The sequence below is a fragment of the Xenopus tropicalis genome, chromosome 1 (assembly GCF_000004195.4).
Source record: "Xenopus tropicalis strain Nigerian chromosome 1, UCB_Xtro_10.0, whole genome shotgun sequence".
NCBI classification, from domain to species: domain Eukaryota; kingdom Metazoa; phylum Chordata; class Amphibia; order Anura; family Pipidae; genus Xenopus; species Xenopus tropicalis.
In genome coordinates this window covers 102,963,780-103,035,868 of record NC_030677.2, presented here as the reverse complement: position 1 = coordinate 103,035,868, position 72,089 = coordinate 102,963,780, and the positions used below count along the sequence as shown (strand labels likewise).

Genomic DNA, 72,089 nt, shown 5'->3' with positions numbered 1-72,089 from the left:
CTTGAACACATTGCAACTGTGTCTGGAATTTCCCAGCAGTTTTGCATTTAATGCTTAAAATGTGTACATATGTGTACTGATATGTTTATTTTTAAATGTGAATAAAAACTGCAGGAGTTTGTCAGGATTCGGTTCGGGATTTGGCCAGGATTTGGCCTTTTCCAGCAGGATTCAGACAAATCCACTCTCCTGGCCGAACCGAATCCGAATCCTTAAAATCATGTGACTTTTTTGTAACATAAACATGGATGTTAAAACTTTTTCACTGCTCACTCTCCTAATTTACATATCGAAATTAGTAATGGATTCGGTTCGGGGTTTGGCCAAATCCGAAAATAGTGGATTTGGTGCATCCCTAGTATATAATAAAGGAAACCTCAATTTTGATAAAAAATTAAATATGACCTGATATTCTTTCAAAAAATAAATGAAGTAGGTACAATTACACAGACAGTTATTATAATTAATGATTATAAGGAGATGCACAAGACAGGAGGCAGAGGACCATGCTGAGCCAGACATGTAGTAGCCATGGGTGAGGACCTAGAACTTCTTGTCATGTTATTTTTTATCCTCAACTTACCTAAATCCTTTGATTGAAGGTGAAGGAAAGGCTTAATCACTGGGGGGGTGCAAAGGGTTTGGTACCCCCCAACAGGGGCAGGCCAAGCCAACCAGGCGTCCTAGGCAACCTGGTCGGCCACCTCGTCCCTGCACCTCCCCCCCCCCCCCGTGCGTGCGCAGTTCTGCCAAGCGGGGGGGTAGTCATTGCCCCCACTGCCTAATGACAACTGGCGGGGGCAATGAGAAGGGAGCAGGAGAGGTTCCTGCCTGGCGCCCCCCAATCATTTTGCCCTAGGTAGTTGCCTCTTCTGCCTACCCCAAGTTCTGGCCCTGCCCCCCAATGATTGTAATCACTTACCTTATACCCCAGGGCAATGCTCCTGTTAGCAGAAAACAGCTGTGGCTCGGTGTACTTCTCAGCAAGCACCATGGAGTGATCCTCTTCTTCAATACCCCAGGGCCGACTCATGCACAGTAAGAAAGCTGGCAGTTCTCTGATAACAGGAGTACCACCTGGGGTTTAATTATAATCCCCCCCCCCCCCCCCAATGATTTGGCCTTTTTTTATCCTTTAAAAAAAGACTTTGAAGATTAATGGTATTTTGAGCCTCAAAAGGAAAAATCCTTTGTATCTCATGTGTCTTGCCTTGAGAAAGGAAAACACTCTTGTATTGGGCAGAGGTGATTTTTGTGCATGGGGAGGCAACTTACCCCTTCCTTGCCAGTACATTTTGGTCTTGCCTATCTTCACATCCTATAAACCCTGCCTGCACGTCATAGATCAGAAAAAAGAAAGAAAATTTCCCCTTTGAAATATTGACAACAAAATGTGAAAGTACAGTGGGGACAAACATAAAACAGCTTCAGTTTCACTGTTAAACTTCATCTTCAATTAATCTAATATAAAGCCCACTATTTGCCTTTGACCACCTAAGAATATTAATAAGAAAAAGTAGAAGTGTTAAGAATCACCCTATGTGGCTTAACTCTGAGGTAAAGAAGTTAATAGGGAGAAAAAGGAAAGCTTTTAAGAAATATAAGTCAGAGGGGACAGTAGCTGCGTTTAATGAATATAAACACTGTAACAAGTGTTGTAAAACAGCAATCCGGAACGCAAAGATAGAAAATGAGTAGCGCATAGCGGCTGAGGCCAAGACTAACCCCAAAAAGTTTTTTAAGTATATTAATAGTAAAAAGATGCAGGTTGAGGGTGTGGCCCCATTGAGTTATAGTAACAATATGGTTACAGCGGATACAGAAAAGGCAGATGTGCTTAACCAGTTCTTTTCTTCTGTGTATACAGTAGAGGAGCCAGTGGGCCAAGTCCCACCCAATAGCTGCACTGTTGCCTCAGCTCCAACTTCACAGTGGTTGGCACAGGATATGGTGCTTAAAGGGTTACACACGATAAATGTAAACAAGGCACCTGGGCCAGATGGAATACACCCTCGGGTACTGAGAGAGCTAGGGGCAGAATTACAGTGGCCCTTGTTTCTGATATTCTCAGACTCTCTTTCATCAGGTATGGTACCTAGTGATTGGAAGAAGGCGAATGTCATTCCTACAGTGGAGGAAATAATTATTTGACCCCTCACTGATTTTGTAAGTTTGTCCAATGACAAAGAAATGAAAAGTCTCAGAACAGTATCATTTCAATGGTAGGTTTATTTTAACAGTGGCAGATAGCACATCAAAAGGAAAATCGAAAAAATAACTTTAAATAAAAGATAGCAACTGATTTGCATTTCATTGAGTGAAATAAGTTTTTGAACCCCTACCAACCATTAAGAGTTCTGGCTCCCACAGAGTGGTTAGACACTTCTACTCAATTAGTCAACCTCATTAAGGACACCTGTCTTAACTAGTCACCTGTATAAAAGACACCTGTCCACAGAATCAATCAATCAAGCAGACTCCAAACTCTCCAACATGGGAAAGACCAAAGAGCTGTCCAAGGATGTCAGAGACAAAATTGTAGACCTGCACAAGGCTGGAATGGGCTACAAAACCATTAGCAAGAAGCTGGGAGAGAAGGTGACAACTGTTGGTGCGATTGTTCGAAAATGGAAGGAGCACAAAATGACCATCAATCGACCTCGCTCTGGGGCTCCACGCAAGATCTCACCTCGTGGGGTGTCAATGATTCTGAGAAAGGTGAAAAAGCATCCTAGAACTACACGGGAGGAGTTAGTTAATGACTTCAAATTAGCAGGGACCACAGTCACCAAGAAAACCATTGGAAACACATTACACCGCAATGGATTAAAATCCTGCAGGGCTCGCAAGGTCCCCCTGCTCAAGAAGGCACATGTGCAGGCCCGTCTGAAGTTTGCCAATGAACACCTGAATGATTCTGTGAGTGACTGGGAGAAGGTGCTGTGGTCTGATGAGACCAAAATAGAGCTCTTTGGCATTAACTCAACTCGCTGTGTTTGGAGGAAGAAAAATGCTGCCTATGACCCCCAAAACACCGTCCCCACTGTCAAGCATGGGGGTGGAAACATTTTGCTTTGGGGGTGTTTTTCTGCTAAGGGCACAGGACAACTTATTCGCATTAACGGGAAAATGGACGGAGCCATGTATCGTGAAATCCTGAACGACAACCTCCTTCCCTCTGCCAGGAAACTGAAAATGGGTCGTGGATGGGTGTTCCAGCACGACAATGACCCAAAACATACAGCAAAGGCAACAAAGGAGTGGCTCAAGAAGAAGCACATTAAGGTCATGGAGTGGCCTAGTCAGTCTCCGGACCTTAATCCAATAGAAAACCTATGGAGGGAGCTCAAGCTCAGAGTTGCACAGAGACAGCCTCGAAACCTTAGGGATTTAGAGATGATCTGCAAAGAGGAGTGGACCAACATTCCTCCTAAAATGTGCGCAAACTTGGTCATCAATTACAAGAAACGTTTGACCTCTGTGCTTGCAAACAAGGGTTTTTCCACTAAGTATTAAGTCTTTTTTTGTTAGAGGGTTCAAAAACTTATTTCACTCAATGAAATGCAAATCAGTTGCTATCTTTTATTTAAAGTTATTTTTTCGATTTTCCTTTTGATGTGCTATCTGCCACTGTTAAAATAAACCTACCATTGAAATGATACTGTTCTGAGACTTTTCATTTCTTTGTCATTGGACAAACTTACAAAATCAGTGAGGGGTCAAATAATTATTTCCTCCACTGTATATTTAAAAAGGGAGTAAGATCTCAGCCTGGCAATTATAGGCCTGTAAGTCTGACATCCGTGGTGGGCAAGTTATTTGAAAGCTTGTTAAGGGATCACATACAAAATTATGTAGTGGAGAATGGTATTATGTGCAGTAATCAGCATGGCTTTATGAAGGACAGGTCATGTCAGACCAATTTAATTGCTTTTTATGATGAGGTAAGTAAGAAGCTGGACAGTGGGGATGCAGTAGATATAATCTATTTGGATTTTGCCAAAGCATTTGATACCGTTCCCCACAAACGACTGCTTTCTAAACTAAGGTCTATTGGTCTTAGTGAAGTCGTTTGCACATGGATTGAAAACTGGCTACAGGATCGGGTACAGAGGGTGGTTGTTAATGGTACATTCTCTACTTGGAATAAGGTCCTCAGTGGGGTCCCTCAGGGTTCTGTACTGGCTCCACTTTTGTTTAACTTGTTCATAAATGACTTGGGGGAGGGTATTATGAGTAATGTATCAGTGTTTGCAGATGACACAAAACTCTGCAGGCCAGTCAATTCTATCCAGGATGTGACATCCCTGCAGCAGGATCTTGACCAACTGGCAATCTGGGCAGCTAAATGGCAGATAAGATTTATTGTGGATTAATGTAAGGTCATGCACCTGGGATGTAAAAATATGCAAGCCCCGTATACCCTTAATGGGACTGCACTAGGCAAATCCATAATGGAGAAGGACCTTGGAGTCCTTGTAGATAATAAACTTGGCTGTAGCAAGCAATGCCAGGCAGCAGCTGCAAGGGCAAACAGGGTTTTGAGCTGTATTAAAAGGGGTATAGATTCACGGGAGGAGGGGGTTATTCTCCCCCTTTACAGAGCGCTGGTAAGGCCCCATCTAGAATATGCTGTTCAGTTTTGGTCTCCAGTGCTCAAACGGGACATTATTGAGTTAGAGAGGGTCCAGAGAAGGGCAACGAAGCTGGTAAAGGGTATGGAAAGTCTCAGTTATGAAGAAAGACTGGCCAAGTTGGGTCTGTTTACACTGGAGAAGAGGCGCTTAAGAGGTGACATGATAACTATGTATAAATATATAAGGGGATCATATAATAACCTTTCTAATGTTTTATTTACCAGTAGGTCCTTCCAACAGACACGAGGGCACCCACTCCGTTTAGAAGAAGGGAGGTTCCATTTAAATATTCGGAAAGGATTTTTTACAGTGAGAGCTGAATCAGTTGTACTGGCTGATACATTATATAACTTTAAGAAGGGGCTGGATGGATTCTTAGCAAGTGAGGGAATACAGGGTTATGGGAGATAGCTCTTAGTACAAGTTGATCCAGGGACTGGTCCGATTGCCATCTTGGAGTCAGGAAGGAATTTTTTCCCCTCTGCGGCAAATTAGAGAGGCTTCAGATGGGGTTTTTTGCCTTCCTCTGGATCAACTTGTAGTTAGGCAGGTTATATATAGGCATTATGGTTGAACGTGATGGACGTATGTCTTTATTCAACCCAACTTACTATGTTACTATGTTACTATGTGTAATATTAAGAGGTGTTGTTCAACACAAGCTTGGGGCTGCTGAATGAACCCTGGAGGCAGCTGAAGTAGAGGATGTGAGTAAGCCTCAGTTCATGCTTTGGTTAATGGGTAGTAGCATAGCAACCCCACCACTCATATAATGTGAGACCAGTTAGCATTTATAGCACATTATTTAACAGAAGTCACTGGATTCAAGCATCAAAAACAGTATAAAAAAGTATATCATATAATGAGAAACAGTGAGCTAGGGCATTACAAGCACAGGATGTATACTGACACCCTAAGAACATCATTTAGTCAAAGACAATGGGTTCAGGTATCACAACACATAATTAAACAGTCTAAACTGTTGGTGATAACACTCCAGGCACATAATATACAATAGGTGACAGTGTTTAATGCACAGGGGAAGTTGATTTCACACTTGGAACAGAATGGGTGAATGCTGTCAATGTGTAAAAAACTTGAAAGGGCAGTGGTACCTGTGTAACCCTAACCCCGTTTGTATTAGTAACCCCGTTTGTATTAATGTATTCTACTGTACAGCGCTGCGTACATAAGTAGCGCTTTATAAATAAAAATATACATACATACATACATTCACTTAATATTGGGCTGTATTTACAGGAGATATGTGTTCTCAGAGTAATATTGATACTGGGAACTGGCTCAGTGCCTCCACCTAGTGGACACTGAGGAACACACCTCTAGGGGATTTCCACTAGGAAATAATCACACACGGTTTGCAGCAATATCAAACTTTATATAACTTTTGAAATAGAAAGTAGAACAGCTTTAGGGATGACTGATAATCCTGTCCTGAGGACCTTGTGTAGGCTATCCACGGCTGGCACAGTCTCTGTACTTGCCCAGCCCCAACTTGGATCCGGATAGACCCCCAACCCTTTAAATCAGTTCAGTCCCTTCCCCAAGAGCTCTTAAGTCCCCCCAGGTAGCGCTACCTGCCCCAGAGTACCTTCCCCATTGAAAAGGGTGGCTGCTCCCACGTAGCAGGCAAACGGGCAATACCTGTTCACTCCAGGGGACACACACTGAGAGTTCCACAGAGGACTTTATAATCCCTGGCAGTCCAGCAGACTTTTATTATTTCAAGTCTGAACACAACACTTTGTACTGACTGCTCACTCTGGGTCTCTCTCTCTGCACTGGCAAACAACAGCAGGGGCTCCCTTTATAAACTGCTGGGCCCGCCCCTAGATTTTTGGCTCCAAAGCTTAGGCACACCTCTCCCAGACGTGCACTGGGGCATCCAGCCAATCGGGTTCCTCCCCAGTCTGTAGCTAGGCTGGATGAGATCACAGACTGAGAAACAGGGGACAGGGTTCTCTAATCCCCTACACATGTAATGTATTTGTTGCATTTCTTGCACATAGTGGCACCCTTTTTTGCTTGTGAGAAGTCATGTATAGTGCAGATTAACAGACAGCAGCAGCTAAACACAGATGTATTCTCAGGATGGGAAATTATTTTTGTCGCCCATGTTATTCTGCTGTTTTTTCCTATTGCCCTTTAACCAGTTTCTACCCTGCCTCTACTGTTCTTGCAGTTGCCGTGGGATTGACAGTGGGAAGTGGAGTCTTCATTCAAAAGTATTTATTATGTTCACAACCAGGTGGGGTCACCTGGAAGAAGACCTAATAGCTATGGCAGAAAATTAAGAACTTCTCCAGGTTCCCTTGTCCCCAGGCTATAGCTTAAATGCTCTAGTCCGACAGTAGACAGGCCTATCCCCCCCCCCCCTTTAACTATTTTCATATATTTCAGTTTCTGGCTGAAATATGTGTGTGCCTACACCCAGACTAAAGCAATGCTTCCAGGTGTAGGCACTACTTGCAGATTCTTCAAGCATAGGGGCAGATTCTCAGCCTGCATTTGAGGCATTAGACTAAGAACATCATCAGAAAGGAGAGAAAAATGCAAAGCCAGACCAGGTAGGAGTGTATGGAACATGACAGAGAAGAAGGGAGAAGCTTTATTGGGAGCAGAGGTCTCCTCAACGGCCAATAGCACTCTTCTAGTGCATTTCCAAATGATGGGGCACTGGAAGCTTCTGGAGAGGGAACACTGTGTATGAGGATCCTTTGAACAAGTGCTTATTACTGTAACTGATATCTATGAGCTTCCAGTGCTCCAGTCTGTATCCTGCCATACCTGCTAAATAAAGTCTGTGCTTTGATTCATTGCATTATATGGTCAGATGTCTTCTTTTTACAGCAAAGGCTTACATTATACCCTCCTGTGATGAGAACATACCAATCCTGGACAGCCGTGTTACATTAAACATGTTTAACTGACATTAAAGATTAGATATTAAATCTGCATCTTTGGCGCATGTTATGTGTTCGTTACTGCAGGTCGAATCCAAGTAACCAGGTTTCCCTCCCATTTTATTGATAGGGTACTAACTCAAATTTGTATGCAGCCAGGGATTTGTATAAGGCAAAATAAAACCCTATTCACAAACTATGTCATTTTCCAGACTGCTCATTGAGTTTTTGTTTTTTTCTTGGAATCTTCAATGCAACTGTATAGTATCGATTGGTAAGTATAGGTTGTGTGTGCTGGGTTTACTTGGAAGGGTTGAACTTGATGGATTCTTTTTTCAACCCTATGTAACTGTACTTTTTATTTATTTGCATTCATTATTGTACTCTGTGTATTTATTAATCTATTACTGTAATGACCCCCTGTTTGTTTGTTTATTCATTTATTGTTCTGCTGCACAGCCCTGTGTACTGTTGCGCTATATAAATAAAAATATACATACATGCATACATATATTTTAATGATCCAATCCTATTGGACCACAAAAAATGCTAGTGATTTCTGAATGGCATTGTCCAGGAGCGGGCATGACTATAGAAAAAGCAGACCCCGCAGGGGGCCAGGGAGATAAGGGGGTCCGGACCACAAGGTCTGCTTCAGAAGTCTACCCTCTCCAGCCAGTTTCTAATGATAAAATGTAAAAATTGAGGCTCCTCCCCTCCTGCTTGTGGGCATGCATATGCCAGAAGGCTGTGCTAGCTGGGCCCCTCCTAAGATTTTTTTTGGAGGGGAACTGGCAACAGTTTGTTACATCACTAGCATTGGCAGTTTATTATTGTTTATTATTGCTTAGTTCCAAAAAAAAATGTAAACTTGTTATTAATATTTAGCTAATGTTATGTTTTCCATTAATAAGTCATTAGGGAAGTATATCCCTAAACAATTCATTATCATCTTCTTGATTTTTTTAGTAACCTGAACTAATGACATAAGCAATAATGAGAATAAAGAGTGACTGGGGAATAGGTGTAATTAGTCCTGCTGTTTCTTTTCTCCTGTGTTAACAACATAACAAACATAACAAATATAGCTTGTATTCTAAAATGGTTATAATACTTATAAACGTAATTAATTTAACATAAATAAAGGTCAAATAATGGTAAAATTTTAGCTGGAGCATTATGGTGCAAAATAACTTTTATAGTAACTGACCAAATTAACCCCTTAGGATACACACCAACATTACAAAGATTAAAAAAACATGTACTGGAATACTGAGGTAGTAATAAACTGGAGATCCACGTGGCCTTTCAGGTGAAAACACGAACAGCTTAATCACAAATAGTTATCTACACAGGTTCCAATAATTTATATTTATATTCGTAAAACCAGTACAGGGATTCCCAGGCTGCTTTGGCCAGCTCTCACTGCCCACCCCCCACCTCTCCTTCTTTGTATTGAGGGTCCTGCAGCTTACAGATACCTTGCAGAAAAACATGGCCTGCATCTTTGCGGCAACAGGACTTACCTTGTCCTAGCTCCCTATGCACTGGGTCCGTAATTGGAATGGTCCAGTCAGGAGCACTGGTCCCTTCCTTACTTCTAGCTGGAGCCTAAACTGCTTGGCTAGCTTACCTGTTGGTGCCTCTCATCATCTACATTGATTTACACACAAAATGGCCTATCATTAGCTAACCTTACTACTTAGCTTATATGGTACCCCTCTGGTGTTGCCTACCTCAGGCTCCCTGTTGTTATCCATTCTTATCTTCTTCCATCATTTAAAGGGGTGGTTCACCTTTAAGTTAACTTTTAGTGTGTATAGGACGGGTAATTCTAAGCAATTTTTCAATTAGTCTTCATTATTTGTTTTTCATATTGTTTTAATTATTTGCCGCCTTCTTCTAACTCTTTGCAGTTTTCAAATGGGGGTCACTGACCCCAGAGCCAAAAAACTATTGTTCTATGAGGCTGCAGTTTTATTGTTATTGTTATTTTTTATTACTTATTTTTCTATTCAGGTCCTCTCCTATTCATTTATCAGTCTCTCATTCAAACCACACCCGGGTTGCTAAAGTAATTTTGAATCGTAGCAACCAAATAGCTCCTGAAACTCCAAGCTGGAGAGCTGCAGAACAAAAACTGAAAAAATAATTAAAAACATACAAATACTAAAAAATGAAGACCAATTGTAAATTGTCTCAGAATATTACTTTAACAACTTTAAAGGGGAAGTAGCCCACTGCTCTCCCCCTTATATAGTCTCCCCAGGGAAATCACCGATAAGTGCCAAAGAGGAGAACCTGCTTTAGAACCATCTCAAGGGGTACATCTAAGCAACAGTGACATTTGGGGGTGGATTTACTAAAATTCTTTTTTATGTGCTAAAGTTTCTTGAAACTGGGTAAAATTGAAAACAAATATGGAATTAATTTCCCCTTAAAAATGTGTGAAATAGAAAACAATGATGGGATTCATTTCCCCTCCTTCCCCTTCAGTTTTTCCGGAATTTCCATAATTTGGATCTCCATTTAAAGTCTACTAAAAAATCATTTAAACATGGATAAATTATATCTTAGTTGTGATCAAGTACAAGGTACTGTTTTATTATTACAGAGAAAAAGGACATTTAAAAATCAGAATTATTTGCTTATAATGAAGTGTATGGGAAATGGCCCTCCCATAATCCGAAAACCTTCTGGATAACAGAAGGTTTGGATTCCATACCTGTACTTTATTTTTAAGTTAGCCTCTGTCTAAACTTTCTAGGTATTCCCAGTGATAATGTATTGCACAAGCTGACCACAGGCTAAGGTTACCAGAATAATTTGAAAAATAAGAGACACTGCTAAAAAATACAGTTTTCTGATTTATATTTTATTTGACCAGCAATTTGTATTTTAAAATGAGTCTTATTTTTAAATAATCAGATGATCTTACCATTGAAATATTATCTAGAGTGCAAGCATTAAGATCTCATGATTGTCTTATCCACAAAAAGTAGAGACTCATTTCTGAATATTTGTAGGAAATGTCTGTATTCCTCTAATGCCCTGCAGGTGTTCTGGGGTCCTCCCCATTATTGATAATATTATAATATTACAAACTGAGCACACATTGTCCTTACGGTTGTAGAATTCCACAGGATTCAGAGAACCACTATTTTGTAACTGTTCTGAGCATATAGATATACTGAGACATTTAGATTGACAATTAATTTGATAAACTAATTTTTTTCTAACAGGCTATGTTATTAATTATAGTGTTTTCCATGCCAGAAGTAAACCTCTAGAGAATTCTTCACAACAGGGAATTTTCTATTGACAGAACATAAAAAACCCATAGACCAAGCTAGTTTAATGGAAGTGCTGAGATGAAATACGTTTCATTCATTCTCAACCCACTGTAAAGACCTTGTCTACTGTGAACAAGAGATGTAAAAAGACCATTAACACAATTTACACAGAGGTAGGTGAGCATTTTTAGATAAAATGTTTCATATTTTCAAGGTATGTAAAACATATTTTATAGGTCCTTCATACACATCTTTTTTTTTCTTTTTTTTTTTTCTCCACACCAGCCAGCATACAGGGTTCTGACAGCAATGCTTCTGCTACCAGGCAGGCTCAGATGGGACTTTAACCCTTGCACTGCAAAGAGCACAGTCGCACCAATATTACCAGCCCCACTTGCCCCAGGCTGAGTGCAGCAGGATAATTATACTTAAGGGGAAGGCCTTAATCATGTCTTCCTCCTGTGGTAGCAACAATACAAGCAGTGCCCTTGGGTTCTGACCTTATTAACTGTATGGAGGTAAAATCTTTAATCTTTGATAGTCCAGTTTAAAAAAAAACCTCAAGAATTGGCTGGTATTTATTCATGAAGGATATAATGATATTCTATTTGCAAAGCTCTAGCTACATTCAATATATTGAACTGCCTATATGTATATATACACTCCTGTCAATCACTGGTTCCATACTTTGCTCAAATATTCCAAAAGTGCCAAAAATGGTTTAAACATGTTGTATAGGATTATGGCCTGTCTTTACCACTAGGGGATATTCCTCTACTCTAGAAAGAGAAATTATATCCTTGCTATTGCCAGATACCCTACCCACTGTCATAGCAGCAGCCAGTATGAAATGAATGAAAAGCTGGCCATACACTTACCGATAAAATCATATGAAACCTAGGTTTCCTGGCTAAACTCCACAGGAGATTTTGATAAAATTTTGTGGGTCAGAATTAATATGATCTTGTTATGCAACAAACAGTACACACAAAACAGAACAAAATTTTGCAGCATCCTAAAAATCTGATCACCATAGGTTATAATGTAATGTTAAGTCTGATGTTGTGGCTTGTTCCTGTATCTACATCCGACAGTCAGTGTATTTTAATGAGAAAAAGTCTTTCAGAGACCATGTTTAGATATCATCTTGTCAGATTAAGAAACAGCGAGCAGCATTCTCTTATAACGTGTGGTGTGTTGGATGGCAAGCTTTTCATATAGTTTACACATCAGATTTTTGTATCAGTTCCATTATATTTTAAGCCATGCAACTACATCCGACTTATAGGATGTGCTTTGTCGATCTGACACCATTCTTCAAAATTTTCCGTGGAGTATAGCCTTAAGATATCAAAACACTCTATTACTAGTACAAATGCATCTAAGGGATTATCTAGGGTGGTTAACTATGTAGGTAGTTTACCATCACCCACCAAGGTTGCCCCCACTGAACTAGATTTCCCCCTAATTATCCTGTCTTAGACTCATTTATCAACACTGGCCAAATTTGCCCATTAGCAGTAACCTATCAGGTCTTTGCTTTCAATTTCCAACTTGTAAGGGGTAGTCTACTTACTGCACTCCAGTTGCAGGGTCACAAATATCCCCGCAGTTAGTTGCACTAAAAATGGAATGCATTAACACATGCTTCTTACACCTATGAATAGTTGTGTTTGGCACTGCTGCTATTGATACAGGCCACAATGGGAACCTTGGAGTTACCTGGGCTTAGATAACATTCAGCACAACTGCATCCAATTCATGTTTAAGAGCAAGCACAACTGGTTCAATTTTAACATGCCAACTGTAGCTGAGTCAGGAGCATCACCCCCTGGTGACTGCAATAATACTGTAATAATAGGGAAAACAACACTGCATTGCAGAAAAAACATGGCAATAGGATAGGAAATTTACACTTTGGAAAACTAGGAGTGAGGAAGTAAACATACCATGTAGTAGACTTTTTGGTCGGTATTGACAACTGCCTTGTGCAGTTTAGCACTTATATTTATAAATTATCCCTAGAAATATTGGTTATGCACATACCATAATCTGTATCATGATTTTCAGAAAACATTTTATCTCAGCTAAATCTAAAGTTGCAGCATAGGGAATAAAGTGACATAATGTTACTACAGGTACTGTCAAAGTGATACCTAGAATTATTGTGCATGGTGTTTGTGGTGTCTGGCTAAAACACATGGAACAAAAGCACTGTTTTTGAATTGCAAGTGGTCTCTTTTTCTATTTCTTTCTATTTCTTCGACCTAGAATGGGTATGTCTATACACCAGATAATGATAAAAGAAAACTACACTGAAGATAACGATTTCTTTTTTCTGGGATTTCATAATTTTCGCAAGCACAAGGCTCTGCTGTTTATAGTTTTCTTTCTTCTGTATGCTCTAATTCTAGCTGGGAATCTCCTCATCATTGTACTAGTATCAAGTCACTACCTGAAAATACCAATGTACTTCTTCCTCATCCATTTATCCCTCTCAGATATATTTCTTACCACTGACACAGTGCCCAGCATGTTACATTTTCTACTGAAGGAAGGAGGAAGCATTTCTATAGCAAGCTGTATCACCCAGTTTTATTTTCTTGGCTGCTCAGGAATCACAGAATGCCTTCTGCTCACTGTGATGTCCTATGATCGATATCTGGCTATATGTTTTCCATTACACTATATGTCAATTATGGACCTGCGCTGCTGTTGTTATTTAGTTGCATGCTGTTGGACAGTGGCTATTGGGCTGATGATGATCACAACTTTGTTGGTAAGCAAGTTGCAATTTTGCAGTCCAATGACCATTGACTATTTCTTCTGTGACTTTGCTCCACTTATTGAACTTTCTTGCTCTGACACTGCCACTGTGAAGACTGCAAATTTCCTGTTAGCCATTCCTGTAACCATATTTCCTTTTGGGTTTATTGTAACAACGTATATCTGTATCGTTTTAGCAGTTCTAAGGATCTCATCAAACACTGAGAGAAAAAAAGCATTTTCCACGTGTAGTTCTCACCTCACTATTGTGTGCATGTATTATGGAACCTTAGTAGCAATATATGCAAATCCATTCCCTGGAAATTCACTTAATATGAAGAAATACTTATCTCTACTCTATACGTTGGTTATTCCATTTTTCAACCCAATAATATATAGCCTAAAGAACCAAGAAATCAGAACAGTTTTAAACATGTACATAAGGAAAATATCCAATAGAAAAGATCTTTAAATATAAATCTATTATATTATTGCATTTACATATATTATACATAAATTTATGCTATAGTAGCCATTGGTGTGGGGGAGTAAATCACTCTGATGTAGCTATCCATGTGTTTGTGTATTTGGGTATGGTTTCATATTTCACAAAAATTATGACGCATATGATGTTGTGATATTGGTCAATTGGAAAATTGGAAAATTCCTATTTGTTAAAAAAAAAAAATTGCGAAACGCATTGAAATCAATATAAAACAAAATTATGTGTGACAAATTTTAAGCGGGCGAAATTTTTGTCTCTTTTGTCGCAGCAACTTTTTTTCATGCTCAATTTTGTCCACAGTTTCACAGAAAAATTTGCTGATGGTGAAATGCGGAATTTTGCTGCAAATCCACATTAGTATACTCTCAGCTTTAGTCAATTCTAATTTGTTATATTGCAGACTGCAGAAACCACCACCTTCTGGAGCATTGTAGCCATAAGCCATGTTTTGATGCAAGGAAGGACAAGCTGTTATCAACTTTTTCCAGTGACTCACCTTCCCTGTATACAGTCATGGCAGATCTGGCCCATAAGACACCCTGAGGCAGCTCTTGTGTTGCTCATTCCCCCTCACCCCCAGCACAGTTCCTGCACAGTTGCATTCTCTGTACTAGAAGAGCTGTATTTCCGATTTATTAACTGGAAATTTGGCTCTTAATGTTACCAGGAGAGGATTTTTGCCATCCCTATTTTTCTACAGACAAAAATGTATCAGAAACACAACAGAAAAAGAGCACATACACATATCTTACATACCATTTTAATAATATCAATATAGAAAAATGTATTAATCATACCCTATATAGCACTAAACTTTTTTTAAGGATTTCTACATTTTCAACAGTAACAATGTTATATTCTATAAGTCGGACATTTGGTAACTGAGAAAACTATTATATACATGTATGGGATCTTTTATCTCTAAAGCCTCTATCCAGAACACTACAAACTATGGGAATGGCATCTCTTGTACAGTCCGTTGTAAGCAATACTATTTTTTTTTCTGTAATAATAAAACAGTACTTTGTATGTTTCCTTAATGTATTTTATTTAGTGTTTAAAGCAGACTTAAAGGACATGTAAAGAAGCAAATCTAAGTGACTAAGGGAATGTTGCAGCCTTACTATTAACCTCTGGACAACCAGAGTGGCAGGTATTGAAAGATTTCAAAGAGGCTGTTCACTGATTAAATTTTTGTGTGTGGGCTTTACATTTCCTTTAAGATACGGCCATGCAGATCATGGAAAAAAACCTTATCCAGAAAACCACAGGTCTCGAGCATTTGATATAATAGATCCCATACCGGTCCTTAATATACACAATGGCTATTAACAACCTATAAAATATATAAGGGTTGATTCGCTGAAGTGCTGTAACCCTATTTTGGCTACTGTTGTACTTTTAACACGCAACTCCCTGCGTGTGGCGCTACAGGAGCCCTGAGTCCCCACTTATTATGGGGGACAGGTATGATATGAATGAATGGCATCCTCCACCCAGGGTAGGTATAGGTAGAACTATATGTCTCCTCCCTGGGAAAACTCTATGAGGTCCTCCGTGGACCGTGCCCCTCCCTTGGGGTAGCTGCTTACCAGGCAGTTGACGATCCTCAGTATACAAACAGCCAAGACACCGGTTAGGATGATGAACCAGATGAACTTGTTTTATTGTTGATGCAGGCAGAACACTTCAGAGGATGTCACACAGACGGCTCAAGTCACACTCTCTCTCTTTGGGCTACCCCCTGTACTCCCGCCGGATGATCCCACCTAGGAACTCACCCCGGTCCACGCGTAGGAGTGTTCCTTCACTAGGAACACTCCCAGGTGCTGAATTGTCTCCTCTTACTACACACTACAGGTCCTGAACTCCAGCCATGAGTGCTGGGGGGTCTTAACCCCTCTCTCTCCTGTTGGGGCTTTCTCTGCCCGTTCTCTCTAGCCTGCCTGTCACTCCTAGAGTGACCTATTACAGTACCTCCTGTACTAGAACACAAGCCTGTTGAACACCTCTTTACAAGAGGCAGTCCCAGGACTAAGACCTTAACAAAATGGGTGTCAACCCTTTTTATATTGCAGCACAATGCCACCTAGTGGTTGCTTACTGAATAACTGGGAAACTCCCTTTTCACACATAAACATCTAGGACCACCTTTAGGTGTCCATAACCAAAAAGGCCACCCTCATGGTGCCTGTCTAAAGGGGAACTCATCCTGAAGCGGGCCAAATTCTTTGGGGTCCCTACAGTGTGATAACGCTTAGTGAATCGTGCGAAAATTAACACCTACTTGGGGCAGGCGGTAATTATAGAAAAGTACAGTTTGTGTGCTTTATGCAAGTATGTGTTGGCCCTAGAGTAATGTAGCCTCCAGTTTGCAGGGAAATGGTCATTTTCAGAACTGTAGTTTTCCGAAAGTAATGGCGTGTATGGCTAATATGGCGTGCGTTTTTTCGCACGCGGTGACAATTTGTGCGTGCTGCGTTAATTAGCACGCATTGCGTCAAATACCGCACAAAATTGTCTTTGCGACTTAAATAACGCAAACAGCATCACATCTAAATTAACGCAAGTATCCTTTTAGTGAATCGTGCGTTAAGACGCGGAAAATTTTACGCAATAAAATTTTTAACGCATGCTATAAATAGCGCTCGTTTTAACGCACCTTTATATATTTACCGTACTAAAATGTCCATTTAGATTCACCACTAGATCAAACAAATAGTTTTGGAGGGCACACCACAATTGCTAAAGCAAAAAAAACTGGCTTTAAAACAAAGACAGCAAAAAGAAGAAAAAGGGTGCAAATGAGAATCTGTTCCCCAAGCCCACATAGGGGCAAACAGAATATTAATACAAATCAATCAATTACCCAGAATCCCCTTGACAAAGGACTGTGTTCTGAAACTTTGGAGTTTTCTCAATCCACACGTGTCTGCTTTTTCTGTATATTGCATTTTGTCCAACTGGTGGTATGTATGTTATGCACTGTAATTGTATTTACTGTTCTGTGAATTTTTTCCATATAAAGAGCATTATATATATATATATATATATAACTAAAATGAGGGTTATTTGGCAAAAAACTCTCAGAAGGGGTGTGCTCTTACCTCTCACCACAATGCCAACCAACAGACTGAACCAACAGTCACACCCCTAGGTTTGAAGTCACCTCTCATCATATGATAGGTGCTGCTATTAAAGGGGAAGTGTACCCTGATGGGTCAGGTGTATATGGCATTTATTTGGCTTTAGATGTGCAGTACACACATAGCTTATTCTGCACACAGAAAATTGCTTTGTATGTGTGGCCTATTGAGTAAGTGCACTTACTGTGCTGCCATATCACTTGGCAAGATCTGCTCATTCATCAGCCATGGATACAATCAGTGCTGCTACTGTTGCTAAGTCTGGTGCAAAGGGGATCCTTAGCTTGTAGGGTGTCCCTTCCTTAGCCTGAATAATGGGAGAGATAGGGGTTACACACAGCCCCAACAATAGGAAGACCTTTGTCCTTAATTTATACCTCCCAACATTTGAAAAGTAGAAGGAGGGATAAAAATATCTGCAATGCCCACTTTATGGCCACGCCCCAAAACAGGCCCATTTTACAAAACCACACCTGAAAAGCATAACACGCACAAAGTGCATTCATTCACTTACATTTGTTCACTCAGCTTCAGCACCTCTTCGCTGCCCATACTGCTTTTCCCTATGCACTCCCCCCTCATCTTTTTGACAACCCCCCCTGAGGTTAATCCTCCATCTGGGTCCTGCCATTCCTTTTTAGTGTTTATGCCCCCTCCCTCCACTTTCAATGGCGTAAATATTTCTTCAAGCACCTTCATACACTCTTTTTTAAGCATTTTTTCAAGCCCCCTTTCCTCGCCCTTATTACCCCCTACATCCTTCTCCCTTAGTTCTCCCAAATGCTCCATTCAAGATAAGAAATCTGCAGTGCTTGAAGAAAGATTTAAGGCATAAATGTTTAAAAAAGCAATAGCTGGAGCAGGAGAACTGAGCCTGGGCAGAGACTAGCGCTCACAATAAATTTCCCCAGTCTCTGCTCCTCTCCCTGTGACGTGACACTCACGTCTCTCAGGAGCACTGTAGCTTCTGCACCGCATTCACCTAAATATTAGAATGGACCTGAGCGGCACAGAAGCTGAGGTGCTCCCAAGAGAATGAGTGTGACGTCACGGGGAAAAGAGCAGACACTGGGAAAATTTAGATAGCGGGGCAATTCAGACAACGTGGGACATTTCAAAATCAATCCGGGACTGCGGGACAGGGTGTAGAAATCGGGACTGTCCCGCGTAAAGCAAGACAGTTGGGAGGTATGCTTCATTGGGAAAATGCATGGGGGCACATTTCTTCTGGTAAGGGAGCATGGGTGGGGCAGCAGCACAAATCATTCATTTCTCTGGCAGTGACCAGGCTGCTTGGCTGTTGGGCCTGAAACTATTCTCCAAGTAGAAGCTGTTGCAGCTTGGGAAACAGGAAGAGATCCTGCATCCACCCTGATGTCAGTAACACAATATGCCATACATATTAAAGAATCCCCCATAAATCAAGGCTTTAACTTTTATAGGCATCTCTCTCCTCATAACATTGCAGCTATAACTGTCAGCTGCTGCTGCAGCCCCCATACTTGTTTATTTTTACCTGGGCTGATCACAGCATGGTCACATGATGCTGTATGTGAGAGAAGAGTGTTGTACAATAAGGCTCTGCCTTAGTGTGGAAAATTGGCTATTTGCGCTTGTGTATATTTTAACTCCATGTCATAACTACTGGGGGTACAGATAATGTAAGTGCACCGAGGCCTGCAGGAGACGTGATTGGGGATCTCATTGTGGGCAAATCTGTGTAAGTTTGAGCACCCTCCCATCAAAAGAAGCTCTTCTGGAGGGGGCCCATGTTAACATCCTCCACCCAGCAGTAGTTTCGGTAACAGACTGGAGTCGAAATACAGGTCTTAGTATTATTGAAATTATGACACTATTTTCATTATATTTTAAACAAATGCTCAAGGTGGACAGAGGTGGCCAATGCAGTTAACAAAACAGCAAAATGGGCTGACACAAGGATTACAGCAGGATAAGTAGCTAAGATTATACATAGGGGTAATTTAGAGCAGTAATGGATCCACCTTTGTCCATGCTTTGTGAATACCTTATAGCAGTGCTGTCCAACTGGCGGCCTGCGGGCCGCATGCGGCCCGCGACCCCCCTCTGTGTGGCCCCCACCTGTCTGGCTGCTTTGATGGCTTACTCTTGTGTAAGCTTTAAATGGTATCAGTACTGAGATTAACTGCCCCCCTGCATGGTTCTCACCTCAGATTCAGGCTGTAATCAGGCTGTATTGTTTAAAAATGTAATCCCCTGTACTGTTCACACCTTTTAATCTCTGCATTGTTCACCCCCTGCAGTGTTCACACCTCAGGCTCAGGCTGCAATCACCCCCATTGTTCCCCTGTTCACACCTCAGGAGCAGTAGAAACCCACAAATAATCCCTGCACACTACAAAAAGAACATATACTGAGGTGGTACTGCAATTATAAAGTTTTTTAATATATAGTTATTGTGCAGACTGAAGGAGCAGTGCCAGCATTGTGTCACTGTAGGCTGCCTGTGTGTGCCAGGGCAAGCAGAGTATGGCACACACAGGCAGAGTAGGGAAGGCAGAGTATGGCACACAGAGGCAGGGTAGGGAAGGCAGAGTATGGCACACACAGGCAGAGTATGGCACACACAGGCCAAGTATGGCACAAACCAGCCAAGAATGGCAAACACAGTGAAAGTATGGCACACACAGGCAAGGTAGGGAAGACAGAGTATGGAACACACAGGCAGGGTAGGGCAGGCAGAGTATGGCACACACAGGCCAAGTATGGCACAAACCAGCCAAGTATGGCACACAGGCAGGCAGAGTATGGCAGGTTTTTGCTGTACTACAACCATTAATATGGGTATGGTCATGTGATAACATGGGTGTGGTTTCAAGTGGGTGCAGTTTCAAAAAGGGGAGTGGTAAAAACTGGCTTCCATTATCGGCCCTCCACCACGTAGGTTGGAAAAATTCCGGCCCTCGGTACCACAGAAGTTGGACAGCACTGCCTTATAGTATAATGTAGCCATTGATATTAAGAGACAATCTGTAACTGGTCTTCATTTAACTTTTTGCTCAGCAGCTTTTTAGCTTGGTATGTCAGCAGATGTCTGGTTGCAGTGGTTTGAACAAGAGGCAGGAATACAGTGGCTTGCAAAAGTATTCGGTCCCCTTGAACTTTTCCACATTTTGTCACATTACAGCCACAAACATGAATCAATTTTATTGGAATTCCACGTGAAAGACCAATACAAAGTGGTGTACACATGAGAAGTGGAACGAAAATCATACATGATTCCAAACATTTTTTACAAATAAATAACTGCAAAGTGGGGTGTGCGTAATTATTCAGCCCCCTGAGTTAATACTTTGTAGAACCACCTTTTGCTGCAATTCCAGCTGCCAGTCTTTTAGGGTATGTCTCTACCAGCTTTGCACATCTAGAGACTAAAATCCTTGCCCATTCTTCTTTGCAAAACAGCTCCAGCTCAGTCATATTAGATGGACAGCGTTTGTGAACAGCAGTTTTCAGATCTTGCCACAGATTCTCCATTGGATTTAGATCTGGACTTTGACTGGGCCACTCTAACACATGGATATGTTTTGTTTTAAACCATTCCATTGTTGCCCTGGCTTTATGTTTAGGTTCGTTGTCCTGCTGGAAGGTGAACCTCTGCCCCAGTCTCAAGTCTTTTGCAGACTCCAAGAGGTTTTCTTTCAAGATTGCCCTGTATTTGGCTCCATCCATCTTCCCATCAACTCTGACCAGCTTCCCTGTCCCTGCTGAAGAGAAGCACCCCCAGAGCATGATGCTGCCACCACCATATTTGACAGTGGGGATGGTGTGTTCAGAGTGATGTGCAGTGTTAGTTTTCCGTTTTGCATTTTGGCCAAAAAGTTCCATTTTGGTCTCATCTGACCAGAGGTCCTCCTTCCACATGTTTGCTGTGTCCCCCACATGGCTTGTGGCAAACTGCAAACGGGACTTCTTATGGTTTTCTGTTAACAATGGCTTTCTTCTTGCCACTCTTCCATAAAGGCCAACTTTGTGCAGTGCACGACTAATAGTTGTCCTATGGACAGATTCCCCCACCTGAGCTGTAGATCTCTGCAGCTCGTCCAGAGTCACCATGGGCCTCTTGGCTGCATTTCTGATCAGCGCTCTCCTTGTTCGGCCTGTGAGTTTAGGTGGACGGCCTTGTCTTGGTAGGTTTAGAGTTGTGCCATACTCCTTCCATTTCTGAATGATCGCTTGAACAGTGCTCTGTGGGATGTTCAAGGCTATGGAAATCTTTTTGTAGCCTAAGCCTGCTTTAAATTTCTCAATAACTTTAACCCTGACCATGTCTGGTGTGTTCTTTGGACTTCATGGTGTTGTTGCTCCCAATATTCTCTTAGACAACCTCTGAGGCCATCACAGAGCAGCTGTATTTGTACTGATATTAGATTACACACAGGTGCACTCTATTTAGTCATTAGCACTCATCAGGCAATGTCTATGGGCAACTGACTGCACTCAGACCAAAGGGGGCTGAATAATTACACACACCCCACTTTGCAGTTATTTATTTGTAAAAAATGTTTGGAATCATGTATGATTTTCATTCCACTTCTCACGTGTACACCACTTTGTATTGGTCTTTCATGTGGAATTCCAATAAAATTGATTCATGTTTGTGGCTGTAATGTGACAAAATGTGGAAAAGTTCAAGGGGGCTGAATACTTTTGCAAGCCACTGTATAAATAGGAGAAAGCCTGCATACCAATATTAGCATTAAAAGGTAACAATAACAATAAAATTATAGCCTTGCAGAAAATTAGTTTCTGACTGCTGGGGTCATTGACCCCCCCATTGGAAACACCCTTAAAAGGAATACTTTTGGGCATCACAAGCATGCATTAGGGGGTCAAAAACTAATGACTGCAGCCTCCTGCTTATATTGCCCACTAGCAAGGTTATATTGGCCACAAAGCAAAAGCAGCCCTGGATCCACTACTGGTCAGAAATGCTCACATTGTTACCAACTAGGCCACAAATGTGGCTGGCCAAATTGTACTGATATGATTATTCAGCATGTTGGCCAGTCCTTATGTAGTGGTAGCTTGTGTGATGGAGTTTGCACTACCAAATTGCTCAATAAGGGATTAGCACAATGATCAGGAAGGAGGAAGCGAACGCTGCTACCCCGGGCTGGTGCTGTTCTCTCTGTGACTTTGCCTTTCCTTCTCCTTTAAAGGCTCTTGTGATAACATTGGTTTGGTTTGAAGTGGGTGTGGTTTTTAAAAGGGGAGTGGTCAAAAGTGGCTTCCATTAGCGGCCCTCCACCATGTAGGCCAGAAAACATTTGGCCCTTGGTACCACAGAAGTTGGACAGCCCTGCCTTAAATCATCATACTGAATAAGAAACTATTGCCTTATTGGTGGCAGTTTTCCTGCCCAGAACAGTTTTGGACCAGGCTGGAACAAACTGTAGTTTATGTAGAGTATCTCTGACAATAAATGTGAACTTTTAAATAAGTGGACCAATGTCATTTATTGCTTTAAAACACCAGTTACTTATTTAGTAACTGAATAAGAAACCAACCTCAATGCTGTCAGATAAATGTTACTGGCAGAATAAAAAAACAACTTCAAAGCCGTCTTATATTAAACCTTTGCTATGCAATGTAACCGGCGTGTATTACAAATTGTAAAACATACACCGTGGCTTTAAATTTGCAAAGCATTGTGGGATTGGTCTCCAAATAAGGAATGTCAGAAGTTACGGGACACAGAACCCGGAAGTACCTGTGTTGTGAATCGCGCCTTGGTTTGTGTTTGTGCAGCATGGCAAAGGAAGCAGTCCTGCATTGATTCTGAGGCTGTGGAGTGTATTAAGGAGTATGTGGCAGCATGAATGGCAGGGACTAAAGGAATTCGGGTCTGGCAATACGAATAACAACATGTGAGAGTGTGGCGGGTACCGGCTTGATAAGGGATTGGGTAATTTTACAAGGTAAGCAATAGTTATTATGATTCGGTAACCGTATGGCACATTTATATTGGAAGAGATGCTCACTGAGCATCATACCCTCCCCATGACATTTCCTATTACTAACTGTTTATATTAAGCTGCCTTTGGGACACTGTTCTCATTGTTTTGCAGGAATGCTACAGGTGGGTCCATTTGGATGTACCCAGCTTTCCCACACTTCTATTAGTCCCCAGACACCTGTGAGAATGAAGTGAAGTGTATGCATTATCTTCCATTGTTGAATAGATGCTATGTATCCACTTGGGTTGAACTATACCTCTCCAGCAATTGTGTGTATTCCTGAAATTAAGTTCCATGCGGACTTCCACTGTACAATGATTTCCATACTGGCCTATGATATTTCAAGTTGGGGGGGGGGGGGGGCATCTTTGACAAATTATTTGGAAGCATTTGTACCATTACACTCCATGTGTGCTGTGCTTGAACTGCAACCCTTCAGATATTAAGTGCAGGGTCGGACTGTGGGGTGCAGTGCCCACCGGGGCTAATGCCTCAGGGGCCCCTGCACCCCCCCATTGGCCCCCTGCCATGGCCTTCACACCCCCCACAGGGACCACCACCTGCCAGCCCCTCCACCGAGTGTGCATAAATTAAACTTACCTTATTGGGGAGGGAGACTCCATGGGGATCAGGTCTGGGCTGCCGAGGCCCACCGGTTGCCCAGTGACTCAGTTCGACCCTGATTAAGCGCAGTTGTAAGGTCTCAACCTGTGGGTGCCTACATGATCTCATTTTCTATTTCTTGCTATTTATTTGCTATGATAATAATTTTGGGTATCCATTTAATTACCAGTGTCAGTTGGTAATAAATTTGTAAAGGTTGGCTCTTCCTTTCAGTCTTTATATTGATAGAGTTTAGAAGTACCATTGTTACTTATTAGCACAACATATGTATGGGGCATTGTTTTTTTTATGTGCTGTGCTGAGGTAGCCCTATAAAGTACTGTAGTGGGCTTCCTTGATGGAGAATAATAAAGCTTGCTAAATACTCCTAACTGCTATAATGTTATTTATTTAACACAGAAATGTTTGGATGTGGGACATTGTTGCAGTTTCCAAAAACATGTGCAGAGGAGTCTGTTTGGGGAAGTTTACAGCCAGTCCACAAGTAGGGCCAACATTAAGAAATCTATAGGATTTTTTTTTTTGGGGGGGGATTTCATTTTCCATGGGGGCTTTCCATTAAGGAATTATGTGAATAACTTTGTGCCACTGGGCCACACAGCAAAATCATTTTACGCCCCTTTAAAAGATTTTTAATAAGCATTTATTTAAAATACTGCCCACTGCCCTCCCTTATACTTCCTTGACCCACAAGCAGTGGCAGGGCATTCTTCATCTGCCAAGTGACTTATTTCTATGTGTTTTTAAAATACGATAAATGGCACACCCCCTTTCTCATTTGTAATCCCATGCACAAGCTGGCACTGACAGACAGGAATTGAAGGGGCCTTCTTGGGCTTTGTACAGTAAAACCCCCCCAGTACAATCCTGAGTGGCGTCTACTGTATTCTGCTGTATTTACTTTGTAAATCTGACATGTCTTACAAAATAATATTTAGGGGTAAATTCACAGAACTGTAGTCCTTTAACTCCACAGTTGTAAGCAGAGGTATGACTAATATTCCCTGTAAATTACAGCTGTATTATTTTTATCTCATTAAAATGTATTGAATAGGTTCGCTCCTTTGATGGCCTCATGCTTACTACCAGTGCAGTTATGAGTTGGCCCTGGTTTGGTGGCTTCATTTACATTATGCATCAGGAATGTTGGACAAAATGTAATATATGGAGGCTGACTTATAAACTTATCAAAGTTCACATTTGTGAATTTTGTTTTTTTTTTTTTATTCTCAATTGCATTTGAGATTATAATAACGCAAGTTTAAACTGTACAGTATTTGAGTAATTTGAGATTTTTAATAGAGATGTAAAATATTTGGAATTTGCTTTTACTCAATGAAGTTTATGAACATCTGATTACCTGCCAGCTCAGAGTAACCAAATTCCAATTTATGTCAGTATTAACATGCAAAATTTGCAGTTTTGCATTTTCTCGTACAAAAACTCCAAAATCGCAATTGTCTTTGGTTTTCCTCCATTTGACACCATATTACCAAGAAGTAGTGGAGACTGCATGAAATGATGGGAAAATTATGGAAACAAGGTATAACTACACTGCCAGATGCAATTTTGTAGTTCTTTCTCTTAACTGTTACTTAGCTAGTTTTGACCCCTTACCATATGGTAGTACGTTGGCAGCATTTGGGTTGCACCCACATTTTAGATAAAGGGAAACTAATGCAGAGCAGTCAGCCAACCCCATGTCATGAGGAGCATTTTTTAAAGGAGAAGGAAAGGCAAAGTTACTTGGGGGTGCCAAAATGTTAGGCACCCCCAAGTGACTTTAATCGCTTACCTTCTACCCCAGGCTGGTGCCCCTGTACAGAGAGAACAGCACCAGCCCGGGGTAGCACCGATCAATTCCTCCTTCCTGAACGATCACGCGCATGCACAGTAGGGTGAAAAGCCGAACTTTGAACAGAGAAGTCGTCTTTTCACTCTACTGTGCATGCGTTTGTCCGGGACAATTGGCTGCAGCGTGACTAGGAAGCACTCTCGACGGGTACCCCGGGCTGGTGCTGTTTACAAGGTAAGAGATTAAAGTCACTTGGGGGTGCCTAACATTTTGGCACCCCCAAGTGACTTAGCCTTTCCTTGTCCTTTAAAGGTTTGAATTCCTCTTCACACTAAGTAATACCATAAAATAAGGTCTCAAAAAGGGCTGGAGTGTATAGTTATCTCCCTCATTAAATTGTGTTGGTTGGCAGCTTTGCTAATGTATCCAGAGGCTGGGGTATCTCTTATTCCCATCAGAATCAGGCAGCCTCACCTCTTAGAAGATTGTGCTCATTCTGGACAAGCTGTCTGGTGAGGTTTTGTAAATGTACTGTTGGGAATGTACTGTCTGGAGTAGACATGAAAGACATTGTCTGGGATGTGGAGGCTACTTGAAGGCAATGCCACATTTCAGCAGATCTTCTCACACCTAAATGGCATAAGCCAGCCCACCTTTAGCAGTATTCTTGTTAGGGTGCTTCTTCCACACTTTTGGCCAGTGTCTTAAGCTTGACACTATCAACTGCCCTCACATTCATCTCACACCATCTCGACATCAACAGGAGTTTCTAAGTAAGTAGTGATGCCACTATCCTGCACCAGTCAGTTCTCCATGATCTCTCCACCCAAGGAGAGATGCCAGAGGGTTGGCTTTTGTGGGTAAGTCATTGCATTTTTTTACACAGTTTAGAACATGCACAGAGTACACTAACCCAGGATGGTATGGTTTAGTAGGTTTTGTTAAAGGAACAGTAACACCAAAAAATTAAAGAGCTTTAAAGTAAATAAAATTTAATATACTGTTGCCCTGCACTGGTAAAATTTGTGTGTTTGCTACACTAACTCTACTATAGTTTATATAAATAAGCTGCTGTGTAGCCCTGGGGGCAGCCATTCGAGCTGGAAAAATGGAGAAAAGGCACAGGTTACATAGTAGATAACGGATAAGCTCTGTAGAATACAATAGTGTTTTATCTGTTATCTGCTAAGTGCCTGTGCCTTTTCTCCTTTGAATGGCTGCCTCCATGGCTACACAGCTGCATTCTTTATATAAACCATAGTAGTGTTTCTGAGGCAAACACACCTGTTGTACCAGTGCAGGGCAGCAGTACATTATATTGTAATTTCTTTTATACACTTGAATTTTTTGGTGTTACTGTTCCTTTAATACATCAAAATTTTTAATGGGTAGAGTCATTAAACATATGTTGTGTACTAATGTTCTTTAATAAAGTTAATATGGAGGCATACAGATCTTTTGGGCTTAACAAGCAAGCATCAAACATGGAAGAATACATTAATATGATGATGATCTTGCTGTTTTCATTTCTAGGAGATGCAGCATATGGGGTTTTACCTTGACTAATGACACCAGTGTCATTTCCATGGACACACGGTTAACATAAATACAGTTGTGCCCTTTGGAAAACGCACAATGTTATTGAACACTTTTTTCTTAAATCATGCTTCTGATGCCTCTCAATCACTGGGTAGTTCTCCCTTTACATAAAATTCCTATGCAACATGGACTCTTCAAACACAGATGATCACAGATTGAGGAGAACGTTGTCAGGCACCAGGATGCCATACCCGAGGTGAAGAATGCTTGCTCACCTCATCAACAGTGAACTGCCCAACACAACACACTTGATCAGTCCTCTGATGAGGACTGCATTTAGGATATTGCAGAGTTGGGCCCCAAGATGTAAATGTGCAGGTAGTTGGGCAAAAAAGGCCATGGAGGTGATTGTGCCGAGTTTGGGTAGATCATGGGTGGATTTTTGTGTCTAGGGTAGATTAGGGGTGTCCCATCTCACAGGTGTGCTAATGTGGGCAGCTTGGTGGAAGTGCCTTGCTAACTTATATGGTGCACCAGAAATACTGATGATTACTGTGCTCATTATAGAAACATGTCTTTTGTTTGTATTTTTTTTAAAATTACATTAAATTAAATACATTTAAGGTTTCTTACGCACAGGTATTTTTTGCTTTGGTGTATCTTTCATGCTTTTCCCCCCAGGGTAACAAAGGAAGAAACACAGCCTGTTCTTATTTGATCGGTTTGTACTCATTCTGCTGCATGGAAGCTCCAGATTGATTTGGAATGTTGCCTTCCACCTGCGTTTGGTGCTTCCCTGCGGCAGAATGAGTTGATTAAAAAAACAGGTTGTGTATACTAATGTTTTCTATTACCGTAGAATTCACAAAAGACCCACCACAAGAGAATACATAGAAAACATTTTTAATCGAAATTTTATGTATAAATTGTCCAAAATCAGAATTATAAATGTATTTTTAATTTTCTAGATCTACATCTCTGATTTTGAGCATGCAGCCCTGTACAATGTGTTATGGAGAATTGTTAATTATAAAAAAAAAAAAGTGAATTTCTAATTATATATAAAAACAAATGAAACAAATTTGTAACTGCTTTTGTCTTTTATTTATTTTTTTTTTCATTTTATTAAAACCATTATTGTAACATTTCTATAAGAAATTGAGAATGTTCCCTTAAGGAAACCTGTCTTGACACAGTCGTCTCCCTATAAATAAATATTTCCAATTTAATGTACTTTGCTGACACCAGGGTTTCATTGTGTGAGATTTCTGATGCACCCCTTTGGCCATGCAAAAGAAACCTAAGTAACTTCTAAATAACTTTCCTTTGCAATGCAAAATGTTTATAAAAAAGTATCTAGCCATCCATCCAGTTCAATGCATCAGCCCTTCTCCTCCTCCTTCCTCTTCCAATTTTTCTTCTCCACATGAGTCGTTTGTGACCTTCTGTTCTTCTTGCCCCTTCGCCCTTCTCTTCTCCCTCCCCCCCTCCTTCTCCTTCGTTAATGACAGTATTTACTATAATGCTGTTGAAGTTATATGTACTATGAAACAAAGTTGTAACCCTTGATTTGTTTATATCAATAAAGATCTTGTTGGAATACAAAAAAAAGTATCTAAACACAATTCAGATTACACAAAATTAATTATGGTACTTGATTTTTTTTTTTTTTTGACTATTTTTGAAGGCATACAAGGAGTTGGATCTGAGCTGCCTCTTTCAGTTATAGACAAATAAGGAACATTACATGGATAAGTAAAAGGGCTCAAAGTCTATAGGAGAAGAGCTATAATTAAGTTGATAAGTGCACAGACAATTTTTTATTGCAATTACTTCATGACATCACTATAGAAGTAATGTACAATCAACTTCTAATTCAGAATTTTCTATAAATGTGCTTAAAGGACACATGCCCTCGACCTTGATAAAACAGATAATGAGGTTCATCTGTCCCCTAAGCTAATACTTATCCATTATATGGAGTGCCAGTAGAGTTGCTTATTCCCCCCCCCCCCCCTTTTTTTCAGAGCTTTAAAATTGGATTTCACATATGGACTTTTTCACTTGTTGGACTAAAATTTTGGCAGTCCAAAAAATGGAGACAATGCTGGAAGCTTTATCTTGATGATTTGTAAGTTATTGGATTTATGGCTATGTTTTATTAATGGAAGTTGTTTTGGTAGGGGGTGGGTGCTTACTTGTGTATGTCACTTCCTGTAACACTACTTAATTTTTATAGGATATGTCTCCTTTAAGAACAAATGACTTGAACACAAGTCCTTGCTTTTCACTTTCTTTGTAAGGCACAGGATAGCAGTTAAAACTAGATGAGATTAATTCTGATACTCCAGCAGCCCCTATCTTTAGTAACCAATTCTTGCCACTGGGTATTTTGTTAGCCCAATTCAAATATCTCATCTTGATACAATCTCTGTTGTCACCCTGATGTCCATACTCATTAGATAACCTAATTAAGAAATTCAATCTTCCACCTGGGGAAAGGTTTCGAGCACTACAAATCCTGCACTTTCTGTTAACATGTTAGAATACATTCACCACGCACAATGCTGCATATTCCTTATATGAAAAATGGTGCCTTGATGGGTGGACCCCTAAGGAAATAATCTGTCTTATACAAACCATTTAATACTCAAGAATGCATATTAGATTTAGGCTATGTTAAAGCTTGGAAAACAAACTTAGGTAAAATGTTATCAGAAAAGTAATGGTCCCAGCTTTGGATAATACAAGGAGAAGCTATATAAACAAACTATTGCTGGAAGCAGGATATAAGGTTCTTATTTGCTGATACCTAACTCCAGTGTGTATATAGCAACATTTTATCCAGAATCTAACATTGTTTCAGAGGCTGTGCTTCTCTAGGAACGAGTCTAAAATCAGTAAGGTATTAGATTAGAATATACAAATTGATTTTTTTTTCAATTTTAGGTATCAGTTTGAAATGTGACCCATTTGTTGCCCTTTTAGGTGCTATTCCAGTAGGTATCACTAAGCATCAAAGTCAATAACTTAACTGCATTTTTCTAACAACACACCAGATCATAGCTGAGGCCTGGAAATCCCCATAGTTTAATACTGAATTGGTAAAGGTAAAACTTGATTGCATCTTTTGCAATGAGAAATTAAATAAATTCCAGCTTTCCCGAACAATCTGGCAACCTTGGAGCAATTATAGGTATCGGGGTTCTTTACCAAGCTACTTACTGTTCCTATGATGACCTAACAGAGCTCGAATTTAAGGTCATACTTTAACTAAACCGGAGTATGCTGTGATAAGTCATGTTTAGTGAGGGGTTTATAGGTGCTACCCACTGTTTTGATGTTTTTGTTTTTTGTTTATTGTCTTTTCTTATCATTTAATTTTCATTTTTTCACAGTAGGTTATTTACATACTATATGCTTAAGGGATTTCTGATGTCATAGTGTGATATATGGGTGATACAGCAATGTGAACTGTATGTACAAAATGTCATTTGTCCAAGATAACATGGAAATCCCTGTTTTTCTTGAAAAAACAATTTATTGAAGCAAAAAAAGTTGAATTCACCTAAATATTACATTACATTATCCTGATGAAAAGTAATATCGGCAGTTTTGCAATCTTTTTCTCTTGACTTTGAATTATTGCCCATTTTATTGGATCACCATATTTTAAGTATACCAAAAAAATCACAAGAACATTAAATCAAAGCAATAGGATTGTTTTGCGTCCAATAAGGATTAATTATTTCTTAGCTGGGACCAAGTACAAGGTTGTGTTTTATTACTAAAGAGAAATAGGAAATAATTTTTAAAAATTTCAAATGATTAAAATAGAGTGTATGGGAAATGACCTATCTGTAATTCTGAGCTTTCTGGATAACAGATCCTATACCTGTATTAAAGTGTTATCCAAGTTATTACATGTAGTGAGCCAGTTATTTCTCATATGGTATGTTTCAGGGCCAGATTACATTTTAAAGAAAATGTCACACAATAAAGTTTATGGAAATGACCATACTGATCTTGTTTTTTTTTTATAGTTATATAAACCAGCTGTACATGTATAGGCTTGTGTCTCCTAAGTACATATACACTGCTCAAAAAAATAAAGGGAACACTTAAACAACACAATGTAAAGGTGCCCATACACGGTAAGATTCGCTCGCTTGGCGAGCATGTAGCCTAATTATATTGGTGGCAATGGGGCAGTCGGGCAGGCCCATTGGTAGTGCCCATACACGGGCCAATTAGCTGCCGAATCGGTCTAAGGGACCGATATCGGCAGCTAGAATCGGCCCGTTAATGGGGACCTTAACTCCAAGTCAATCGCACTTCTGTGAAATCCACTTAGGTAGCAACACTGATTGACAATCATGCTGTTGTGCAAATGGAATAGACAACAGGTAGACATTATAGGCAATTAGCAAGACATCCCCAATAAAGGAGTGGTTGTGCGGGTGGTGACCACAGACCACTTCTCAGTTCCTATGCTTTATGGTTGATGTTTTGGTCACTTTTGAATGCTGGCGGTGCTTTCACTCTAGGGGTAGCATGAGATGGAGTCTACAACCCACACATGGCTCAGGTAGTGCAGCTCATCCAGGATGGCACATCAGTGCGAGCTGTGGCAAGAAGGTTTGCTATGTCTGTCAGCGTAGTGTTCAGAGCATGGAGGCGCTACCAGGAGACAGGCCAGTACATCAGGAGACATGGAGGAGGCTGTAGGAGGGCAACAACCCAGCAGCAGGACCACTACCTCCACCTTTGTGCAAGGAGGAACAGGAGGAGAACTGCCAGAGCCCTGCAAAATGACCTCCAACGGGCACAAATGTGCATGTGTCTGCTCAAACGGTCAGAAACAGACTCCATGAGGGTGGTATGAGGGCCCGACGTCCACAGGTGGGGGTTGTGCTTATAGCCCAACACCGTACAGGACGTTTAGCATTTGCCAGAGAACACCAAGATTGACATTCGCCACTGGCGCCCTGTGCTCTTCACAGATGAAAGCAGGTTCCCACTGAACACATGTGACAGACGTGACAGAGTCTGGAGACACTGTGGAGAACATTCTGCTGCCTGCAACATCCTCCAGCATGACCGGTTTGGCAGTGGGTCAGTAGTGGTGCGGGGTGGCATTTTTTGGGGGGGCTGCACAGTCCTCCATGTGCATGCCAGAGGTAGCCTGACTGCCATTAGGTACCGAGATGAGATCCTCAGACCCCTTGTGAGACCATATGCTGGTGCGGTTGGCCCTGGGTTCCTCCTAATGCTAGACAATGCTTGACCTCATGGGGCTGGAGTGTGTCAGCAGTTCCTGCAAGACGAAGGCATTGATGCTATGGACTGGCTCGCCCGTTCCCCAGACCTGAATCCAATTGAGCACATCTGGGACATCATTTCTCACTCCATCCACCAACGCCATGTTGCACCACAGACTGCCCAGGAGTTGGTGGATGCTTTAGTCCAGGTCTGGGAGGAGATCCCTCAGGAGACCATTCGCTACCTCATCAGGATCATGTCCAGGCATTGTAGGAAGGTCATACAGGCACGTGGAGGCCACAAACACTACCGAGCCTCATTTTGACTTGTTTTAAGGACATTACATCAAAGTTGGATCAGCCTGTAGTGTTTTTTTCCACACTTTTGAGTGTGACTCCAAATCCACACCTCCATGGGTTGATAAATTTGATTTCCATTGATAATTTTTGTGTGATTTTATTGTCAGCACATTCAACTATGTCAAGAACGAAGTATTTAATAAGAATATTTTATTCATTCAGATCTAGGATGTCTTATTTTTGTGTTCCCTTTATTTTTTTGAGCAGTGTATTTAGATGTATGTGTGGTGACATGTAATTGCCCCTTATACTGTTTGTTTTCTTTCTTCCAGATTCAAAGTCTCATATGCACTGGACAAAACATCCCTTCACAATGATATCTTTCAAGGAAGTGGACTCAATTCTACACTGTCCTGGGGCCTTAACTTTTACTCAAGCTTGTCCAAATTGACTGAAATTTGGGAGGGGAGTTTTCACCCCTTCCCTTGGGGCATTATGACCTTTTAGTGACAGCCCAAATTTGTGGGTTTGGGTAGGAGGACGGGCATACATTAGCACTGGCTAATAAGCCCCTATAAAAGCCGTAACCGTGGAGAGACCCGGCTACCACAAACTTATGGATTTTGATCAAAGGGAGGAGAAGGGGGACCCTGAGGAAGTTGCCAGGAGGATGTCAAAATCTGGCGTTGGACCTGGAAGAAGCAGTAGGAACACTGCTGCCAATTCTGGCGTCTTAATGGTGGGCCCCAACTTCCGAGTAGGAAAGAAGATTGGTTGTGGGAATTTTGGTGAATTGCGGCTTGGTGAGTGCTATCAGGGGAGCTGCAATAGATGTAACTTTTTTTTTTTTTTTCTTTTACTTTTTTGAAACAATCATCACATAATACCTTCATTATATACAGGTAATCCAGAATGCTTGGGACCTGGAGGTTTCTGCAGTTTGGAATTCCATACCTTACCTGTATAGTGAATAATTCACCCCATATATTTATGATATGAGGATATACATAACCGAGGAGTTTTATAACCATATAAAAGCATGCAGCCGAAGGACAAGGGCTTTTATACAGGTCATAGACGTCACCTTGCAGCTCCAGTATCCTCATATTTCACAACAGGTGTATATTCTGTATTGTAATACACAAGTTTTAGTGAGTCATGTGACAGAAATCAAGTGCTGATTATAAATGATGACGTCACTAAGCACCATTTATATGGATATAATTTATAGGATATTCTTATGTATTCTTGTGTATTACATGCATATAGATACTGCTGTGTGGTTCGGTATTATAAACTAACAACTGAATCTGAAATAAATCTATTTAGATATTGTCAAACTTCCCTCTTAAATAGAAAAGTACATTTAGGCATTCAACCAAGATAATCTTGGAACACTTCTCTACTCCATTAGTACATAGAAAATAATGTACCTCTATTGTAATTGTAAAGATAGTAGAAGACACAAAGGATTTTCAAGGCCAGATAAAGGCATGAAGCAACAGTTCCAGTACTTTATGTAGTTAATGTAACTCTGAAGTGCCCTTCTATACCTTGAAAGTTGTGGGTATGATAGTTATAAAAAAAAAAAAAAAAAATGTGATTATCATCGTTAAGCGGTGATTCTTATCTAAACTGAGTTTTATAAGCTTTTTATATAGGTTATTCCAGGTTCCTGTGCCAGAGCAATAGTTTTTGAATGCCTGGGAAATGAGAACAACATTTTAAGAGCTGAAAATAATATCAAAGGGGAAGCCAGCTTTAAATTTAAAAACTATGAAAGATTAAGATGAATTCAAAGGTTGCTAAGAATAGGAAATTCTATAGCAAACTAGATGTTAATTTAACGGTGCACTACTCCAGGTACAGGTATATGATCCATTATCTGGAAACTGGTTATCTAGAGTAGCTCAAAATTACAAGAAGGCAATCTCCCATAGAGTCCATGTTAAAGGAGAAGGAAAGACTAAGTAAGCTTTATCAGAAAGGTCTATGTAAATACAGCCTTAAGCACTCACAGAAAACCTGCGTTGAGTCCTCTATCAAAAGAAACACAGGATTTATTGTCTCCTTTTTTGTAAACATTTTCTTCGGTATCAGACTTCCTCTTTTTTAAGGCTGCTTCATGTTTGGGGCTTGAGTCTGCTCAGTTCTCTCCTCTCTCCCTCTCCCCCTCCCTTCTGCACCCTCCTCGCATAAGAACTCACTTTCCCCACCCTTAGGAATGTGTGATCTGAGCTTCCAATGGCAATAACTGCAGCAATAAGTTACCAAGACCAAGCTAATATGGCAGTTTCTAGGGCTCTTTACTCAGGTTTAGCAAAGCTTTCTGCTGAATAGATTTAGCATTCTAGGTGGCAGTAATGTGGCGAATCTATTGGCAGTAAAATGCCAAAATGACTTTCCTTCTCCTTTAAGCAAATCATTCTAAAAGTTTTTAGCTGGTGATCCAAATTACATAAAGATCCCTTATCTGGCAATCCCCAGCCTGTGTGTCATTATCCACTTTAATAACCGGTTATCTGTTTAGAATACACTCAGTTTAATATTATAGTACATTCATTCATTAATACTATAATAAATGTTTTCTCGTATTGTTAAATGCACTCCAAGTAATCATAAAGAAACAAATAATGGCGAATAGAGAAACCCAATATCTCATCTTACATTACACCACTGTTTCTTTTCTTTCTTAGGGAAAAATCTGTATACCAATGAATATGTAGCTATCAAGTTGGTAAGTTTTATTACCCCAAATTATCATATATTTTTAATTTTTGTATCTTTTTACAAATTCTAAAAAGAAAGCGAGCAATGTTGGTAGATGATAGCTGCATGAATCATGATTTCCCAACACACAAGTTATGGCATCAGCACACATTAGATTGCGTAGCATATAGAAGATAATTTTAGCACAGACATCCTACAGGAGATTAAAGAGAATATTGCTCCTGGCTATCTCTACTTCCAAAATCCCAAGCAAAACTAAAACTAATATATAGACTGGCTTTTATCTGTTTATAACAAATAACTGGACCAAGGGCTGTATGGAAGCATATTATGCAATTAGTATTGCTTTTTTGTGTGAGGAGAAGCTGTGGCTCCTCTGAGGATATTTTAGGTGCTGGCCCCGAAACAAATATCAAGATGAATGGATATATCCATTTAGAAATGAAGAATGTTTGATGGGGCTCTAAAATAATATTAACTGTCAACATGTGCCCATAAAAATACGCAGCATCCTTCTGGATACAAATAAGGGACTGGGCCACAATTGTCCTAGTGAACTATGTGACACTTTACTGAGTAGGCAAAATTCAACTCTCATTCAATTCCAATCAAAACCCCCAAAGGGGAGCAAAAAGCTTCTGATGATCATATTAGTAGTAGCTAACAAGACAATACAACAATTGTGGATGCAAACCAGCCCACCCACATTTATACTCTTTAAAAAAAAAAAAAAAAAAGTTATTCCACCAATGGATTGGAAGATCCACCAATTCAATTTTCTGAGGTTTAATGGGGAGTGTGGAGAGGCTAAGGTCCAAATTCTAGTTCAAGTTGCTTTTAAAGAAGAAAGAAAGTTACAGTCACTGGCCGGGAAGCAAAATGTTAGCCTCAAATTTTTGGAATAAAGAAGAGAAAATTAACTTTTAAAGGAAAGGAAAGGTTAAATCACTGGGGGTGCCAAAATGTTAGATGCCTTCTTACGGTGGTGAAGTGTAAAATTGTTTTCCTTATATGTTGTATGTAGCTGCATTCTCGACTTGAACTACAAGACCAATAAATAAATCAATATCCATGTTTCATGAAACAGATTCTGCTTTGTCTGTTACTGTGCTGACATTTCCTCAGACTATACTATTTATCTGCTGACTATACGAAAACAATTTGTTAAATTAAGATGGTACATGGCCACACTTCTTTGACCTGTAACATATAGAATGCATGTCAGTGCTTCTCTTTTGCCTTTTACATAGGAGCCAGTTAAATCCAGAGCTCCACAACTTCACCTGGAGTACAGATTTTATAAGCAGCTTGGCAATACAGGTATTTTTGAAGTCTAAAATGTCTGTAGTTAAAAATATCTTGAGCTACCTGTAGTATTCTGTATTCCTTCTGCACTGCCTCTCTCCTTTTTTTCATCATTATCATTCGGTAATCTTGCCTTCACATACCCAGACTTTCTTAGATTGTCATATTTTTAATCTTGCATGATTACTTTTTCTATATTTTTTTTTAATTCTCCAGACCATTTCACTTTATTTTTCAGAGGGCCTTCCTCAGGTTTATTATTTTGGACCTTGTGGGAAATATAATGCTATGGTACTTGAGCTGTTGGGACCTAGTCTAGAGGACCTTTTTGATCTCTGTAACCGTACATTCACCCTCAAAACAGTGCTGATGATTGCAGTCCAGCTGGTAAGTTGTTCTAGTGGTAACTGGTCTATACTTGGGACCAGATCTGGATGTTTTGTTAGTTGCTTGAGAGTTGTTGAACATGTTTATAATTTCCTTGTGTGCTTTTCCACAGATCTCTCGTATGGAATACGTACATGCAAAGAGCTTGGTATACCGTGATGTGAAACCAGAAAACTTCCTGCTGGGCCGTCCAGGAAGCAAGCGCCAGAAAACAATTCACATAATAGATTTTGGTCTTGCAAAAGAATATTGGGATCCAGAGACCAAAAAACATATTCCTTATCGAGAACACAAGAGTTTGACCGGAACAGCACGATACATGAGCATTAATACACATCTAGGAAAGGGTATGTGGAGGAGGAATATTAATATTAATTATATATATATATATATATATATATATATATATATATATAATAATTAATAATATTATTATAATAATATTATTAATTAAAGGGACATTATAATGGGTTTTAAGAATTTAGAAACACTTGTTTTGCATGCATTTTTATGGATCTCAGGTCATTGTGCCCGATTCTGAGCTTTCTGAAAGAGCCAGCGCTACACATTAGAAGTGCTTTCAGGTAACCTATTGTTTCTCCTACTCCCATGTAACAGGAGGAGTCATGGCTGGAATAGGTGTTTTACTGTTGAGTGCCAATCTCATATCCGTTTAAGCTGTGTAGGTGTCAAAGAGCTATGACCTTGTTACCTGCCCATTGTTCCCTGATCTGATGCTGGGATGGGTGACATCTGTCCAACTTGCAGCGCAGCAGTAAGCAGCTACTTGTTGTGGCTACTAAAGTAGACAATGCTGATCCTTTACTAATAATTGTGTCTCATGCCTTTTAGCAGAGGAAATTATCAGTATTGTTTATTGCAGGGTATTTTCTGGCATTTAGTAGCCGTGACCAGTAGCTGCTACTAAGTAGCCCCATGTGTCTTCACCCTAAAGAGTGACTCAGTTTTATCAAAGCACAAGTCACATGGTTGAGGGCACCTAGGAAGCTAAAAACATGTCTAGTCCCACATCAAATTTTCTATTTTGAAAGTGAATTTCTTTTTTACTTACTCAAGGGATCCCCAGCCCTTTAGCAGGGAAGATCTGTGCTTCAATAGATGCCCCCAGTTGCTCTCCAGCTTCCTTTTACTGCTGATTAAAAGCAGTGTTTAACTGTTAACTACCCTTTTAAATCGGATTCCCATCGCATGGCAGCTCAGAAGGCAGTGCATTCTTCGTCAAAATTTAATTATCAGCCTTCATGACAGGCAAAAACTGCATTTTCCAACCGCCTCTAAGCTAAATTTGCTTTGCTTGATAAAGTACTGTTGAAAGACTGAAGAGTACAAGAAGCTTGCAATAGAGAAGTGCCTCATTAACCATGTAAACATTAAAAAGTTGTCTTTTTTTTTTTTATATTTCCCACAAGAACAAAGCCGTAGAGATGATTTGGAAGCCTTGGGTCATATGTTTATGTATTTTCTACGTGGTAACCTTCCCTGGCAGGGCCTTAAGGTAAGACTGATACAAGAAAGTACATTTGGCAGAACCTAGTTTTTACCTCTTTTTTATTTAACTTGGAATTGATGTCTCTCCAGGTACCTGAGGACTTGTTCATATATATATATATATATATATATATATATATAGATAGATAGATAGATATAATAGATAGATAGATATAATAGATAGATAGATATAATAGATAGATAGATATAATAGATATAATAGATAGATATAATAGATAGATATAATAGATAGATATAATAGATATAGATATAATATATAGATATAAATATAATTTATCTATATATATATATATATATATATATATATATATATATATATATATATATATATATATATATATATATATATATATATATATATATCCCTATGTCTCTGCTATTTATCTTTAAAGGAAAACTATACCCCCAGAATGAATACTTAACCAACAGATACTTTATATCATGTTGAGTGACCTATTAAAGAATCTCACCAAACTGGACTATATATATAACAGTAAATATTGCCCTTTTACATCCTTTCCCTTGATCTACCATTTAGTGATGGGCTGTGTGCTCCCTCAGAGATCACATGACCAGAAATAATGCATCTCTAACTGTAACAGAAAGGAGTGGGGAAGCAAAAGGCAGAACTCTGTACGTTCACTGGCTGATGTGGCCTGGCATGTATGTGTGCCTTGGCTTGTTTGTGTGCACTGATAATCCTGTGATCCCAGGAGGCGTCCCTTAATTCTTAAAATGGCAATTTTCTATTTAGTGTTACCCAATAGCACATACTGCTAAAAAGTATATTTTATGGAACTGGTTTATTTAGATGAAGCAAGGTTTTACATATGAGTTGGTTTTAACAAAATATATTTAAAGAGACCTATATTGTTTGGGGGGAATAGTTTTACTTTAAACAACACAGCACTTTGTCTTTTTGATTGCTGCATTTTAATAGAAAGCCCAGTTAGTAAAAATAAAACTTACAGGTTATTTATCCCTCTCATTTTTTTATATATTATTACAGGCAGATACATTAAAAGAAAGGTACCAGAAGATTGGTGACACCAAGAGAACCACTCCGGTGGAGATTCTGTGTAATAATTTTCCAGGTAAAAGATTTGGGTTAATTCATTTTTATAATAAATACAGTAGGCAAAGCATCACTAATGTAAATTAAAGCTACAGATGTAGTTGAAGTCCCTATTGAGCACATTGATCAACAGTGCTTTATCATACGCTACAAAAAAAATATTCCAAACTTGGAAATAAATGTATAGTTTTTAAGCATTACACCCACCACAAGCACATATTGTGTATACAGTACCACAGCGGTATGCCATCTTCTCTTGCTTATGTATATATTTTGGACTTTTGTAATAGTAAAAGGAATAAAATGGTGGTAGCAGATTAAACTATTATGTATTGCCAGGGCAACACTTGTGGTTAGGATAGGCTTAGGGGCAGATTTGTGAAATCACAAGTTCGAATCCCAAATGGAATAAATTCGGATTGGATAAGAAAATTTCTGAAGATCGCAAATATTACGAAAAAATCGTATTAGTCATGATAGTATTGGCGATCCGAAAGTCATTAAATTTTTTCGTACCGAACGATTGTAAACAGCGGCAAAACCTTTCCGTTTTTTTCGTGCAAGCGTTTGAAAAAGTTACACGGGCGTCAAAAAAGTTGCGCAACCAACGAAAAATTCAGCGAAAATACGTTCGGAGCATTCGAATGAACACTCCAAGCTTTCGTTTCTTAGTACATCTGCCCCTTAGTGTAGGCTGCATCACAAATTATTGCCCTGTCACTTTATTGCATCTCATATTTGCTAAAAATATCATTGAAAAAGTTCTCTATTCCCTGCTTTTCTTGGACTTGAGCAGGTGTCATGGCTGGTAATTATTGGCTTTATCCCTTTGCTCCTCGGACTGTGAAGGCTGGGTAGACTCCCCATTCCTTATATATCTCCTGTCATTAGACAAGTTCATGATGGTCATTATGATGAATTATGTGAAACTTAAAAGGAGCTTAAAGACGACCCTGTTGTAGCAAAAGAGTTACCCAACCAAAAAATTCAAAACCTGTCAAAAAAATGCAATGATATATTAAATGACAAGTAAAAAGTTGAGAAAAAGTGAGAAGAAACTTTGTATTGGAAATTTCTAATACCCTTAGGCCTAAAAAATACCATTCTGCCTTTAAGCACAGAAAATATCTGCCTGTGTAACTCTTCAGCTGCCTATTTCTGCTAGTCACAATGTTTGTTACGAAATGCATGTAGGTCATGTAGAAATAAGTCTGTGTGTGTTTTCCAAATCACAGAGGAATTGGCCACCTACTTGCGTTATGTTCGCCAGCTGGACTTTTTTGAAAAACCAGATTACGAATATCTGCGCCGACTGTTTACAGACCTGCTGGATCGACGTGGTCTCATCTTTGACTATGAATATGACTGGGTGGGAAAAACCTTGGTAAGTGCACTGGGAAAGAGCATAGTATTACATTAAGCAGGTGTAAAATGTAGTATGTATGTATGTATGTATAACTTAATTTATAAAGCGCCACAAGGGTACGCAGCGCTGTACAATCTAATAAAATACAAAATTACACACTGGGAGGACAAGTGTTATAATAAATAAATACTATATATATATATATATATATATATATATATATATATATATATATATATATATATATAATAAAATGCACAGGGAATAAGTGCCATGTGGAATGAGACACAGTAGGAAGGAGGTCCCTGCCCCGTAGAGCTTACAGTCTTAAGTAGTTGGGTAACATAGAGGCACAAATTGAAAGGTAAGAGTGCACCAGGTATGGGCATTTGCCCTTAAGCGCAGGACTGGGCAAAATAATGTTTTAGTGCTCCAGAAAGTAACAGCTGAGCTTTTTCTTAAAGAGAGATAGTGAGTGTTCCCTACGGAGGGATGGAGTTCCAGAGGTAAGGAGCAGCAAGATAAAAAGGTTTATGCCGAGAGAGCGCAGTGGGTGTGGATGGTGTAAAAAGACGGAGGCTCTGAGCGGAGGAGATGACCAGGAACATGCAGGGAGACCAGTAAAGAAATGTAGTGGGGAGCAGAGGCATGAAGGGCTTTGAATCTTAGCAGAAGGATTTTGTATGCTATTCTTTGCTTAATAGGCAGCCATGCTAGAGAGCTTAAGTGAGGCGGAACAGGTTCCCTCTTAGGAGAGAGCAGGAGGATCCTGGTAGTCGAGTTTAAGATTGATTGCAGGGGAGAGAGGTGGGAGTCTGGGAGGCCGGTTAGTAGGAAATTGCAGTAATCTAAGCGGGAAAGGATAAGGGCATGGATTAGTGTTTTAGCTGTTACTTGTGAAAGAAAGGGGCGTATCTTGGCAATATTTTTTTTGAGGAAAAAATGGCAGATTTTGGCAGTGTTATTAATATGGTTAGAGAAGGAGAGTGACTGCTCAAAGATAACCCCAAGGCAGCATGCAGAATTAACAGGGTTAATGGTCATGCCATCAATAGTAATGGTGAAAGGAGGAGGAGGGCCAGGTTTGGGCGGGAAGACCATGAGCTCTGTTTTAGCTAGGTTAAGTTTGAGGTGGCGTTGATTCATCCAGGAGGAGATAGCCAGGAGGCAGTTACCAATCTGGGTTTGAACATCAGAGGTAAGTGCAGGGGTGTCTAAATATATCTGGATGTCATCTGCATATAAGTGATATTTTAAGACCAAAAGAAGAAAAAAAGGTCTCCTAAAGAGAGAGTGTACAGGGAGAACAGGGAGGATTTGTTAGCAAGAGCAACAGAGAAGGAGCGGTTAGAAAGATAAGAAGAGAACCAGGATGTAGCCTGATCCCGGATACCCAGAGAATAGAGAATTTGTATAAGGACAGAATGGTCGACAGTATCAAAAGCAGAGGAAAGGTCCAGGAGAATGAGAACTGAGTAGTGTCCCTTTGGCCTTGGCAGTCTGGAGATCATTTGCCATTCTACATAAGGCCGTCTCAGTGCAGTTTTATATTTCATTTTAGATCCAGTAGGTCATATAAATTAGGGATGCACCAAATCCAAGATTCTGTTCGGGATTTGGCCAAGTTTCTGCCTTTTTCAGCAGGATTCAGATTCGGCTCCCGACCGAACCAAATATAAATACTTCAAATAATGTGACTTTTTGTTACATAAACACAGAAGCTGAACATTTCTCACCACGCACACAGTGCGCGTGGCACTCTTTAACCCTTCCGTATTCTAATATACATATGGAAATTAGGATTCGGTTTGGTATTTGGATAATAGTGGATTTGGTGCATCCCTAACATAAGGGGCTGCCTTGCACCTGCTGACGCACTCTGCATCTCATGTGCAGAGTCCTGCAAGACCCCAGTCACATACTTTTTGATTAAGGACTTATGGTTGTGATTTTGTGCCCCTTAGTGCTCTAGCACTTGAGTCTGATTGTTCATAGATGATCCCTTAGCCATAATTTATTATGGCCACAAGAGTGCTCAGTTATGTAGAACAAGCATCTAGGGCATTGCTGCACTCTGTAATAGCTTTTTAATCCAGGGCAATATGCAAGGTGCATATAAGCAGCACTTAAAATAATCTAAAGTATTCTTGAACTTAATGCCATATGGCTCTGTTGCACCTTATCCACAAATGGTAAATGACGTGTTCTATAGAATTTGTTGTGTAATTTAAGGAACCTTAGTTTTCTACTCAATCAAAAATATGGATTAAGTTGTTCTACACAGACAGCTTTATTAAAGTCAATGTTTTAATTTATTAATAACAGTTGGCTTAATATAAGTTGGTTCAGTGTAATACATGTGGTTGAAAAAAGTGTCTTCACAGCAGCAGAATTTGTTAATGTTGTTTCTTACTTTATACAGCAAAAGATTTAGATCCAAAGAGATTCAACCCTTTTCCCTTAGCCTGTTCTTCCTTGCAATACCTGGTTGGTGCAATTGTAATGTTCCTTAGTAGTTACACTCTAACTATAAATGCAGACTTGCACCAGACAGTGGGCATGAGATGTATTGTGGGCAAATTGAAGATGAACTTTTATTTTGCCTTAGCTGAAGACCTAGCACATTTGTTGCTCCTCAATTAAGAACTAAAAAAAAATCAATGTCCATATCCAGTAAAAAGCATTTTATTTGTGTTACTTGTACCTTAAACAGATTAGTAAATATTAGCACAATTTTCCTCCTCATTCTAATCTTTATTTTCCACCTTTATCATCAGCCAAGTCCCATTGGATCTGTTCCTTATGGAGGCCTCACACAAGTACAAAGCAAAAAACAGCTGTACCTCAAACACCAGGTAAGACGGTTGGTCAGCATACATGGAGACGTAAGCAAATGCAGAAGAGGGCAGAGCAACAAATAATCTTACATTTTAACATCCTTTAAGGGATTGAATTCCACTAATGGAGACCTAAATATGGATGATCCAACAGCTGGACATTCCAATGCACCCATCACTGCACACACAGGAGTTGAGGTGGCAGATGACACCAAGTAAGTATTGATGTTCCTTTAAAATGGAGAAGCTTAAACCTCCTGTCTACTACAGCAAGGGATGTATTTTTCTTAGGAGTTTTCTATAGACAGAGCTAGCTGTCTGTGCAGACTTCACCTCTGGGTGCAGGAAAATCACACTCCATCCTCTGGTGTAAAGGAAGGACGACAGGATGATCAGTTTTTTAATCCTGTTTGTGGGAGGAACGATTGGGGTTACCCCCATTACTATAAAAGTGTAGTTAGATTTAAACCTTTACTTTGGGGGAAATAAAATCTGACGTCCCACAGGGGTTTAAAATGGTTAGTCACAGGGTAGTCATCTCTACAGATGCTAGTCCCAAGGGGCAGGGTGCATTTATTTATGTACTTTCATGCCAAGAACTTTGGTCATCCCAAGAAACCAAACTTCACATCAGTCTCTTGGAACTGCGTGCCATTTACAGCACTCTCAACCATTGGAAAGCGCCACTCCAAAACAAATTGTCAGAATGTAATTGAACCACCAAGGAGTCACCCAAAGCCCAGCAGCATTAGCACAGGTTTCAAGGAAACTCACTTGGGTGGAAATAAACCTAACAGCATTTTCAGCCATCCACATGCCAGAAGTAGAAAACTGGCAGGCCACGTCAGTCGACACTCTGTATTTCAGAGCACATGGTCACTCAGAGATGACATATTTAAATTAAGTGATTTAATATGGGGTCACGCTTTTCTGCCTATGTCACTACTCAACAGTTTAGTTTAAAGCTGATGAACAAATAAGTCCCTACAACTCAATTATTTTGCCCCGCGTGGCCCAGACAGAAGATCTTCATATGCAGAACAGGTGTCTGTGGTGTCCCTGAGCACGAGACCAGACTATGGGCACATAAGCAGCACATGGTATAACTGCTCAACAGGAGCACAACTGTAGGTAGTATTTGTGGCCTAGTCCCTCTGGCAGTGCCCGGCAGCAGGCTCACATGTACATAACAGTTATTAATAGATCTGAGCTTTGTCTGCTTTGAGTCACAGCCCAGTTATGAGAGTAGCTCTCCCTGCTGTAAGTGGTGTAGGGTCTCTGTACATGAAGTCCATTATATCAGTCACCTGCAGCTCCCAGGCAGCCCAGTAACAGTTCACCTCACAGTGAGTCCCCCAGTTGCACTTCTGCGGGTGTGGGTATAACTCTGGTGCTGCAGTATAACTCAGGGGACAGTGCATGGGAAATGCAATCCAAGAGGGAGGGGATGCCGCAGCTAATCCCACTCTGCTTTGCAGCCACCAGTCCCCACTGCAGCCAGCCTTTCCAGCAGCTTCTCTCTCAGCAGCCACTTCCTCACCTCTCTGAGCCAACTGCTTCCTGTCCATGGGACCTCCCTTCCCCTCCCTCCTGAGCCAGCAGCTTCCAGAGCTATTAAGAGTCTTTTCACAGCATCCATGTTTGCTTCCCCACCTTATTGCTTACCTAAGTAACATGATCTACTATCACAAGGCCCCATAGTCCACAGCAACTTCTCGGTGTTGCAGTTTACTGCATAGATCTTTAACCCTCTCTGTAGATTAAGAAAAACACCTATTGCAGCCAAAAAGCCTGTTTACTATCAAGACAATAGACAGGCTATAGCAAATTGTGGTATGGTGTGATTTCATTCAGTATTACTGGAAATCACCCTGTAACTCAATCAGACATCCTTGGCGTTCTACAAACTGTATTCAACAAGGGACTTAACTTACAAACACTTTAATTCCAATCATCTGCATTATCCACACTTTTTTATGCTCATTGGCACTCTAGGAGTGCAAACTCTTCTTCCAAGCAAGCCCCCAACTCCCCCATGAGACCATACAGGAAAAGCCCTTTGAGTCATTATGTCCCTGTGCCTTTAAATTCTTTACCTGGAAGGTGGTCTTTGTTATTGCCATGTGCTTTAGAAGAAGCCTATGTGAAATCCAGGTACTATCCATAAGTGAACCATAGTTAATCTTCCATGAAGACAATCGTCCTAGGAACTATACTGGAATTTCTCTCAGGTGGTCATATCCTTCCACATTAATTAGGATTTAGTTCTCCTTCACTGGCAAAAGCCTGAGAACTTTAAAGAAAAGCAATGATTGATGCAGTTAGAGCTACCATAATTTACATCAAAAGGTCAGCCAGATATCATCAATTTCGTACCCTGCTCATAAGCTACTGTCTTTCTAATTCTGGTAACAAGGTATCTAAGAAAACAATAGCCTAATGGCTATTGCCTATTCCAAAAATCACAGGTTCCCTTTGGCATATCTGCTCACTCAGCAAGGGCAATAAGTGTATCATGAGTCTTTAAACACCAAGCAACCTCAGAACAAATTTGCAAAGTAGCCATTTGATCATCTGCTTATACCTTCTCCACGGTAAACATCTTAGACTAAGCTGATGCAGCCTTTGGCATAAAAGTACTTCAGTCTTTTTGTAATTTGGATTACTTTGACTACCAAAAATAATTGAAATGTTATTTAAACCCAGTATGATTATTTTGCCTCTAACAAGGAGGGTCAAGTACAAGGTACTGGTTTAGTATAACAGAGAAAAGGGGAATCCGTTTTAAAAATGAGAATTATTTGATTAAAATGAAGTCTGTGGGAGATGCCCTTCCCATAATTTGAGGCTTTTCAGATAACAGGTTTCCAGATAATGGATCCTATACCTGTACTTTTATAAGGCAACATAAACCTATTAGTGACCCCTTGGAATGCCACATGTCCTATTACTTTCTATCACAGACATTTTTATACATTTATAATTAAAGATGTCTTTTTACAGAATATATAAAATAGTATATTTAACATTTTCATTTAGTTGTTGTAGTTCAAGTAGTACCCAAGCACACAGCCTTTACCCCATTTATTGCCTTATTGCTCTATAGGACACTGGCAGTTTATACCTATAGTTATTACTTGTCTTTTTTTTTCCAGATGCTGCTGCTTTTTTAAAAGACAGAAGAGGAAAAGTACCCAGCAGAAATGACTTGTCAGCCACCTCATACAATGGAACTTGATTATGTATTGGATTACAAGTTTTATGGAAAAGACACTTTACGTCTCACATGATCTTCTGCAAACAGTGTTAGTGACCTGGAGCAGCAGTAAACAGAAGAGATTTTTTTATTGTTTCTTGCTACTTTTATTTAAATATTTGTAAAAAATGATGTTTTTAGGTGGGATTGTTGCTTACACCTTTGGCATGGAAGAATTATATGATACTGGTGTTGGGCTATTAGAACTTATAGTGGCCTCTACTCAAAGATAAGAAAACTTTAATCATAGTTCTGGAACATTTTGACCCTTTCCTTTGCTGGGAAGATCTCTGAATTTAAAGGGGTTTCTCTCCTCCAGTGCCTTAAGACATTTGTTTTCCTAACAAAAGAAATTAGCTACCTTGTGGTGGCACTGGATGGATGGAATCCTTCTTAGTTGACATGTCCTAAGCATTGTATCCATAGCCACCTTTCTCTAAACCAAAGAGGTGATATCTGAGGATCAAATGATGGAGGTTCCTATATTGTCCACATATATGGTAGGACATACTACTCTAGCACAACAAATGTATTACTGTTCTGTATTGTAACTCAGTGTATGGGAAATTTCCTATATATTAAATCTGGAAAAATTCAAATGCCAAAGTAAATTTTGAAATGTTATTGCTTTGTGAAAAAAACTTGCCATCATTTTTTTGGTTTAGTAAAGCATGACCTACACATATATTCACATTATTGAGCAAAGATGGTCAAACATACTCATTCTGTCATGCATTCTGTACTCTGTAACTTTCAGCCGGACTCTACGTACAGCCTGTGTGTTCTCCCTCTACACATGTTTAGCCTAAAGGAAAAGCTATGCTTGATGGTTGGTTAATGTCCTTTCCCCACCCAACAACATGAAAATGGGAGTCAATGTTCATCTGAAACTGCAGTTTTGTCAACTGCTTGAATCCCCCAGTCAGCCCTTGTAAGGTTAGCTTTAGGGCTGTAAAGTTAGCTATGTAGCACATTCTTTATTTATGATGTTAACAACCAGCAAACGCTTACAATTTACTACAAGCTATTAGGGCACATTCACTTACCTTCATGCAAAGTGTAATTTTTGAGTGTATTGGCCATGTTATTTCCCACAATGTAGCGGGTTTTTTTCCCCCAGAATTCTACTGCAGTTGGGGGTGATTTGCCAAAATGGGTGCAACTGCCCATGTGCTTTGTCACCAATTTGGCGCAGTCGCACCATATATTTTCTAAGCCTGTCTAGCATAACTTCTGGTGTGTCATGTGTCCCCTGTTCTTTTGCCACAAGTGTGCCTATTGATGTAGGGTGCTGAGGGAGTTCTGAAGCTGCCACCTGGTCAGGAGGTAGGGATAGCTCTAGGGTTCCCACAGGCCAATAGACGCAGCAGCAGTTTTACTGGAATCAACGTTTTGTCTCAGCCCTGTTCAAGCAATCACTTGGGATGGCATACGGGTAACTACAATTTTCAGAAGATGCCCAAAGTTGCCTTGAGAGGTGTAGTGCAGAGGTTCACCAGAAATAAATTTTACAGCTCTCTATTCACTAGTATGAGAGTTTATACTTTGATTAATATGTCTCTATAAATCTAAAAAGTAGTAAAATTGCGGAACAGCTACTTGCCTGCTCACCCATTGATGTAGCTAGGGTCCTAGTGCCTCCCCACTACAATTGCACACTGGGTGTTTGGCCTCACCCTAGTTCCATTCCTAGTGAGAGTGAAACTAATGTTACTAATAGAACAGTGAAAATGTTCTATGCAACCTATATTTGTGTTAGTCTATGCAAAGACTTTTATACCAATGTCCAGTTTTTGAGGGTAATCCATACAATCTAAGGATTTCTTAAGACCACATTAAAGTATTTGTAATTGTCATACGATTTACGATTTATTTGTAGGCAAAATTCTGCAGGTCTGAGAGATATACAGTTAGGTACATAAATACAGACAACTTTTTTTCTAATTTTGGTTCTGTACATTATCACAATGAATTTTAAATGAAACAACTCTGTTGCAGTTGAAGTGCAGACTTTCAGCTTTAATTCAGCAGGGTGAACAAAACAATTTCAACTAAAGCATTTTTTTTTTTTTAACACAATCCCTTCATTTCAGGGGCTCAAAAGTAATTGGACAAATTAAATAACTGGAAATAAAATGTTCATTTCCAATACTTGGCTGAAAACCCTTTGCTGGCAAAGACAGCCTGGAGTCTTGAACTCATGGACATCACCAGATGCTGGGTTTCCTCCTTTTTAATGCTCTGCCAGGCCTTTACTGCAGCGGCTTTCAGTTAGTTGTTTAATAAATAAGCTTTAAACTCCTGGGTAGCTTTGGCTGTGTGTTTTGGTTCATTGTCCATCTGTATCATGAAACGCTGCCCAATCAATTTGACTGCATTTAGCTAGATTTGAGCAGACAGTATGTCTCTGAGCACCTCAGAATTCATTCAGCTGCTTCTGTCCTGTGTCACATCAATAAACACTAGTGTCCCAGTGCTACTGGCAGCCAAGCACACCCAAGCCATCACACTGCCTCCACCGTGTTTTATGTGGTATGCTTTGGATAATGAGCTGTTCCATGCCATCATTCTGGTATAGGTTGATCTTGGCTTCATCTGTCCAAAGAATGTTTTTACAAAACTGTGCTGGCTTTTTTAGATGTTCTTTAGCAAAGTCAAATCTAGCCTTTCTATTCTTGAGGCTTATGAGAGGCTTGCACCTTGCAGTGCACCCTCTGTATTTACTTTTATGCAGTCTTCTCTTCATGATAGACTTGGATATCAATACACCTACCCCCTGGAGAGTGTTGTTCACTTGGTTGGCTGTTGTGAAGGGGTTTCTCTTCACCATGGAAGTGATTCTACAATCATCCACCAATGTTGTTTTCCATGGATGTCCAGGTCTTTTTGCTTTGCTAAATTCACCAGTGCTTGCTTTCTTTCTCAGGATGTACCAATCTGTAGATTTTACCACTCCTAGTATTGTAGCAATTTCTCGGATGGGTTTTTTCTGTTTTCGCAGCTTAAGGATGGCTTCTTTCAACTGCATGGGGAGCTCCTTTGACCGCATGTTGTCTGTTTACAGCAAAATCTTCCACATGCAAGCACCACACCTCAAGTCAACTCCAGGCCTTTTATCTGCTTAATTGATAATGACATAACGATGGACTTGCCAACACCTGCCCATGAAATAGCCTTTGAAGTCAATTGTCCAATTACTTTTGAGCCCTTGAAATGAAGGGATTGTGTTAAAAAAATCCCACCTCGAATCATGTGTAAGTGTGCCTATTAACGCTGAGAAAAACTTGAGCCTACTTGCAACCTTTTGTAAGATTCATCAAAACACGTATGCACAATTGCGGATCTTGTCGCATCAGCCACAGTCATGTCAGGTGCAACTCCTCCTTGCAGCTGCATTTATGCTGGTATAATAGGAAAAAATAACCTTTTGGAGTGCAGGAATTACAGATATATCAAATTCCTACATGGTTGTACCAGGCCCTAGATTTTGAAAGTAAAACAAGCAGCCCTAGATTTTGAAAGTAAAACAAGCAGCATAATACTTGTTACTACTGTAAAACAAGCAGTAACAAGTATTATGCACAGAAAAGTGCATAATAAAAATGAGGAAACAGAGGGTACAAAAAGGCAAAGATAAAAAAAAGGAGAACTTAGGATAAGGCAAAAAATGAAGGTGAAAACATGAGATAACCGTAAAACAAGGGAGAGAACAAGAAAAAAAGCAAACAGAAAATAGAACATCGTTAATGAGAGCGGATTAGTGGGACAGGGGTAGAGAAATGGAAAAAGGCAGAGAAAGGAATTTTTGGCACAAAATCATTATGTCCCATAAGGTAGCACACACATAAAATTAAGCAGCCATATATTAGGGAGGGTGATTTAGAACTGCAGATAATACCGCATTTTGCCAGGTGCACAGAAGTCCAGTGGTTCATGAAAGTCTTAGAACTTGCCCACAATGCTGTCCTGCACTTCAGTCCACTGAGACATCCAGCCTAGGAGGCTAATATTGCATTTATTGAATGAGCTTTAATCCCTTCAGGAGCCTATGGTGGGCTGGTCGGTACCAGGTAAGCATTCTTTTTCTCAGAGTTCCATGACCTGCTTTAAGGAGGTATGTATTAGTATCTAGTAGAATTAAGTCTAAAACAACTGGACTTTTCTGAGTTTTTCTTGAAAACGTTTCGCCACTCATCCGAGTGGCTTCTTCAGTTCAAATGACTGGTTCCCTACCAGTCATTTGAACTGAAGAAGCCATTTGAACTGAAGAAGCCACTCGGATGAGTGGCGAAACGTTTTCAAGAAAAACTCAGAAAAGTCCAGTTGTTTTAGACTTAATTCTACTAGATACTGTATATCATGACCTGGATGAATGAGAATCTTCATAGAGGTATGTATTAATTTTCTTCCTCTCACTGTATGGAATGTGCTGTGGCTGCTTCCTCTCATTTAAAACTATTTATTTGGGATGTGAATATGTACTGCTTCTCACTGTATGTAATATGCTTGGGGGCAGTGGCCATATAAAATCACAAGCCCACAGACCAAGTGCTTTTATATGGGTCATGTAACTCCAAGGTGACTTCCAATATTAGGATACATTCTAGTAGGGGGTACATTACTTGTTTAACCTACAGCTAAAATGTTTAGTCTTACTGTGTTTTTTTCTTCAGGTAAGTTTTGTACTTCTGCTCCAGGGCCTCAACAAGCCCCACCATTCCCTCCTCTGACTTCCATCATTCTGTTTAACCTCTGCTCTCTGCAACAAATACATTTTACCTCCATTTTATCCCACCCACATATTCCATCTAGCTCATCAATTCTACTTCTGTTCCTGAGTTTTGTCCATTTATTCACTTCTACAGCCTTCTGTCCCACCATTTCACTTTTACCCCATCCCACTTTTTTATTCAACCTCCCCTGTTATCTCCTGCCTGCCCATTTTTCTGTGCTGCCACTGATGCCATTAGTTTGCCTCGTCTTGTTATTCACAGGAAGTCTTCTGGATTTTTTGGTTTTGACCACAGTAGATCCAGAAAGAGTATTAATGATGGAGCAGGCAGTGGATAGCAAGCAGAAGTTGGTTTAGTAATTTATACAGTGACATGCACAAAAGTGTGCATGTCATTTTAAGTTATACAAGGCACAGCAGACCACTACACTAGCAAGCAATTCCATTTTAGTGCTGCACCATCTCTTTTTCCAAGGCTTCTAAAATAAAAAATAAATCTCCTGCTGCATATGTTAAAGGACATGGAAAGGCAAAGTCACTTGGGGGTGTCAAAATGTTAGGCACCCCCAAGTGACTTTAATCGCCTACCTTTTACCCCGGGCTGGTGCCCTTGTTGGGAGAGAACAGCACCAGCCTGGGGTAGCTGCAGCGCTTCCTTCTTCCTGCCTTGCGAGCGCGCATGCGCAGTAGAGTGAAAGAGCCGAACTTTAACAAGAGTCAGCTTTTCACTCTACTGCGCATGCAGGAAGGAGGAAGCGCTCCGCTACAGGTACCCCGGGCTGGTGCTGTTTTCTCCTAACAGGGGCACCAGCCTGGGGTACAAGGTAAGCGGTTAAAGTCACTTGGGGGTGCCTAACATTTTGGCACCCCCAAGTTACTTTGCCTTTCCTTGTCCTTTAAAGCAAAGTGATGCTGCACAAACATGAACCATAAGGTCAAGCTACCAATGAGAAAATTGGTGTGCGTGTTCCAACGTTATCTAATATTTAATGAAGGACAAACATTATTTCTTATACGTCTTTATTGACTTCTATTTACAAAGTCAGAAGCAGGTAATGTAAAAGGAGTGCAGACAAAGGCAGATCTAGGAGACCTTAAGTACATTCAAGAAGTAAAGCAATTTTCTCATGGGGAAAATAAAATAAAAAAAAAAAGTATATCCTTACTAAGGACCAAAGAAAAGCAAGCAGCCATTATATTTACATTCAGAATAATTACAAAGGTCAGGAGCACAAATCTGGAAATCTTAGGGTGACAATGAGTTCCCTTGTAAAGGCTGAAACTGCTGAACAGAGAACAGACTGTGCCCCTTTAGGATCCTTACATTAGGATTTCTGACACCTTCATATAATTGCTAAACATTTTCATCTGCAGGTTTAATAACCAAGTTAAGTACTTTAAACTTTATATACATTCCAAAAATAGCTTATAAATTTTTATCTTTATTAACTTTAATAACGTGGCTTAAGCCATATGGTTTTTACTTCCCTCTTTGTGGCATATTAGATGCACTCCACTATTCACTTAAATGAAATGCTGATCCTAGCCCTTCCTCTACACAGAGTCAAGGGGAACTTCAAAAGGAGCTGAAATGTCACAGACAAAATAAAAATGTCTTAAAAAGAAACAAGCGGGAGTAGACCATTTCAGTGCCATAGGTGGAGTATTAAAGGCAGTGGCTAAACGGAACAAATAATTCCACCACATTATGTAACTGGACTAGAATATATCTATTCTATACACGAGTTCTGTATGTGTATATATTATATACCCTCACACTGTTTATAAGTGTGTATACATTTATCTACCCCACTGCAAAGGAAGTTTATAGTTTATTTATAGTTTGTTTTAACTTAGAGAATAAACTGAATCTAACCATTCAACAGCCTAGTATCCTTACACAAGGATTAAGGTGCCACCAGATGAACAGATTCTGGTGTTACTGCCAAGGATATATATATATACACTGAGGCATTTGCCTGTCTGACTGAGAAAAGCAAGTGTACACGGTTGAGAAAGCATCTTAGCCATGCCAAAAGCCCATGACAAGCTAAGTTTCAGAGGTATGGAAGGAGGTAATATAGGTCATTTTGCCAAAACTGGAAGTCTCAACACAACATTCAGCATCTGAATAAGGCCAGCCACACCTTGCACCCACAGAGTGTCCAAAAAACAGCCTGGTCTGATACAGAATGTTCTCTCTCCCACCTATGTGTAGAAGATTATTTCAGGAATCTGTCCATCTTCAACAGAGGTGCCATTGTTGTTCCCTGCTGCATAGCAGAAGGTGAAGCATGTTTTGGTGCCCGTTGTAGCAGATTCGTGGATTACTTTGCGCAGTCCTTTTGTACCATAGTGAGAATCAGGACCCTGAAAAACCAATTGAAATATAATATCAATACATTGGGGTGTTTTGTTTTTCATGTAACAAATCTGAAGAATGTATGTCAACAAAGTTGTTCATAGCTTACAGGCCTGCTGTAGAAGGAAGGCAATTAAAAGGAAAAAAAAATGCAGAATATCTATAAAATGCTCCAACAAGCCGTGGCCCCCATCTGTCTGGCTGTTGTAACTGGTATCAGTGTTGAGATTAACTGCCCCCCTGCATTGTTCACACCTCAGATTCAGGCTGTCAACCCCTCTTATGCTAAAATGTATAATCCCCTGTACTGTTCACACCTATTAGTCCCTGCTGTTCATGCCTCAGACAGACTGTAAGAGCAGCACCAGCATTGAGTAACCACTCCAAAGAGGCTTTCAACCAGCAACAACAGAAGTTGGAAAGCCCTTCACATAGATTTGTTTTCAGAAGTCGCGCAAAGTTGCCTGCAGGAGGAAACTTTGAGCGACTTCAGGTAACCGAAGCGATGTGAAGGGCTTTCCACCTGCGACTTCTATTCTTGGTGGTGGAAAGCCTGTTCGGAGTGGTTACTTGCCCACAATAGCAGCGATCTATTGTGGGCGAGTAACTCACTCCGTGAGTTCTTACCCTCATATGGGGTCCCAAGCATTGTGCAAGAATGAGCTTCCCAAGACATTAATGCCTTTTGCAAAGCCTTATAACATAAGTCAGACTGGTATTTGGGGTTTTATGTCCTTTATTTTCACTCTTTCATTGTATACTAGCAATCTTTGTCCTGTTATATTCCTATGAATACAGCATACTCCAAAAACACATTTTAGCCACGTGTGCTAGATTATATACAGTCAAACCTACACTTAACAGCATTTACATTTTTCCTGCAGTCCCCTCCTGTTTTGATGAATTACACTGGGTGCATTTCCCAGATTTAAGTTGGGTTTTCCTACATTTTACTCCATATAGTCCCCTGTGAATGGTACTTTTTTGTAAAACATTTAAAAACATCCTGCATAATTGTTTCACAGTCCACCAATTCTACAGTCAAACCATGATTTTTAATGCACCCCATTTTACATTTTCCAACATTTTACTTTTGTTTTGGTCACCTAGAAAACTTTAAATTAGAGTTTGACTGTAAAAAGATGTTCAGGATGAATAGACAATGGAAAAAGTTTATATGCTTAAATATGGACTAACAGCTCCATTATATTTTATGAGCAAGTTAGGCATGAAATGTTTAAATTTCTTTACGTATCAAGGAAATGTTACCTTTAAAGTGGCGCATGCGGTGTAGTTGACATTAGGGAGAATTTCTACCGGTTCTTTAAACATGACTCTAAAGGTGCTGGAGGATCCATCACAACTGAATCCGGTGTCATTCTGACCAAGCACTGTATTGCTGTCTGTGTGGATAATCTATAAAACAAGCAAAACAAGAAGTTTGGGGAGAAGAGGTGACAGACAGAACAGGCAAATAAAAGCGGCATAGAAATGCAAATGGCCTGTTTATTTATAAAATATTTCAAGGTCCTGCAGTGTTTGTGCCCTGTGTGTTGTAATGGAAACGAATGACTGTATGGCTAGATAAGTTTTATCCATAGCAAATAAGAATGTTGTAATTTGCAAATAAAAAATAATGTCTGAAAATAAACCCCCTATATAAATATATCCACTATTGTAAAAAATAAGGATATTAGAAATCCCCTAGGAGTTCCATGGCCTTAGGCCTCATGCTATCATGTAGTCATGGAACTCCGAGATGACTAATAATACCCTAATATATTACAACAGGTTGTACTTTATTATAATACACAAGACAACAATTACATCACTAAGCACAGATTATAACTGACAACATCACTAAGCACCATTTATAAGAATATACTTTACAGGATATTTGTAGCTCTTGTGTATTATATACTACTTATTTGTGTGCATCAAGTTTTTCCCTCCAAAGATCATAACAGTTTATAATGTGAGTGAAATTGATAAATTAAGAACAAACTGCTTGTACATGCATTCCCTACCTGTATGTTAACTTGGTAATCTGTGGGGCCATGTATTGAGCCATACAACGCAAACCCCACCACAAATATTCTGCGATTGACTGAAAACCTGGAATATTTTAAGACAGACATATTAGTGCCAGCCTTGATTAGTAAAATGTGTGTTCCTGCAACTAGATGTTAAAAGGTCAGGAAGGAAAATCACATGAATGCATATCCGTTTAAGATACATAATGTCTCAATTCAGTCAAATCAAATCTGAGCCCTTAAAATCAAGTGACATGCTAAGTGCACATTTTTTTTTACACTTAAGATTACGTTCTTTTGCTTAAGCAAATTGGGATTCCTCCAAATTCTTAAATGGCAAATTTGGTATTTGGGCAAATCCAGAAGAAGTAGACTTGGTGCATGTTTTATACTCCTGTGGGTGTAAATACAATTCAGGAAGCCTCATTAAATGACTTTAAAATCAGTTTTTTCAGTGCATACAAATATGTTCCTTTAGCTTACCAATATGTAATTTTTCTAGGCAGCATGATACAGAAATGGCATGTTACAGCATAGCATATAGCACAGCAATAGCATGTTAATTAAAGGAACAGTAACACCAAAAAATTAAAGTGTATAAAAATAATTAATATACTATGTACTATTGCCCTGCACTGGTAAAAGTTGTGTGTTTGCTTCATAAACACTACTACAGTTAAATAATAAATAAATACCCTGTTGTGTAGCCATGGGGGCAGCCATTTAAATTGAAAAAAGGAGAAAAGGCACAGGTTACTAAGCAGATAACAGATAAGTAGCAGATTCCCATTGTATTCTACACAGTTATCAGTTATCTTCTTATGTAACCTGTGCCTTTTCTCCTTTTTTCAATTTAAATGGCTGCCCCCATGGCTAAACAACAGCTATTTCTATTAAAGGAACAGTAACACCAAAAAATGAAAGTGTATAAAAATAATTAATATATAATGTACTGTTGCCCTGCACTGGTAAAAGTTGTGTGTTTGCTTCAGAAAGACTACTGTAGTTAATAGAAATAGCGGTTGTGTAGCCATGGGGGCAGCCATTTAAATTGAAAAAAGGAGAAAAGGCACAGGTTACATAAGAAGATAACAGATAACTGTGTAGAATACAATGGGAATCTATGCTACTTATCTGTTATCTGCTTAGTAACCTGTGCCTTTTCTCCTTTTTTCAATTTAAATGGCTGCCCCCATGGCTACACAGCAGGGTATTTATATAAACTGTAGTAGTGTTTAAGAAGCAAACACACAACTTTTACCAGTGCAGGGCAATAGTACATAATATATGAATTATTTTTATACACTTTAATTTTTTGGTGTTACTGTTCCTTTAACTACAGTAGTCTTTCTGAAGCAAACACACAACTTTTACCAGTGCAGGGCAACAGTACATTATATTTTAATTATTTTAAAACATTTTTATTTTTTAGTGTTACTGTTCCTTTAAATGGAATTATGCTCTAGTACAGACACATTTCCATAAAGGCCTTCTAATTCTACCAGACTCAATTTTCAATTTTTCTACCATCGCATATTTTATTTACGACAAAGGCACTTTAAGGGGTGGTTCACCTTCAAGTTAATGTTTAGTATGTTATTAAATACCCTATTCCTAGAACCACTGCCTGGTTGCTAGGGTTAATAAGACCCTACCTACCAAATAGCTGCTAAAATACCAAACTGCAAAGCTGCTGAACAAAAAGCTGAATAACTAAAACACCATGCAAATAGTCTCACAACAGCAATGTCAACATCATACCCTTTAAATAGACCCATAATATACGAGAAATTGGTCCATATTTTTAAACTAATACAAGATATACAAGCATAGAAAGTAAATAGTTGTTAGAAATAATGAAATTAAGACTAAAGTAAAAATTAAAATGATAAACTGTAAACTCTAGTTAGGGAAGTCAGAAAACCCACTTTTCAGCTCAGAAACTTTAAATGGTATATTTTGCAGAAAAATACCTGCCTTATTCTGTCACTAGTTCCGCTGTAACCCCAGCGACTCTCCACCTGCTGGAAACGGTTGATATTACATTCTTTTCCTCGTAAGCAACACCGAGGCCGGTCTATAAACTCTACTCGAGGTTTTGGGTTTACAGTAAAATGCAGAAAAAGGCTGACGACCTCCCGGTCAGTCAAAATTCCAGACTGAGCAGGGCCTACAGAAAATAAAGATTTTTATTAAAAATTATGGCACCAACTTAGTCTTTGGTTCTAATAAATATTTGTTGTTTTGCACCTTAAGACCTGCGAGTGCGGCATTTTTTTCTGTTATGTATGCTATTTTATACTGCACCCAGGCAAGCTATAATTTTTGATAGACGTGAGGGCCTGTTTCTATATATATATATATATATATATATATATATATATATATATATATTATATATATATATATATATATGAACATTACATGGCCAAGTGATGAAGCTTATATAGAAAATACTGCTCTCTGCCTTTAAAGGGGTGGTTCACCTATAATTTAACTTTTAGTATGTTATAGAATGGCCAATTCTAAGCCGCTTTTCAAATAGCCTTCATTATTTATTTCTTATAGTTATAGATCTTCAAACTGTTTGTAGCTGTCAAATGGGGGTCACTGACCCCAGCAGCCAATAAACTATTGCTCAGTGAGGCTACAATTTTATTGTTAATGTTACTTTTTATTACTTATTTTTTTATTCAGGTCTCCCCATATTCATATATCGGTCTCTCAATCAAATCAATCCTCTGGTAAATTTGGACCCTAGCAACCAGAACAAAATTTATATTAATTCTAAAACTACAAATAATAAAAAATGAACACCGATTGCAAATTGTTGTAGAATATTACTCTCTAAGTCATACTAAAAGTTAACTCAAAGGTGAACAGCCCCTTTAATGATGTAACTGATACTTCAGGATACTGATATAGCCAATTGGAGCTGGCATCCTGGGATGTTAATCACAGCCTAGAAGCTACCTGCTGCCAAAGTTAAGTTGGGAGAATGATCAAATCTGCTATACTTGTCCTACCTTGTGTGGCAAATTTATCCACAGATCTACTTATGCAGTGATTATACTAATGAGCGAATCTCATTGGGCATGACCACACCGCATCTCCAATTATATGGTAAAAATACTAAATAATTTGAGAAATAAAAACTATTCTGTATTTAAAAATTACAATGATAATGCTTTACTTAATGTAAATGATCTGATTAGCTCCCAAAAACTTCTGTATAAACTAAGATAAATGACGTGTAAGAAGATTTTCATTCATCCAGGTTACGATATAAAAATCCAGGTTATGACATAAATTTGTTGTTTAATTAAAATAGTATAAAGCAATAGATACCTGCTGCAAACTCCTCAATAGTCATGAGAGGAAAGCGGATAAGAGACAATGCTTTGCCAAGAGACTTTCTCTTATTCTCAGAGGTAACTGGGTGTTGCTGCCGCTGGCATTCTGCTTCTGACCAACGTACAACTGCATTAAAAAGTCGAATTTCTCGTATTCCCAGGGTGTCCCGTTCTAGCACAGCAACTAGTGTATCTGCAGGGGCAGCCACAAAAATTATCTAGCAAACCAGCAGAAGCATAGTTCAGTATAAAGACATGACATACAAAACACACTTTGAAAAAAGTAAATAGAAATATGCACTCAAAAGTTTTTTGGAAGAGAATTAAGGAGTGCATGTGTACTGGCCTCACACAGCAGCACATGTATGTAAATAATGCAGAGAGCTGAAATAAACTAGAAGCAGTTAAAGGGAAGAGGAATTTGTTCACCTATTCTTCATGTGCTTTATAATGGACCACTCTTAACGGTACACAATTGCCTGCACAATATTAAATGTTTGCAGTTCAACAATCCTCATGAATTATCTATTTTGATCTATTTTCTTCTACAGAGTTTGGGATAATTACAATTTGATCACATGGGCCATAGTACATAGTGGGACTCATTTTCTAATGTAGGTGATAAATTGTGCTTGTGCTGTTACCTCTGTTTCTGCTACTAGAGACATAATCAGGCTGGAATAGGTGCCATAGGCTGCTGGGCAGTTTGGGGGCATGTTTATAAAGAATAATATTCACACATTTTTTTTTAGCAATACTAATACACCTATGGATTTTCAATTTCAGCCCTATTATTTAATGCATGGCATAAGGCTACTCTGCTGCTTCCCATTTTACGCAGCCTTAAACAATGCCTTTTCATGAATTATAAGGAGGAATGTAACCATAAGGAGGTTTATAAAATAAGATATTGTTTTATAAAACAAACCTATGCACACCTGGCCTATTTTATCAGCCAATAACTGGTTTGTTTGCAGCAAGCTTAAGTCGACTTTAATACAATTCATGCAGGGAGAATAAACTTGAGTTAGCCTGGGGGTGGGTGCATATTAATTAATCACAGTCTGCATTACACTTTCTGCTACATAGATCTTTTTGTTATCACTTGCATGAAGGCCCAAAAATAAGAATCCAGAAGAGGCTGGGAATAGCTTCTATGGTAGTTTGCAATGGAAAAATATGCTACATTCCAAGTACTTCCCTTAATGATAAATAGCTCTGGTAAAGCTTCTCCACACGGTCCTAGCCATAAATAGCAAAGCCTGAGAGAAAACAAAACTAATGGAAAAAAAAAACAAATTATGTCTGTAGGGGGCTCTGCTACAGATCCAAAGAGTCAGGCACGATATTGCGTACTTCATGCAGTACTTTTAGAAAGTCAGAGCTACTAGTGATTTTCTGTGGACAAGGGATAGCTGGGTGTGCCATTCTCCTAAACTATGCCTTTAAATGCATGCACTGAACCATGCTTTAGTATTCAGGCCATGAGGAGGGAGACAAGCTTTGATAAAATTACCTAAATCGATGTCAGTGAAACCCTCTGCATTTAGGGCATCTGAGGTATTCTTATCAATGTTTTCCAGACAAAGGCTTGCTAGCTGAGGTTCATCAAACAGCCGAGCCTAAAGTTGTTATAACAACAAAATGCAAGAAGTCAGCTCTTGTTTATGGTACCAAAACAAACTCTCAAAGTTTTGCAATTATTTCATTTTACCTATACTCAAAATGCAAGATGACAGCATAAGAACCTAACAATTAGCAGTTTTAATGTCTTAGTAGATCTTAATGAGACATTTTTATTTACCAGTTATGGGTTTACAAAACTATCAATTAGTTTCAGGGACGATCTGCCATTTTTTAAAAAAGTTTTGCCATTGGTTTGCCAGTTGTTTTTTCTTTTACACAGATATGCCAATAAGAACCCCTCATACCTCTGTACTTAACATAACATTTATATCAAAATAATGAGAATGCAAAGCTTATTATGAACATAATCTGACAATTCAAAGTAGGGCCCTTTTTACCTGCTGCATCAGTATTTGTATGTAATCTGCATGTTTAATGTATATATGTTTCTACTGTACAGTGCTGGGGAATACTTTGGTACATTATAAGGTTATGTGAATAATAAAAATACCTGTGTAAGCAACATAAAAGCATTATCTGCTCGAAGGTTCTTCTTTAGAAATTCCACGCAGTGCGCCTCCAGGGCAGGTACAGCATATTTCTTGGCCGTGTATAAAGTTGTCATTACAGTCTCTGGACCGATCTGTACTTCATCAGAGTAAAGGAACCTCAAACAACATTAGTGCTGATTAGACAAAAGCCCAGGTAAATGCCTACTTTACACAAAAATGATTTAACCATTTTTTGTAAAGCTCTATATAAAGATTTTTTGTATTCTATTTTCCTAAGGATATGTGGTCCTTGATTATGTACACTCAATAATGCACCAAAACTTACTTTTACAGTGTTTACTGTTACATATACAGGTATGGGACTTGTTATCCAGAATGCTCAGGACCTGGGGTTTTCTGGATAAGGGATCCTTCCATAACTTGGATCTCCATACCTTCAGTATACTTAAAAAAGCATTTAAAGATTGATTAAACCCAATAGCATTTTTTGCCACCAATAAGGATTAATTATATCTTGGTTGGGATCAAGTACAAGGTTCTGTTTTATTATTACAGAGAAAAAGAACAATCTGAGTTATTTGATGGAATGCATGAAAGACATCCTTCCCATAATTAAGAGCTGGATAACAAATCCCATACCTGTATAAAGTGAAAGCATTAACCTATACTAAAGTATGGAAGTAATAGGCACTAATACCCTCAAAAAAGGTAAGCATATACTGTACTTACTTTAACAAAGCAAGGAATGCAGCAGGTTCAACATCTGGCAATTCTATTTCTGTGGACGTTGTAGCCATTCCACCATTAAACATAGCATCAAAGACTGCACTTCCCACAGCCAACACAAACCTAAGAAGTATAAACACTGAGTTGCTTTCAAAGATACATTCAGTCACTTTACTAGAATCATTTCATATACAATTTATATTCATTAGAAATACGATAGCATTTTGACTGATGAAAGAAAATATAATTCTTAGCAATTTTCCGATATGCATCAGTTACAACTGTTATAAGTTTTAAAAGTTTTTTTTTTTTGTGTTTAGTAATGCGCAGGTTGTCCTTGGCTTTACCATAACCCATCCTCTCCCAATTAAACCCAACAGGCCAGCATTACTAATAAACCCATGTGGGGAGGGACAGGCACAAGAATATAAATAAGTGATTGAACAGGAAGTTCCAATCAGTATTGTTCAAACTCTGATGATGAAGTCAAAAATGGTTTTCCCATAACAAGCTACAGTCAAATAGACCAGGAAAGATTTCAGACACAACTGTCAGGAGACTTTCTCAGGATGCAAACAAAAACCATTAAGCAACTTCTACTGAAATACATGCTTTTCTAAAACAAAGTGCCGTTGTTGTCTCAGCATGCACAATAAGGAGATTCTCCAACTGCATGGTAGAGTTGGCAGAAAAAAAATAAGCCATTGCTGCACCAACGTCACAAAACAGCCCGCTTACAATTTCAGAAAGAGAGAGATGAAAGGGGTGAAATTAGAGGGTAGGGAGAGCAGAAGAAGAAAGGGGAGGAGTGAGCAAATGTAAAGGAGTTAGAGAAGAAAGCTAAATCAAAATGGGGAAAAGTCAAGAAACAGCTGAAAGAAAACAGAATGTTTTTTCAGCCGCACATCTGTGCAATGCTGTATAAGAGTAAAAGATGTAAAGCATAAATGGAGAGAGAAAGTGGAAGAGCAATGGCCAACATGGTGTACAAGATTTCCAAGGTACCCATTTACATCATCCCTGCTCCAATAAAAGTATATACTAAGGCCAATGTTATCAGGAGACTGCATGTGTTTTTGGAAGTGATCAACGGTGCTCAGACTACCAGAATAAAAGCTGTTTGTGAAAAAAAGGCATAGTGTTTCCGCTATTCATGATGTTTGTTTTTTTTTTTTAATTGTTGATTAAAAATATTATAAGAATCTAAGTGTGTTAATGTAAATGTCACAGTTATTTTATTGTGGGTACCGGTACTCTGCTTTAAGCAATAAAGCTAACCATATACTATAAAATCCGCTTGTTTGGTGATGTTGCCACCTAAGATGGCTGATATTGGGCTAACCCAATCTTTTGGCCCTAGGGCCAAATGACTGGATTACAACTAACTATTTAAGGGAAGACCACATCAACCAGCCAATGCGATCATACCTGCTCGATCGACCTCTGGACGATTTTCAGCCAGATATTGGTCAGATAGGACCATCAGAGGCAGATAAGCTGCCAAATAGGTCTGAAGGGCTTGAATCAATAATTACAAATTTGCCTGTCTATGGCCACCTTAAGCCTCTCCACTTCAAATCCCAACTTCCTGCCTTTGGTTTGTTGTTGGAGGATGGTATTGGGTCCAAGAGGCTAAGTCTGTGGGTAAAGGTCAAGTCCACGTGATTAGACCCACATAGGACTCTAACGACTAAACTACATGTAAAGGCCTGAATGAACAAGCATTTTAAAAAATGATATAGTGACAACATCTCTTGTAATAATTTATTCTAACCTAAGAGGCTATCATTTGCCACATTATTGCTAGAGTATACACTGCACGTGAGTAAGTGTACTTTAAAATGTTTTTATAAAATTTCAAAAATGTTCACACGCTAGAACCGATATTTTGAGGGAAACGGCATCTTATTTAACTGGAAAAGCAAATCATTTGAGACAACATAAGAAAATAGCAATAAGCAGTATGGGACAAACAAGGCCTAGCTCCAAATAAACGGTTTGATAATTTGGTATGGCAAGCTAAGGCTTATCTATTGCACTGTGCATGTTTGTCACAGTTAACATTTTATCAACTTCTGTACAACATCTGTGCAAGCTGATATTTTCCTACTCGCCTGTTAACACATTGCATGCTAAGAACTTTACCAGGAGCCCCTCTGGTATTTACCAGAATCTACAGATTTCCAGTCTGGGCCTGCACAGCAAGCAATCACAACTGACTACCAGAGAAGTTTGGAACAAAAAAACGCAAAAGTATGAATTTATTGCTATGGATAAAATGTACACCTGTTTTATGACTTCACCCTTGAAGTATTCCTTCCATCATTGCCTTTAATTGTATTATACCACTGTCTTCCAGCTGTTTCCATATTGTGGACCAGCTAATCACTATACTACATGGTTGAGGGCCAGATCATAATAAAATAATGACCTACAAAGAGGTCAATAGAGGTGTTGAGCAGTTTGGGGGACATGAAAAAAAATCACATTCACCCTGTGTGATTTTTTGGACAACCAAATATATGAGACTAGTGAACTACACTTGAAAGGAAACTAAAAGCAAAAATAAATAAAATAAGAGTTAACTTGCTTAGGCTGCTCTACTAAACGTATCTGCAGTTTAAGCTTGGTTAGGACTGGAAAGGGAAATAACAAAATGCACTCAAGCACTAAATTTAAAAAGGTACTTTTTCTGAGGTATGCATGTGACCTCATCAGGTCCCTGTCAGATCCCTGATCTGATAAATATGTAATAGGGGAAAATTCTAGGGAAGCAGATATTCCCCTCTGGCTGTCAATGCAGCTTTAAAATCCCAAAAAGAGAGAGAGTGTGATGCAGAGCTGCTTTTCATTGGAGATGCTGTTTGCACATTAAGTTAACCCAACACAGCAGTTCTAAGAAAGGGCTGCTGAGCTGAAAGCCTGATATTAATATTTTTAAATCTTAAAAAAAAAAAAAACATTACATTTCAAAAGTACTCAGACATCCCCATTAATCAATTTATCTCTAATTTTTCCGTTTACTGGAACAGATTTTAGCAATGTCCACAAATAAGGCTTTCAAATAAGTCTTGCAGTTTGCGAACTTTACTTATTTTAAAGGACACCAAGCCCCAAAATGTTTTTCTAATAAAAGAAAATATGATTCTAAGAAACTTTCCAAAATGAAATTAATAAAAATGTTTCGTACATTAACAGTTATTTGTAAATATAATTGCTATTGAAAGCAGCATTTACTTAACTTCTCGTTATGACTTTTTAAATAATGTCTTCCAGGAAGTCAGGTCTGTCAGTCTGCTGGCTTGGGTTACATTGTTTCAAACGTCAGAGGCACCAGGGCAGAGAATAGAAAGGACTGACAAACACTAATGTTGCTAAATGTTTTACATTATATTTCAATGACTTCTAATTCTTGGTAATTCATCTTTTTACTAGGCTCATCAATAAGTTGCCCTCAGTTGGCACTAGGCAATAAAGGCAGAATGTGGAGTACACACACACACGCCTGGGCATGCACATGTCTCACCTTGATGTGCAAGTTACTATTAGTGAATGTTAGGCCAACATAGCCAAGTTATAATGTTTTGTGCCAGTGTAGTGCAGAGTACCCACTGTAGTTGCACAAAGGCTTACCACTCACAGCTTTGCAATGGGCTTTCAGGAATCCATCAGCCTTGTGTCCTTGTTGACATCATGTCTTATGTCAACAGAGAAGCATACCTCTCCCTCAAAGTTCCCCGTTGGCACACTGATCCTTATGCACAGAATGTTATGTAAATAAATACGATTTAGATTCATCTCATGACACTGCCCTATACAGCAGACCCTATCTATATGAGGCCCAGCATGAATGGCATCAGCCCTGCTTAGGTCTCTTGGGTAACTCTGACAGCACGCAATGAGGATGTGTAAAGCAAACTGCCAATGGCGAGTGGCACAAGCACTTAAGATATATATATATATATATATATTAGCCAATGCCAGTATCAGCCGCAGAGGAATGGCTGACTGGGTCCGTACTGCGCTGGGCATCCCACTAGCCTGTCACTATGCCACCTGTACCACATACCTGTGCGCCGGGATCCGCTGGCTTCCCAGTCCTTTCCCCACAAGGAAGTGGACGTCGCTTAGCACTTCGTTGTTGAAGAGGAAGGTGAACCTTTCCCGCACCGTGGTTTTGGTGGCCTGCCAGTTGTACACGGGCTCCCGGAGCAGGCCAGCAGCAGCAGCAGCAGCAGGAGGAGGCGGCGGTGGTGCAGCAGGAGGCGAAACTCCAGATGCCGAAACTGCAGCAGCTGCCTGATTCCCGGGGGACGAGGCCCCAGCCCCGCCGCTATAGTTGTACGAGGAGGCCGAGGAGCCACCGCGGTTGCTGGGGGCGCTGTTCCCCACCACCCCGGGAAACGACAGGCCGCCGCTCCCACCCGCCGCCATCTTGGATGGGGGAGGCTCCGGTGGGCGGGGGCAGGAGGAGGAAGGTGAGGGAGGCGGGTCCCCGGGGCTGTTTACAAACAGAACCGGGCAGCAACGGCGCATGAGGCGGCAAGGCCGCTGTCTCTATGGCAACCCGATGAGATGGAAAAGAAGAGGGCATTGAAGGGAGGCAGCGTTGCTAACTAGAGGCGGGGCATCGTACATTCATGCGAGCGAGCGCTTATTGGACGAAAGAGTAGAAGCACAACCTCACATATTACTTAATGTTAGCCCAAACCCCCCGTCTGTGCCACATGATGCAATATCTACTAGCTGATTGGTCCTCTGTATCTGAGCGTTCGGGCAGTCCTATGTCACGTGCTGTTGCATTGACTCTGGAGATTCTCGATGGTGCAGTTTTCTAAAGCAGCGAAGTTCAAACTGGAGATCAGAGACACGATTTGACGGATTACTGAACTGGAATGTTTTGGGATGATTATACGCATGCATGGATTGTATCCCTCCTTTAAAGACATGTCATTGATCTCCCAATGCTATTTTTGTTGCAGTTTTCTAAAACTGTTAAAGGAGACATATCCTATAAAAATTAAGAATGTACCAGGGAATTATACTCCTCTAGATATAGAAGGATTGTGCTTAAAAAGTTGTGTTTCTGACTGATTTATTGAGAAATTCCACAAAACCCCCACTAGCCCCGCCCATCTGTGCCACTTCCTGCTGGCTGAATTCTCTGGATGTGCAGGGGAGCTGGCGGCTCTCAGTACACTCCACTGTAGGATAGGAACCAATCAGCACCCAGGCCGACCTGATAGGGAACTGAAGCCTGTCTGTGCTTGTGTGAGGGCAGGGCTGTGATTGGCTCTCCCCCTCCTACTGTGCTTCTGGCAGGGACCTTTAGGACACGCCCACTCTTCATTTCACACTGGACGGATAAGTGATACCATCTATAGGGAGCTCCAATAAAGGGTCCATTTTTTACAGAGAGGATTAATATTTAGCACAAAGTGAAACCAGCACCGTATATTATTCATAATTGCCTACAAAATTAGGGTTTTTCCCATTTATCCAATATGTCTCCTTTAATAATAGCAAATGACATACAAGGTAAATGATTATACAACAAGAGACCATTACTTGGGTGTGAACAACTCAAAGGCACTTAGGTAAAACCAATGCTAGTAAGAACAAATACAAGAAATAGCATCCTAGGAGAACATAGACAAGCTGCCCTATTTTGCCCGCACAGTCCTGTCACCAACACCATGTCATTTGCCCCTGATCAGCGCAGAAACTTGCAGAGAAGGGAGTGCATTTAAGAATTGACCAAGACACACCCAGAACATAAAATGCATATTTAGACTAAAATTATGTGCTCGTTCTCAGAATCTCTTAATTTTGTACAAACTACAGATAATTTGGCTCTATTCAGACCCGTTGTATATTCAATCCTACTTTGTTAATCCACAAATAGCAGAGAGTGTAAGGGATATAAGACAACAGGACCTTTGTAACTAAGCAATAAAGATTGGTGAAAGATTAGTGAAATGCATTAGACATAACTAACTTGTATCCCTAAACTACAGACACGGTGTATTGCAATGTACACAGAGCCTCTTTGCTGCTTGGATCTGGACCCAAGTGCTAGATCATATGGATGTGGTGACCAACTAAGAAAAGCCTAGAAACCTGTTTACTAGGTATTAGCCTTGACAATATAAGGGGTAATTTACAACCTTGGGGGGCATGAGTGCAAGCACACTAAGGCACGAGAGTGCACCCATTTTGAATCTAGAATGGCCTAATGCAGGACGCAGATATTCACACAAAGGAAATGCAGAAGTATGTGACAGTATTAGTAAAAATGAAAGATATTTTTTCTTTTACAAAAGTGCCCACCAAACTGTCCCAGCCTTGTGTTACCACAGCCAAAATTCTGCCACTGCTTGATGTCCCTGGGAACAGAGGGCTGGTTACATTACTCATGCTGAGCTGGAGACTGAGTAATTCTTTGATAGGCTGCAGTAAAGTGTTAATTTGTACTCCAGCCTATGGAAACACCACCCAACCCTTTTGTCTACCACCCAACCTTCTTGACCAAAAGAGGATTTACAGTTTATTTCCAAATCATTACAGCAAGTACCACTGGACCAGGGGTGGCTTTGGGAGCACTTTTCTAAGGAAAGAATACAGTCCACATTCTTTTCTAGTAATGACAACGAGATAAGCAAATGAGGATCTTATCTAATGCTTCCGTGTATGCCTTTTATGAAACATGTTGAAAAGCTGCTGCAGACAGCACTAACCTTAGTCAAGTTGACCTTTAGTATAGTAAGACAAATGCTAAGAATTCTTTTTAGGTACATGAGAAATATTGGAAAAGTTATCTAAAATTATTTTAGCAAAAAGGCTTTGAACTGACACTCTATGGAAATAAATTGAGCAGCAACTTCATTGTATCCTCGAGGCCCAGACAGACAATCTCTGGATTCTGGAAAATGCCAGAGGGCTGCTGTAAGATGCCAAAGACCAGGGGTGTCAAACTCAATCACATAAGAGGGCTGAAATCTAAAATGCAAGCTAAGTCGCCGGCCATATTTTTTCAGCTTGCTTTTGTTTGACACGTGTCATAGACAGTCAGTATTTATTGGGCTGATGGGGGGGGCTGTTTGAGCCTCTGTGTATTTGAAATGCTGTTACCCTTACCCATATGGGAGCTAATGTGTGATGTGTATATACCTGGCCAATACTGAAGGCAAGGCTACTGCACAACTCTTTCCTGATTGCTGGTATGCTTTCTTTGGCAGATCTTGAATTTGTATTGTGCCCACTTCTTTAGGCAGCGAACCTGACAGTTATACAGTGAACAGACGGTGTGGACAATAATGATGCTTGCTCATTAGGTACAGGGATTGCCACCTGCAATGTCTTGGCATACTGTTAAGCTTAAAAATGAGAAAAGGAAGACCACCCCACCAACACTTGAAAGGCAGGGGCCAGGACTCTATGGATACCAATTATTCACCTTAATATTTGGCATTTGCACCTATTACTTTTTTTAGCAGCTGGTGAGGCAAGACAAGAAATGACCTTCCCCCCCCTATAGCAAAAAAAAAGTTAAGGACATTTCTTGGTAGCTTAAGGCACAGAATGTCTTAAATAGACTGATAATGGGTGAGTGCAGATGACCCTTTTTTTTGTCTATATGAAATTTGTAGTCACAACCTCATTGCACCCCCACCCTAATGTGGTGATCACAACTTTCCCTTTTTTTGCTATAGTTTATACAGGAGCAGTGGCCAGCTCCATGTTGTAGCTCCCACCCTTTCAGCTACAGTCAGGTGATCCCAATGGGCAGATAAAAGGGCAACCACTTGGGGGTTTTAACCTTGAAAGCAAGCAAGTTGCAGGTAAAACTCAGTCCCTTTGTAAAATGTATATTGAAGCAGTAGAATTCTTAATTAATCAGATAAAAGTGAGTGTAGCACTGGCCAGACTGAGGATGACTTTGACAGGGTTGGCCAGCTTGAATATATGGGCAAACAATCCCTGTTTTGCTTAAAGGGGAGGGCTTATTTTGGTAGCTTAATGCACAGAATGTCTTAATGTCCTATATATATTGATAATGGGTGAGTGCAGAGGACCTTTTATTGTTGTCTATATGACCTTCACCTATATAGTAATCACCTGTTATTTACAAAATGTGAACTGCCACATTTTCAAATGATAATTCCCCTAAGGGCTGTGGCACATGGGGGAGATTAGTCGTCCGCAACAAATCTCCCTTGTCATAGGTGACTAATCTTCCCGAAATGCCATCCCACCGGTGAAAAGGGAAATTGCCGGTGGGATGGCATACGCGGCGCTGCGAGAAGTTGCCTTGAGAGGAAATTACATTTTCGCCGGTGGGATAGCATTTCGGGGAGATTAGTCGCAGGCGACTAATTTCCCCGTGTGTCACAACCCTAACAAGTGCTTTCAGGTGAACGCCTCTGACAAGCTACTATATGTCCCAGATGGCAAAATTTTGCTGTGTGACATTGTGGTTAAAGCAATGATTATCAATATAGGTAAAGCTGGCCATACACAACTAGATCAGCTCATTTGGTCACTAAACGAGCATATCTGACCCCAACTTGACCGCACACACTGGGTAAAATCGGGCTGACCCATTCATTGGCCACAATCTAATCATACAGCGTGGATGCAGTCCTCATCAAATGGGATTTCCAAAGCAGCCCAACTGATATCTCGATGATATCCTGGCCAAGTACACACTGTTTTTAAATACGATTTGCCACTAGTCTTGTGAATCCCAGTTAAGGGCAATGGCATGCATTGCATTCTGTTGCCAGCAATAAATCTTGGCTATTGCTGGTAACAAAACATTCCTTGTTTCCTTCCCACCAGCTAAAATGCAAATCTATCAAAATATTTTATATAACTGGTGGGGCAGAAACCCAATTCATTTGCTTTCCCATTCATGCTGTACAAATTCATCATAAGAAATTCACTTTGCTATTCCTTTAATAGTGTAATAATGTAATCTTAGTAAAATGCATCAATTTTGAGTATTATTTGACCACCCCTATCTGATCTGAGCAAAAAAATAAAGTCTTTAATAAGCAACCTTTTGTATTATAATCCATTTTACTAAATATTCCTGGGATCTGATAGCAATACGCTGCACTTTCTAACAGCTAATGCAATTTAGCAACTGCTCTGCCACTGCATTGTTGATGCATATGGGTATTATCCTGTGTGTACCTGAATACATTAATACTTTGTATATGCTATGTGGTGATCTATATGATATGTTATGATGTGAAAGATTTTTTTACCAACAAAATCATATTATTGCATTTGGATGAATTCCATCAAATGCATTTATTTATATATGTATGTTTACCTAAACATGCATAGATTTCTGTTCCCTGCATATTTGTGACAATTTGAAACAAAACACAATATACTATAATAATCTATGGCTGTTCTATCTTAAACACACACATACTAACAGATCAACAATTGTATTTGGCTCA

General features: G+C 39.7%; 2 protein-coding genes across 5 annotated transcripts; one reads left to right on the top strand and one right to left on the bottom strand.

Annotated features, from left to right (window-relative positions):
- Nucleotides 1–22,958: 22,958 nt before the first annotated feature.
- Nucleotides 22,959–47,913, top strand: csnk1g2 (casein kinase 1 gamma 2). Of its 2 annotated transcripts, XM_012961607.3 has the most exons (12): nucleotides 22,959–23,228; nucleotides 33,119–33,589; nucleotides 35,483–35,523; nucleotides 36,767–36,836; nucleotides 37,060–37,208; nucleotides 37,321–37,555; nucleotides 38,639–38,724; nucleotides 39,748–39,832; nucleotides 41,049–41,197; nucleotides 43,957–44,034; nucleotides 44,125–44,231; nucleotides 47,172–47,896. In XM_012961607.3, the coding sequence occupies exons 2-12, from the start codon at nucleotides 33,403–33,405 to the stop codon at nucleotides 47,221–47,223; spliced, it is 1,239 nt and encodes a 412-aa protein (XP_012817061.1). In that variant the 5' UTR covers nucleotides 22,959–23,228; nucleotides 33,119–33,402; the 3' UTR covers nucleotides 47,224–47,896.
- Nucleotides 47,914–53,007: 5,094 nt separating this feature from the next.
- btbd2 (BTB domain containing 2) lies at nucleotides 53,008–67,536 on the bottom strand. Of its 3 annotated transcripts, none has more exons than XR_208219.4 (9): nucleotides 66,686–67,536; nucleotides 62,620–62,739; nucleotides 61,890–62,046; nucleotides 61,269–61,374; nucleotides 59,748–59,945; nucleotides 58,373–58,569; nucleotides 56,394–56,481; nucleotides 55,636–55,782; nucleotides 53,008–54,374 (listed from the first exon to the last, which is right to left on the bottom strand). XR_208219.4 is itself a non-coding variant. In XM_002937930.5 (9 exons), the coding sequence occupies exons 1-9, from the start codon at nucleotides 67,150–67,152 to the stop codon at nucleotides 54,213–54,215; spliced, it is 1,638 nt and encodes a 545-aa protein (XP_002937976.1). In that variant the 5' UTR covers nucleotides 67,153–67,529; the 3' UTR covers nucleotides 53,008–54,212. The 3 variants fall into 3 exon arrangements, 2 of the variants coding, with proteins under 2 accessions (XP_002937976.1, XP_012809738.1); XM_002937930.5 differs by having other exon boundaries at nucleotides 58,377–58,569; nucleotides 66,686–67,529; XM_012954284.3 differs by lacking the exon at nucleotides 56,394–56,481 and having other exon boundaries at nucleotides 58,377–58,569; nucleotides 66,686–67,533.
- Between the last annotated feature and the right edge of the window lie 4,553 nt (nucleotides 67,537–72,089).

What these genes read in the sequence shown, in the direction of transcription:
- csnk1g2 (XM_012961607.3), top strand. Translation starts at nt 33,403, where the DNA reads ATGGATTTTGATCAAAGGGAGGAGAAGGGGGACCCTGAGGAAGTTGCC. An exon ending in TAAGCAGCTTGGCAATACAG is followed by an intron (nt 36,837 to 37,059) that starts GTATTTTTGAAG and finishes TTTATTTTTCAG; the next exon opens with AGGGCCTTCCTCAGGTTTAT. An exon ending in TTCCCTGGCAGGGCCTTAAG is followed by an intron (nt 38,725 to 39,747) that starts GTAAGACTGATA and finishes ATATTATTACAG; the next exon opens with GCAGATACATTAAAAGAAAG.
- btbd2 (XM_002937930.5), bottom strand. Translation starts at nt 67,152, where the DNA reads ATGCGCCGTTGCTGCCCGGTTCTGTTTGTAAACAGCCCCGGGGACCCG. An exon ending in CAGCGGATCCCGGCGCACAG is followed by an intron (nt 62,740 to 66,685) that starts GTATGTGGTACA and finishes TATACTTCTTAG; the next exon opens with GTTTGTGTTGGCTGTGGGAA. An exon ending in CCGCATGCGCCACTTTAAAG is followed by an intron (nt 54,375 to 55,635) that starts GTAACATTTCCT and finishes TTGGTTTTTCAG; the next exon opens with GGTCCTGATTCTCACTATGG.